General features: G+C 42.4%; 1 protein-coding gene and 2 pseudogenes across 1 annotated transcript; all 3 read left to right on the top strand.

Annotated features, from left to right (window-relative positions):
• Positions 1 to 16,264: 16,264 nt before the first annotated feature.
• Positions 16,265 to 16,564, top strand: LOC150057254 (peptidyl-prolyl cis-trans isomerase FKBP1A-like; annotated as a pseudogene).
• A 4,012-nt stretch (positions 16,565 to 20,576) lies between these two features.
• On the top strand, positions 20,577 to 67,298 carry Sgcg (sarcoglycan gamma). The gene is made up of 8 exons (XM_090342399.1): positions 20,577 to 20,844; positions 32,860 to 33,054; positions 43,084 to 43,185; positions 47,431 to 47,518; positions 50,408 to 50,527; positions 58,621 to 58,693; positions 63,433 to 63,556; positions 66,252 to 67,298. The coding sequence occupies exons 2-8, from the start codon at positions 32,860 to 32,862 to the stop codon at positions 66,423 to 66,425; spliced, it is 876 nt and encodes a 291-aa protein (XP_090198525.1). The 5' UTR covers positions 20,577 to 20,844; the 3' UTR covers positions 66,426 to 67,298.
• Positions 43,962 to 45,453, top strand: LOC150057253 (uncharacterized; annotated as a pseudogene).
• Positions 67,299 to 72,089: the final 4,791 nt, after the last annotated feature.

Genomic DNA, 72,089 nt, shown 5'->3' with positions numbered 1-72,089 from the left:
GGGAGGGGAGGAGAGAACTCCTAGGCTTGCTGAGCCAGCAGATCTTCAAACAGGAAGATCATAACAGAAATTCTACCCAGCAGGGAAGGCAGGACAAGGCTCAATATCAAAATACCATTTCTAGGCTTACTTTTTAGGAGCTCAGAAATATAGATAGATAGATAGATAGATAGATAGATAGATAGATAGATAGATAGATTATATAAATATATATTATACAAATTATATAAATAGATATAGATCTATATCTAGATAGATAGATATATACACACATACAATAGAATGCAAAAAAAAAAAGCCTAGAGGCATAAAAACGTAAGACAATGTGACCCTTCTAAAAGCTCATAGCTTTGCAGACACTGAATTCAAAGACACTAAAATGGCTGGATTGCATGATAAAGAATTCAGCAGTCCAGATTTTAAAAACATAAATGATCACAAACAGGATTTAAAGCAAGCAAATAAATAGATTCAGAAAGTCTACTCGAGTTCTGATAAGAAAGTAAACAATGTGGGGCTGGGAGTTTGGCCTAGTGGTAGAGTGCTGAAAACATTGTAACATAATTATTTCTTCAATAATTTATTGTTTATTGAAAAGTTTTCTGGAGGAGTTCTTGGAGTCTTTCAAGTGCAGAGTTATATCATCTACAAATAGGGTTATGATTTCACTTTTTTTTTAATTTTTGGCAGTTGTCGGACTTGAACTCTGCACTTGGTCATTGTCCCTGAGCTCTTCAGCTCAAGGCTACTGCCCTACCCCTTGAGCCACAGCACCATTGCAGTTTTCTGGTGGTTAATTGGCGATAAGAATCTCTCAGTCTTTAGTGCCTGGGCTGGTGAAAAGAGCTCAGGGACAGTGGCCAGGCCCTGAGTTCAAAACTCCAGAACACACACATAAATAAATTAAAAATTCAGATATTTTCCACCCCGGGACTATCAGCCCCCTGTAATCTGCTTAAGCAGCAGGATCTGGACTGTTGTGAGAGTGTCCCTGAAAATGATCTTGAACTTGTCCAGCACCACTCAAAGACTTAGTAGATTTTCATGGATAAACATTTTCTCATGTGCTCTGTGTCTGTAGGGAAATTTCGGAGTATCTCCATTGTTGATTATTTTGTTTCTGTTTTTGCCAGTGCTAGAGCTTGAACTCAGGGACTTTCTCACTTGACTTTATTTTTTTTCAAAAGCTGGTACTCTACCACTTAAGTTATGCCTTCCCGTCCAGCTTTTTGCTGGTTCTTTGGAAATAAAGAGTCCCATAGATGAATATCTATCTGCTTGGGATGGTTTTAATCTGCAGTCCTCCGATCTCAGCCTCCTGAGGAGCTAGGATTACAGGTGTAAGCCACTGGTGTCTAGAGCACAGTTTTTGTTTGTTTGTTTGTTTGCTTTATAAAAATAGATTTCATGGGTACACTTTATTCATTGGAGAAATACCAACAACATTCTTCAATGATATAGAGAAAGAAATCCAAAACTTCATGTGGAATAATGGAATGCCACACTGAAGCTATCAACACAACCATGTTCATTGCAGCATTTCTTACCATAGCCAAGATATGGAATCAACCCAGATGCCCCTCAGTAGAGGAATGAATCAAGAACAGTGATATATGTACACACTCTAATTCTGTGCTTCCATAAGAAAGATTGGCATTGCCCCATTCATACAGAAATGGAAAGACCTAGAAAGTATTGTATTAAATGAAATAAGCCATGGTATAATTAGAATGTGCCTATAAATCTGTAAGCAAACCCAATGGGTAGGAAAAGACAAAAAAATGCACTTAGATATGATTAATTAAACAGCACTCTGAACATTCACACAGTGAAACCAATAAAGGATATTTAGAGGAGAGGACCACAAGGGCTAAACAGCTATGTACATGATTATATAAAATGATGTGTATCAAAATGAATTCCAAGAAATAGAAACAAGAGGTTTTTGTGTTTTATTTTTGTCACTGTTTTTGACTTGGGTATCTTTTTGTATGTAAGTATATCTGATTTGAGGAACCCAGAAACAGTGGGACTAAGGGTGAACTAATTGAGCAGTGATATCCACTAGGCATTTGGTGGAAAATGAACTATACAATTTGTGGAGGAGGAGGTTGGGTACAGAAAACTGGAAGAAAAGGAGGGATGAAGTGACACTGTTCAAAAAGAAACGTAGCCAGGCACCGGTGACTCACAAGGCTGAGATCTGAGCACTGCAGTTCAAAGCCAGCCCGGGCACTAAAGTCCATGAGGTTCTTATCTCTAAATAACCACTAGAAAACTGGAAGTGGCACTGTGGCTCAAGTGGTAGAGCATTAGCCTTGAGCTGAAGAGCTCAGGGACATCCCCCAGGCCCAGAGTTCAAGCCCCATGACAGACAAAAAAAAAAGAAAGAAAGAAAAAGAAAAGAAAAGGAAAGCAAGATACTCACTACCTGACTTGTGCAACTGTTACCGTCTGTACATCATCCTTACAATAAAAAAAAAATTAAAGGAAAAAGAAAACAGACATACTTGGTCTTCAATGACTTTCGTGTGTCTATTTCAATGCTTTTCCCTTGTGTACTTTTATCTTCCCACTGGAACTCTCTCTGCTTGGAAATTAAAACAACAGCCTAACAATATTGTAAGGTTTGCCGAAAGGAAGCTCCACGCAGTTCAGGAGAAGAGGGTTTATTGCATGAGGAAAGAGCCAACTCCTGCCACCCAAGATGGAGTTGGGCAAGCAAGAGGACTTACGGACGGAAGTGAGAGATTATACAAAGGGAGGGGTATAGCCACAGTGGAAACAGATGTGATCTCAGAGGATGGGGAAATACCTCAGTGGGGACCTCCCACTGCCCCCTGGCATGCCAGTTGCCAGGGTTACAGGTGCTGGGCGGGGATTTCCAGGGTGCAGTGGGAGAGAGCCAAGGGAGGAAGTCATTTCTTCCAGTCGGACTTAACAAATATGTTATTATAATTTACAAATGCCCAATGTACGAGGTTGCTTGGAATCCTTTTTACTAGTAAGCCACTGAATCAAAACAGTGTGAGTCTGGAGGCTCATGCCTGTAAATCCCAGCTCCTCAGGAGGCTGAGATCTAAGGCTTGAGGTTTGAAGCCAATGCAAGAAGAAAATCTAGAAGACTCTTATTTTCAGTCAACTAGAAAAATGCTTAAAGGTGACAGCAAAACTCAAAGGGTAGAACATAAGCCTTGAATGAAAAGGCTAAAGGACAGCACTCCAGTCCTGAGTTCAAGTCCAAGTCCTGGTACCAAAAACAAAATTTTAAATCCATCATGCCTCATAAGCCCCCCACCTAGTTCTTCCATATAGCATTCTGAATATTTTTACTCTTCAGCTTTTCCTCAGGCGAGTCGCAGTCAGTAGTCTGGCTCCCTGAGCTCTCTTTCCACAGCACAAAATTGTTTTCTTACTAAGACAGTGTAAAAATATATTACCTACCCAGTGTGAGTGGCTCACACCAGTCATCCTAGCAACTCAGGAGGCGGAGATCTCAGGAGCCCAAAGGAGCCTAGTTCAGAGCCAGCTCAGGTAGAAACACCAGTGAGATCCTTGTCTCCCATGAACCACCAAAAAGCCAGAAGGGAACTGTTGTTCAAGTGGTAGAGCATACCATCTTTTAGCAAAACTGCTTGGGAACAGTACCTATATTCCGAGTTCAAGCTTCAGGACCAGCACACACCTTCATACAAATACACACATGCACGCATGCACATACATGTGTGCATGCACCCATTGGATACACACATGTACACACATGCACATGTATGCATGCACGTATACACACACACACACACACACACACACACACACACACACATATAAAGTTAGTCAGGCCTCCAGCAGCTGACAACTGCAATTCTAGCTACACAGTAGACTGACATCCAGAGAATCATGGTTCCAAGTTACCACAGGCAAAAAATGTCCATGGAACTCTATTTCCAAAATACCTGGTAAAAGAGCAAGATTGCAGATATGGTTCAAATAGTAGAGCATCAACTCAATAGGCCAAGTTTGGGGCTGTGAGTTTAAACCACAGTCTCACAAAAAAAAGTATAATCTAAAAGTTGTAAATATTTCTATTTCACTGAAATCTTTGCTTTATTTTAATGTCATTGACTGGGACTTGAACTCCATATCTGTCACTTTCGCTCATTCAGCTAGCACTCTACCAAATGAACCATGCCTCCAACCCAGAGAAGCATTGTGGAGTTCTCCCAGGCAACATTAGGCTTCTAGCTAATGGCAAATACTATATAGCGCAGTTCTAATTTAATCATAGAAGATATTTATTGAAATGAAAAATAAATCATAAAATACTCTAGCATGATGCTTTTTTTTTTTAATGCCTGTCCTGTGTGCCTGGACATTGCTCCTGAACTTTTCTTGCTCAAGGCTAGTCCTGCACCACTTGAACCACAGTACCAATTTTGATCTTTTGCTCTTTACTATGAAAGTCTCCTAAACTTTCCTGCCCAGCTGTGATCTTCAGCTCCTTCCAGGTGCTCACCTCCCACAGCGGCGTGATCTTCTCGAGGTCACCCCTCAAACATCCATCTTCCAGTATGCCCATGCTGTCCACAGGACGCTTGGCAAGCCAAGTGTCTGTCCTGTACAAGGCGGCGGTAAATCCATCGCTAGGTGAGGAACCGGCGAGCTATGCCCGCGTGGTGCAAGCTGTGGCCCTGGGCCCCCGCGGACCAGGCCTGGCCCCGGGTTGGGGGAGCCGCGCGGAGCGCCCTGGCTTCCCCGCGCAGAGCGCCCTGGCTTCCCCGCGCGGAGCTCGCGGAGCGCCGGCGTTCAGCGTGGTTGGTGCCTTGCCGGGAGCGCCCCCTGGCGTCCGGGCCGGGACACCGCCTCGACGCGGGAACCCGAGAAGCAGCGCCGGGAACGAAAAAGAAAAACCCCCAGAGGTTGCCTGCGTTTCCTTGCTGGAGATGCTGGGGCGATCCACGGGGTGCCGACGGAAAGTCACCCACGGGGGCCTCCCTAAGGCCTCCACCGCAGGCCGGCGCTGTCTGGTTCCCTCCGGACGGCCAAGATCGGGGCGGTTCCGAGCCCCGGAGGCGCGCGCCGGGACTACAGGAAGACCCCGGAAGACTGGGACCGAGGCCGGCGGGGTCGGGGGCGCCGGGTCCTGGGGGGACTCGCTCGGCCGAGGGCGTGTGCAGAAGGGGCGGGGAGGCGGGGAAACACGGGGCGTGGATGGAAGGGGGACCTTGGAGCGCGGGGAGGCTTGGAGAGGGGCGCAGATTTCCGGGGTGATGGACGCGCAGGGACGTTTGGAGCCCGGGCAGGGCGGCGCTGGGTTGGGGGAGACATCGGATGGGTCCCCGGAGGATCGCCAGGGGATCGTGGAAAGGGGGGTGTCCATGGCGTGGGAACGGGGTGCAGCAGTCTTGGCCCGGGGGCTCTGGGAGCGCTAGGAGTCTGCGGGGTGCGGTGGTGCGGGCCCGGGGTGGCGAGCGCGCCCTGGGCTCCCCAGGCCCGCCTGGCTCGGGGCCCCCCCTGCGCCGCAGCAAAGAGCTCCTGAAGACTGGGGCTCCTCGAGCCCTTCCGTCCCAGACCCCGAGCCCGGATGGGGGACGCGGGCGCCCCGAGCCCCGGGGCCGAGCGGGGCGGGCGGCGGGCGAGGCTGGAGGGCGCTGCGCTCGCCCCGTCTCACGCGCAGGGAAAGGAAGCGCGGGCCCGCCACGCTGGGGAGCCCCGAGAAGGACGGCAGCAGGTAAAGAGGACGGCCAGCCCCCCCCCCCCCCCCCAGCCTCCAGCTCCCCTCCCAGACCCTTCCCTTGAACCTCTCCCGAGGCCACCCCTCTCCTCGGTTTTCATTTTTGCCCCTAACACATTCCCGTCCTTTGCCGTCCCCGGGGCCGGGTGACCTCTGCGACTGCGGTTCAGGACTCTCCGCCCTGCTCTGCCGGCAGGGACGGCTGGCTTGGCTGCCCTCGGACACGAAACTTCTCTCTCTCTCTGTCGCTCTGTCTGTCTTTGTCTCTCTCTGTCGCTCTCTCTCCCTCCCTCCCTCCCTCCCTCCCTCCCTCCCTCCCTCCCTCCCTCCCTCCCTCCCTCCCTCCTCTCTCTCTCTCTCTCTCTCTCTCTCTCTCTCTCTCTCTCTCTCTCTCTCTCTCTCTCTCTCTCTCTCTCGTTTCTCTATTTGTCTCCTGTGCCAATTTTCCTCCTGTTTCTGTGATTCTGTTTAAGTCTGTGTTTCTTCTCTGTCTGTCTGTGTGTCTCTGTCTCTGTCTGTCTCTCTGTCTCTCTCTGTCTCTTTCTGTTTCTCTCTATCTCTGTCTGTCTCTCTCCTCCCTCTCTCTCTGTCTCTGTCTGTCTGTTAGTCTGTCTGTCTGTCTGTCTCTCTCTCTCTTGTTTCTGTTTATTTGTCTCCTGTGCCAATTTTCCTCCTCTGTTTGTGTGATTCTGTTTAAGTCTGTGTTTTGTCTCTGTCTCTGTCTCTCTCTCTGTCTCTGTCTCTGCCTCTCTCTCTCTCTATCTCTCTCTCTTTTGTTTCTGTTTATTTGTCTCCTGTGCCAATTTTCCTCCTCTGTTTCTGTGACTCTGTGTTTCTTCTCTGTCTCTGTCTGTCTCTTTCTCTGTCTGTCTGTCTGTCTGTCTCTCTCTCTCTCTCTCATTTTGTTTCTGTTTATTTGTCTCCCTGTGTCACTTTTCCTCTGTTTCTCTGATTCTATTTAAGTCTTTGTTTCTTCCCCCCACCCTCTGACAGAAAACAGAGTGGATTTGATCTAAGGAATCAGTCTCTGCCTCTGTCTCTCTCTGCATCTATGTGTGTGTGTCTGTCTGTCTGTGTCTGTTAGTCTGTCTATCTCTGTCTCTCTGTTTGCCCCGGTCTTTTTATATATAGTGGGAAAAAAAATCAGAGTGGATTTGACCTAAGGAAGAGTGTCTGTCAGCCTTTTTCTGTCTTTTTCTATGTCTCTGTCTCTCTGTGTCTCTATCTCTGCCCTTTGTTTTCATCTGTCTATGTCTTTGTCTCTATCTCTGTCTTTATCTCTGTCTCTGTTTCTTTCTCCCTCTGTCTCTCTGTCTGTCTGTCTCTCTCTCTCTCATATATATATAGTGACAAAATCAGAGTGGATTTATCCTAAGGAAGCCTTGAGCCCTTGGCACACCACTTCCTTCTACCTTCCAATCCCAAGGAACTAGCCCTAGCTGCCCTTGAGCTGTGTACACTCTGATCCTGGAGAAGTTGCTCACCCTTCACCACTAAGTAGCCTGATAGTTATAAATATTCGTGCCACCTCAGTTTTTCTGGTAAGTCGATTTTCTGTGATGACACTGTCCACGAGACAGCCTGCGTCTCCTGCTGCTCCTTAAACCAGGTGAGCTTGCAAAACAATTGCGATTGGGATTTTTGTTGTTATTGTTGTTGTTGTTGTTTTTGCCAGTCGTGGGCTTGAGCTCAGGGCCTGAGCACTGTCCTTGGACTTTCTCAAGGCTAGAGCTCTACCACTTGAGCCTCAGCACCACTTCTGGCTTTTTTCTATATATGTGGTACCAAGGAATCGAACCCGGGTCTTCATGCATGCTAGGCAAGCACTTTAACCACTAGGGCAAACTCCCGGCCCTGCTGTTGTTGTTTTTATGGTCATCCTAAAGGTGATGTACAGAGGGGTTAGAGCTACGTAAGGCACAGTGCTGCCCCTTCCCTCACTCTCTCCCAGCTTTTCCCTCCCATCCTTACCCGCAAGTTGCAGAGTTCATTTTCAACACAGTGTCTAGTGAGTGACACCGCTGCATTTGTTCAGCCTTTGTCCCTTCATTTCTGTGCCACCCCCACACCTGCCCAAAGACAGATAAATGAATAAACCAGACAGAAGGAAAAGAAGACAGAAACAGCAGCAAAGCAAAGATAAAACCCTCATGTATCCATTTCCTGGATGTTTTGTGTGCCTCTCCTACGACTATCTTCCTTTGCTCTCGCTGTGTGTGAAGGCCTGGAGTCCTGTATCCAACCTTCCTTTTTTAACAGATCACCTCTGTGTGTGTGTGTGTGTGTGTGTGCGTGTGTACACACCCATGTGTGCACACCAACAGTTCTGGGGCTTGAACTCAGGACCTTACATTTCTTGTTTTTCTCACTTCAGGATGATGCTTTTCATTGGAGGAGCTCTCAGATTTCCCTCCCTGGCCTGGCTTTAAACCGTGGTCCCAAACCGTGATCTTCAGATCTTTGCATACTGAGTAGCTAAGATTACACTCGGGAACCACTCTGCCAATCTTTCCAGTGCTTTTCTTCCTTTCATTTGAACAAGCTATAAAGAAGTATAAAGGGATTGTGTAGGGGCTGAGAATGTGGCTTAGTACTTGCCTAGCATGCCTGAAGCTCTAGGTTCCAGTACTACATAAACAGGAAAAGCCAGAAGTGGTGCTGTGGCTCAAGTGCTAGAGAATTAGCCTTGAGCAAAAGAAACTCAGGGATAGTGTTCGTTTTTGGCAAAAACCAAAAACGAAAATGAAAGTACTGCACAATACTCAGACATGTTTATAAAACTACTAAAATGTCTGTTATCTTAGCTGTGAAGGAGGCTGAGATCTGAGGATCAAGGTGCAAAGCTAAGCTGAGCAAGGAAATTCAGTGAGACTTATTTCCAATTAACCACAAAAAGCTGCAAGTGGAGCTGTGGCTCAAATGACAGAGCTCTGGCCTTGAACCAAAGGTTTAAGGACAGCGCTCAAGCCCTGAGTTCAAACTCCAGAACCAGTAATAATAATAATAAGAATTATTATTATTATTTAAAAACTACTCAGAAAATGAGGATAATAATAATTTTGCTTCATTTTGCTTTCTCAAAACCACATCGTTGGGCTGGGAGTTTGGCCTACTGGAAGAGTGTTTGCCTAGCATGCCCAAAGACCCCGGTTCGATTCCTCGGTACCACATACATAGAAAAAGTCAGAAGTGGTGCTGTAGCTTCAAGTGGCAAAGTGCTAGCTTTGAGGAAAAAGCCCAAGGACATTGCTCAGGCCCCAAATTCAAGCCTCAGGATTGGCATACACACACACACACACACACACACACACACACACACACACACACACACAAAACATAGCAAAAGTTAATGATATAGGAAAAGACTATTTAAAATAGCTAATTTAAATGTATATGTGCCTACACAAACTGTTTCATTATAAACATCATCATTTTGTTACCTTGGGTTTATTTTTTAAGTTTGTCAAACATCGTACTTCTTACTGTAGCATTTTCTTTTATTTTTTACGGTTACATTTTGTTGTGTATGAGGGAAATGTTTGTGCCAGAATAAAATGGCTGGGAAAACTAAGAGGCTAACATATGGATGTTTCCTCATTATTTTAAGATCTCAGGCTCTTCTGAAAATCTTGTGAGAGTTGCTATCCAAAAGAGAAAATGTAAGCTTCAAGTTTGGCCTAGTAGTAGAGTGCTCGCCAAGCATGCACAAATCAAATCCGAATTCGATTCCTTGGTACCACGTAAACAGAAAAAAACAGGAGTGGCTGTGGTTCAAGTGGTAGAACGCTAGCCTTGAGAAAGTCCAAGGACAGTGCTCAGGCCCTGCATTCACCCTAGGACTGGCAAAAAAAGAAAAGACAGGGCAAGGGGAGAGGAAGTGAGAAAAGAGAGAAAGAAAAAAGGGGATGGAAAGATGGCTTAGTGGTTAAGTGCCTGCTTAGCAAGCATAAAGCCCTGGGTTTGATTCCTCAGGACCACATAAACAGAAAAGGCCAGAGTGGTGCTGTGGCTCAAGTGGTAGAGAACTAGCATAGAGCACAGAAAGGCTAAGGGACAGAGCCCAGTTCAAGCTCCAAGAGTAGAATAAAAAGAAAAGAAAAGAAAGAAATTTTAAAAAAAATTCTGGAATAATACCTAATTTCGATTGTATTTCAATTAGGTTAACACCCAATTTCACTCCCAGAGGCCCATATTTCTCATCCAATTAAATCTGCAGTATGTGCACAGGCATGGCTGCCGTGCATACTAGCTTAAGCCACTCCACTGCACTGAGATACAACTACATTCAGAATTACACAAAGAATGGAAAGTGAGAGCTGATGTAAAGACTAATGTGACCCAGGTACTCATAAAAACATGCGTCTCGTATATTTTATCCAATATTTACTGCTAAATACTTTGGTTTTTTTTTCTTTTCAAAAAATAAGCTCAGTAGCCAGGAAATAAAAGTTGGTCATAAAGTACATTTCAGTATAGATTGGATTGTATATAAACTTTACTTTGTGTGGGGGAGGGAGAAGAAGGAGTCCTAGAGCTTGAACCCAGCAGCTATTTTGCTGAAGACTAGTTTTTTACCACTTAAGCCACAACTCCACTTTCAGCCACAACTCCACTTGGAAATAAGAGTCTTTGGACATCCCTGCCGTGAGCTAGCTTCAAAACTTGATCCTCAGATCTCAGCTTCCTGAATAGTTAGGATTACAGGCATGAGCCACCATTACCTGGCTAACTTCTATTTCTAAAAGTATTCTTTGCAATATGAGCTGTATTTTTTTATTTAAAAAATGTCATAATCAGGGGCTGGGAGTTTGGCCTAGTGGTTAAAGTGCTTGCCTAGCATGCACAAAGACCGGGGTTTGATTCCTTGGTACCACATACATACAAAAAAGCCAGAAGTGGTGCTGAAGCTCAAGTGGTAGAGCTCTAGCCTTGAGAAAGTCCAAGGACAGTGCTCAGGCCCTGAGCTCAAGCCCAGGACTGGCAAAAAAAATAAAAAAATAAAAAAAATAAATAAAAAAAATGTCATAATCAGTAGAAACCTTGGTCTCTCCTAGCAGAGATTTGCAATAGAGCAAAACCTAGATACATAAGGCCATATAGTTTGATGCTAAATGAAAGGACCTCTAGGATATAGAAACAAAAGCAATATAATGAGTGATTGTTGTCCTTAATGTGCTGTTATCTCTAATCTCTTTAGCTCCCCCTTGGTTATCTCATATTGTTACAGTATCTCACTTTGTTATCTGATATATTGGATATATTTGTATTTGGTTATTTGAAATTGGATAGGGAAGGGGGGAAAACAAGATGAGGGGTGGGGGTGGCGGGGAGAGAAATGGGGACCAAGACATGAGAAAGGGTATCAATATATGTGAATTAATGTACCTTCTATCTGGCAAATATAATGTAACCCTTCTATTAATGACAATAAAAATATATGGAAAAAATATGATATGATCAGAAAGCAGAGATTGAGAATCATGTTCTTCTTTGTGTGCAGTTTGCATCCCCATAATTGAATATGTTGCTGAAGTTTGTTTGCAAAACCTAATCTATATGTTCCCAGAAATGGACTGTGATCTTTTCGACTCTAAGAATACTTTGGGAAATATTTTGACCTGATGTAGCAGTGTTCATGCGTTGTGTCTCCTAGAACTTAGAGATTTATTAACTTCCTTTCTGTGTTTCAGTTCTTTTTTTGGGGGGGGGTCAGTCACAGGGCTTGAACTCTGGGCCTGGATGCTGTCCCTGAGCTCTTCAGCTCAAGGCTACCACCCCACCTGTTGAGCCACAGTGCCACTACCAGTTTTCTAGTGATTAATTGGAGATAAAAGTCTCACGGACATTAGTGCTCAGGCTGGCTTTGAAACCGTGATCCTCAGATCTCAGCCTCCTGAGTAGCTAGGATTATAGGTGTGAGCCATTGTGTCCAGCTGTGTTTCAGTTCTTAATCCATAAATATATCAGAAGATATCAGACTTAGAATTAGCCTAGAGAAGAATTCCAGAGATACACAAGTATGATGAGCTCATAAAGACAATCTTGATGAGAAGGGACATAACATGGTCCTGGGGACAGAGGTAGCTTCTACCTTCATTAAGGGTGGCAAAACAGGTCAAGGTCAAGGCTCCCCAGACAGACAATGACTAACTCCCTTAGATGGAATTTTTTACCCAATGGGTCACATGTTGACTGCATGTGGATATGATATCTCCACCACTTTCAATCCCTTTACCTACGTACTGTTCCCTTTCTCTTTTTTCCTTCTCTAGAATGGAAATCCCAACTAGATTTAAGGAACAAAGGCTATGACAGCTCCTGGCTACTTGCGACAGAATGAGTGTCAGTAGTCTAGGATCCTCCAGGAAGGGTCTTTTAGACAGATAAGATTTAGATTGTACATTGTTCCAGTGGAGTAAGCTAAAGCTCCAGAGAACAATTTATTGGAGACTCCATGTTTTCTTTAATGGCCATTTGTAGCCTGATGGACTCTGAACTAAAAGAAACAAAACTTAACAAACAGGTTGAGAGTGCAGGGGCTGAATATAAGCATAATTATCATTCTAGAAAAGGATTATAAGAAAGGTAGCAATCAAGAAAACAAGGACCAGGTGTCTCCCTCCCAGGGAGAGGCATTTTTTTTGTGGGTCATGGGGCTTGAACTCTATGCCTACACGCTGTCCCTGAGCTCTTCAGCTCAAAGCTACTGCCCTACCCTTGGGCCTGGGTGCTGTCCCTAAGCTCTTCAGCTCAAGGCTACCACCCTACGCTTGAGCCAAGCCCCACTTCCCATTTTCTAGAGGTTAATTGGAGATAAAAGTCTCAGGTTCTTTTGTGCCTGGGCTGCTTTGAACCGAGATCCTCAGATCTCAGCTTCCTGAGTAGCTAGGATTACAGGAGTGAGCCTCCATGTCTGGCTTGGGAGAGCCATTCTTGAATAGCTTAGCTTGCTCTCTTATGTTTAGAGGCCTTGTAAAGTAAGTTTTAGATGTCAGTTTTTACTTGTCCTGATCTGTTAAACTCAAAACAATAGTCTTTTCGTTAGCATGGCACAACCCTCACCCTAAAGTTCTTCTAATTTGTAAAACCACAGCTGCTTGGGAAGTCCATCCATCCCTGTAGATTGCTAAGTCTGGGCTACAGTATTTAAGCCATTGACTAGAGCAGAAATCACTTTTCCTATTCCTGACTCTACCTGTTTCATTTAAACCAATGTCAGGGTATATGTTTGCATAGCACAGCCTAGGTGTAAAAACATAAATTTTAACTATTTTTCTTCATATTCTTTTTCTTTCACTTTCTACTTCTTTCTTTTCTTTCTCCTCTCCCTCCCTCCCTCCCTCCCTCCCTCCCTCCCTCCCTCCCTCCCTCCCTCCCTCCCTCCCTCCCTCCCTCCCTCTCTCTCTCTCTCTCTCTCTCTCTCTCTCTCTCTCTCTCTCTCTCTCTCTCTCTCTCTCTCTCGTGCGTGTTCTGGAGCTAATTACCTGGGCTTTATCCCTGAGCTTTACTGTTTAAGGCTAGTGCTCTACTGCTTGAGCCACCACTCCACTTCTAGCTCCCGTGCCTTTCTTTTGGTGTTAAGAATTTTATGAACTTTCTCCTGCCCACGGTTGGCTTCAAATTGTGATCTTCAGATCGCAGCCTCCTGAGTAACTAGGTTTATATGCACGAGCCAACCTTGTTAAAAAAAATTAACTGTTTCTTTTGAAATATACCCTAAAAGTGTCAATTTAGGGCTCTAAAGCGCTCTAATACATTCCACTGGGTTCAAGCTAATGGGGGAAAATTATCAGCCTTCTGTCATGCTATTGTGCAGGGAGTGAACTGAGGTGAACTTACCTTTCCCAAGACATATCACACTGTCAGATATGGAGAATTGTCAGAGACCTCTAAGGATCTAGGAATTCTGCAAATCTGGTTTAGACTAATGCTAATGAACATGCTCCCTCCTCACCCACCCCCATACAGTTGGGAGTTGAGTTTAAGCTCTTGTCTGAGCTGATCTGACCATTTCTGTCTGCAGTAAGCTAAGGGTTTGCTCTCTCCCTAGATTTATAATCATATACAACATGTGATTGCATTGGAAAGAGGAACTCTTGGGAAGCCGTTTGGTCATGACATTAAGCCTTCATGAAGGACAGAGGTGCCCTTGTAATGGGACCTACAGAAAAAGCCTCCTTTCCTTTCTTTGCCATAGTCAAGATCATATTGGGAAGTTGGCTTTTTGCAACCCACAACCAAAACCTGATCTCAGACAGATTCCAGAAATGTGAGACACAGGTGTCTGTTATCTCCAGACCACCAAGCTAAAACATCTTCCCTTTTGATTATCTAGACATTTGTGAAAGGCCAGCACACTTTTTTTTGACACCAAAATTTTATTTTCAAAATAGAATACAAAACACAAATATACACCATCATAAAGTATTTTTCAACATATAGTTTACTAAATGATTTCAATTACTGTATTTGATATAGCTGTTAATCCCAAATAAAACATTTCATATAACTTTTAAATTAGCTAATAAACCAAATTAATTTAGGTTTGTAGATGTTTCTTTTTTATATATTTTTATTGTAATTAATAAAAGGGTTACATGATATTTGCCAGATAGAAGGTGCATTAATTCACATACATTGATACCCTTTCACATGTCTTGGTACCCATTACCCTCCCCCCACCCACCACCCACTCCCCGTATTGGTTTTCCCCCCTTTCCTATCAAGTTTCAGATAACCAAATACAAATAAATTCAATATATCAGATAACAAAGTGAGATACTGTAACAATATGAGATACCTAAGGGACAGCAAAGGAGATGAGGGATAACATAGTACATTAAGGACAACAATCGTTCATTATATGGCTTTTGTTTCAATATCCTGGAGGTCCTTTCAATGAGCTTCACATTATATGTCCTTATGTATCAAGGTTTTGCTCTATTGCAGATCTCTGCTAGTAGAGCCCAAGGTTTCCGCTGATTCTGACGAATGAGGGAAACCATTGAGCCTAAGTTCCTTTGAGTCTGGCTTACTTCACTTAATAGGATTTTTTCTAAGTCTTTCCATTTCCTAACAAATGGGGAGATGTCATTCTTTCTGACAGCAGCATAGAATTCCATTGTGTACAAATACCACAACTTGTTGATCCACTCATCAACTGAGGGACACCTAGGTTGGTTCCACATCTTTGCTATGGTGAATAGTGCTGCAATGAACATTGTTGTGCTAGTGGGTTTAGTATGTCCTTGTTTCTGGGTGGTTGGGTAAATGCCAAGTAGTGGAATTGCTGGGTCATAGGGGAGTTCTATGTTTAGCCTTTTGAGGCACTGCCACACTGCTTTCCATAGTGGTTGAATGAGTTTGCACTCCCACCAACAGTGTAGTAGTGATCCCTCCTGGCCACCTCCCCTCCAGCATCTGTTATTATTCGTTTTCCTGATCCTAAGGCCAGCACACTTTTAGGAGGAAGGATCTGAACAAGGGTACACATGTGGTCACAAGTAGTTTTCACAAATCCCCAGCGATCCCACCGGCCCTTGTGAAAACACTCAAGGATGAAACAGATCCCACTGTGAAGATGAATCATGAAGCCTAGAAACCATGCGAAATCAACACATAGGACGAGTTTTGCCAATCTATTCTAGGGTGAATAATTGGAGGTAAGAGTCATGCAGACAGACTTTCCTGCATGAGCTGGCTTCAATCCGCGATCCTCAGATCTCAGTCTCCTGAGTAGCTAGCATTACAGTCCTGAGCCACAGATACCCAGCAGGAGATAGTTTAAACCCCCAAACAACAAAACAGAAGGAAGTGGGAGATTGGGCAGAAATGTCTGAGAGAGAGGACATCCAATGTGCTGACTCAGAAACCCAGTTCATGTTCTTCCAAGGTGAAGGGTACAAACCCACCTGGAGAAAACCCTGAGCATCTCATTTTGGATGCTGAGCGCAGGGCAGGAGCGCTGATGGCAGGATGGGAGGGAGGTGGGCAAATGAGAAGCCACACAGAGAAGCCAGATGTCCAAGAAGCAATCCATTCTCACCTTGTGAAGCACCAGACACAGCTTCCACCGGGAAGACAGGCAAGGAAAGAAAGCCAATGAGAAGAGAGGAAGCAGACACAAAAACTCTAGGCACAGAGACAATCCCATCCATACCAGCATCGATCGTACTCCCTGGCACAAACCCCCTAAAATCGCTGACTGGAAGGACAGGGAAAAGAACAGGGAAGGAGAGATACAGAGGTTGAGAGTAACAACTTAGGTAACTTCCCTGAGAAAGTAGCTCCTTTTTGGGTTGCTGTCTGTATCCATTTTCACAACAGACTAAAGTGTTGCACAGCAGTGATGGTCAGTCCTGGCTGACCAGTAGAACTACCTGGGTAAATTCTCTGGAGCCACCTCTGGTTTGCCCTGGTTTGCCCAGTCTCGCCGCGCGCACCGCATCCGCCACCCTCGCCACCGCCATGGGAGCGCAGGGAGAGACCATCTCCCCAAAGCGCTGCCAGACCTGCGTGGTGCTCTACACCGGGATGCTGGAAGATGGAAAGAAATCTGATTCCTGCCGGGACAGGAACAAGCCCTTTAAATTTGCATTAGGCAAGCAGGAAGTGATCCGAGGCTGGGAAGAAGGGGTGGCCCAGATGAGCGTGGGTCAGACAGCCAAACTGCCCATCTCGCCAGACTACGCACCACTGGGCACCCTGGCATCATCCCACCAAAGGCCACCCTGATCTTTGATGTGGAGCTTCTAAGACTGGAATGACAGGAACAGCCTCCTCCCTTGGCTCCCCGTTCGTGGGTCTGCCATGGAAGGATCTGGTGCCTCCAGACGCTGCTCCCTCTGACACCCCACTACACTCTATAAACATCTGCCCCGACTGAACGCGTCCTGTCACTCGGCTTTGCTTCTGACACCTCTCCTTCCTCCTCTCTTCCTCCTCGTATGTGTGTTTACCTGAACCATAGGCCATGAACCCTCGTATTTTGTTTTTGTTTGGGGGTGAAGATTCAGTGTCAGTCTCTTGGATCTAGGTTTCCAGTTAAGCATGTTGTCAACTGTTAACAGCACAAGCGATGGTTAACTTTAGACTAGGAATTGGTGTTGGGGTGGGGGTTGCAAGAATCTTTATTTTATTTGGGGGGGATGAAATTTTTATCTATTATATATTGAATCATTCTTGTTGCTGCGCTGCAAAGCCATAGCAGAATTGAGGCGCTGTGGAGGGCTGAAATGCCCTCCAGTGTGCCAGGTCCTTCTGTTCCATTGAAAACTCTACCCAAACCGAAAGGGGGTGGGCGAGAGGAGCCCCTGCGAGCCCAGTGAGGCTGGCAGTTCTTTAATTCCAGATAGTCTTCTTCCTCAAACAGGTAGAGCTTTCCTATTATCAACAACCCACACCAGAGTGGCTTGTTGCCTACAGCACACAAGGTTCCATTGACTTATCATTTCAACCCAGAGTCCACAGTCTGTCTTCTGCGTTCATTCTCACTCTTGTACCTTCTAGGGTTGAATGACGTGTGTCCACCTCTGTCATAGAATACAGACTATCTTCGCTGCCCTGAAAATCCTTCCTGCTCCATGTAATCATTCTTCCCTCCCTTGACCCCTGACAATCCATCATCTTTTTACTGTCTCCAAAGGTTATTTTTTCTGGAATATTAACACTGGAATTCCCTTTTTGTAGCCCTTTCAAGTGGGCTTGTTGCACTTGATGTGAAAATGTTTAAGGTTTCTCCATGACTTTTTTTTAGTTTTCATATCTTATTTCTCTTTAGACCTGAGTCATCTTCCATTTTGTGGATAGACCAAAGTTTATCTATCCATCTGTAGAAAGATATCTCTGTTGCCTCCAGTGTTTGGTGCTTAAGAATAAAGCCACTGTAGACATCCATGAATCTTTCTGCATGGATGCTAGCTCTTTGGGGAAGATATCAACCACTATCATTGTTGGGCCATATGGCCTACAGACTGGCACGGATGGCTCTCATCTGTAATCCAAGCTACTCAGGAATCAATCCTGTAATCAGGATTCAAAGGGCATTGTTGTTCTGATGTGCATTTCCATAACAAAATATACATTCCTTGAATATATTTCATACATTCTGGATATTTTACTTTATGAGGAATCAAACCCTGGCCCATGTTTAAGTGGTTATTTTCTTGTTAAGTTTTAAGAGTTCTTTATATATGTTGGCTAACATACCAGTCTTTTACCAGTATCTTCTCCAGTTGTGGTCCCTCATCTCTTGGCAGTATCTTTTCTATGGATGGATATTGAAATTTTGGTGATGTTCAGCTTATTCTAGAACATTTTTAGTCCAAGATCTGTGGCAAACTCTATTAAAGCAGTGTAACTATTCAGAACTCAGCGCACTGAAGGAGCCACCTGTAGGCACTGAGTGCAGAGTATCTAGTAGATTGACAGGCACGAATGTTCCTGTAAATCCAAACCACTGTATTTATATTTAAACATGCATATGGAAAGCTGATAGCAGCCTAGGAACAGGCTTGGAAAAGGATCTCACCCACATGTTGGATGCATTCATCCTCCAGTGACAGAAAATAGACCCACAAGAGACAAAAAGCTCTTGTCAAGGCGAATTTCCTTCTACCCAGCATATCTCACCATAGTCATGCAGGCATCCGTGAATGGATACGTTTGCTGGGTTCAGGCCCACATTCTATTTGTGATTGGTTGGCAGGATGATGGAAACTAGAAAGTGCTGGAACCATCCGTGAAAAGTCCCTCATGCAGTGAGGGTGAGCTCTGTCCTTTGTCTGTATTGGTGGAGGCAAAGGCTCACATTCTTGCTGTGGCTGGCTAGGAACACACAGCTGACAGCTGGGGGAACTTGGTAAAGTGCCTAAACTATAAAGAGGCACACCCAGAAAGAGACAGAAAGCACCTGGTCAGACATAAAATCAGAAACCATAGATCAGTGCAACTGGTTTTGGTTGGATGTGTATATCATCACCGGGGCTCGAACTCGGAGCCTGAGCACTGTCCCTTAGCTTTCTCAAGAATGATGCTCTTCCACTTGAGCTACAGCTCTGCTCAGGGCCTTTTGGTGGTTCATTGGAGATAAGAATATCACAGACTTTCTTCCTTCCATTGGCTTTGAACTCCAATCCTCAGAGCTCAGATTCCTAAGTAGCTACAAGCGTGATTCACAGGAGCCTGGCTGAGAACAGTGGGTTCAAAGCCAGAGACCATAACATCTGAAATGGAGTCCCAACCCCAAACTGAGTACATCAAACCCAGAATCTGGTATCATACCCTGGAGACATTAAGAAGAAGAGCACTGTGGACGGGATGCCATGACCCTAGCAGTCCCGATGACTGTGAGATAAAGCCAGGTGGTACCTGTGAGCTGAGGAAGCAGGTACACAGCTTCAGCAGTGAGTGAGACCAGTGATGGACTCTGAGCCAGTTATGGACATGATTAGAGAGAGCGGCAGAGCAAGAGTGTAGGGTGCCAAGACTTGTAACAGACAACCTAGTGATGAAGGGAGCTGCTGAAGTCTTTCTTCCCAGCTCCAGTGAAGCATGGAGAGGGAAAAGGTGCAGAAGAGCAGGAAAGTACCAGGTGGTTTGGGGTATCCTGTCACAGAAACTCAGGACTACAATTAGCATATAGGCCGATTCACTCTTACCCAAAATGCTTTGGGTCAAAAAGGGTTCCACTCTGGGGTCTTTGCAGTTTGGAGAAAGTGTGTAGACTTTACCATCTGGCCCATCTTACTCTGATAGTCCTAAGGAAATATTTTGAAACATCATGTATGAAGCAATAAAAACTATTAACATGGGATCACCAGTTGAGAGCTGGTAACTCACGCCTGTAATCCTAGCTACTTAGGAGGCTCAGGTCTGAAGATTGAGGTTCAAAAGCTAGTCCATGAAGATGAATCTGAGAGAATCTTGTCTTCATTTACCTAAAACCAAAAAAAAGAAAGAAAGAAAGAAAGAAAGAAAGAAAGAAAGAAAGAAAGAAAGGAAAACAGAAGTCAAAATGTGATTCAAGTGGTAGAATACCATCTTTGAGTAGAAAAACCAAAGGAAAATATGAGACCCTGAGTTCAAATTCCAGTACTGGCACACACAAAAGAAGTTATGACTTCATGAAAAACATAACCACGTATGTTGGGATAAGTTTCAGATTTGAATCAGACCTACATTAATTATCAAACAGATGGAACAGAAAGTCTGTGAGACTCTTATCTCCAATTAGCAACCAAAAAGTCAGAAGTGGAACTGTGATTCAAGTGGTAGAGCTCTAGCCGTAAGCAAAAAAGCTAAATGAGAACACATGGCCAGAATGGCACACACACACACACACACACACACACACACACACACACACACGACTTGATTGTTAGGTTGTGAGTTCATGTCTAGCCAAAGTGCTATAACAGAAGCAATCAGTGCTACCTGGCAGAGGATTCATGGATAATTTTTTTTTCCAGTGTCACAAATGTACATTTAGTTGAAGCAGTGTCATTTTCTAATTTAAGGCCTGCAGCTGCTGGTGAGTTAGAAGTAACACACAAAAGAAGTTATGGAATGAATAAACAGAAGGTAGAAGACAGGTCTCCTAGGAACATAAGAAAAGAAAAACTAAGCATACCTGTTAATTAGAAGTACTTGCTCATAGGTTTCCTCAAGGATAGAATTCACAGAAGTCAGTCTCTGAATTCTCTTGTTATTCAAATAAGGTAAAAGTTTATTTTAGCAACTTGTAATTTCACAAGACACTCCTGGCTTAAGAGTTTGAATGTTGCTGGAATGTTGGTTTTGTAAGAATGGTTTGGGCTTTTCTGTTTTACTTGTTTAGGCTCATGAAGAAGTACAGGCCAGCGTTGGTTTTCCAAATCATTTAAAGTGTGGTCTGGACTGTTTATGTTGCTGGAGTAAAATTAGACATGCCTGTTGCTAATAGGAGGAGATGAAATGTGAGACAGGGCCAAACAGCCAGAACCTTCTCTTGCAGGCATACGGGGTGAAGCTCAGATCGGTCACCCGTTAATGGAAATGGCCCCAGCATTCTGTCCTGGACAGAGCTCAGGTCAATTGTAGCTTCCCTCGACACAGTGCTTGGCCAAAATTCCAAGGTAAGTCATCAGTTTTACTTGGGATTTTATAGAATTAAATGTATAACTTAGAAAGTAAATCATGATTAGATTTCTTGTTGTATTTTTTCTTCATAGATGGCATACTAGTCAATAAATTAAAGTCAATGAATTGAAGTCATTATCTCAGAACAATTCCATTTTCATTATGAACAAGATGGGGTTAACTTCTCATCTCAACCGTTGTTGCCTCCACTAATTAGCTTGGCTGTGCATTTTAGCATAATCATATATTTCTAATATTTTAATGTTATCCTTTCTGCATCCTCGGACATTCAATTGTTCATAGTAGTCAATATAGACCAAGTCTAATCTCTTTAAGATTTCTTTCTTCTAATTTTACTCTTAAGCTTCTGTGACAGAATTAGGTTTGCTTCAGATTTTCTTAATAGTTTTGTAAAGAGCCATGAAGGAAAACAAAGTGGAGGTATTTCATAATTGCAAAACATGAACAGTTATCTTAGCTTTCTCACAATACTGTATGTATGTGTGTGTGTGTGTGTGTGTGTGTGTGTGTGGTGAGTGTGTGTGAGTGTGTCTATGTGTGTATGCTGGAGCTTGAACTCAGGATCTTGGCACTGTCCCTTAGCTTCTCTCCTATGATTCTGTGTATGTGTTTGTGGTGTGAGTGTATGTGTGGTTGTGTGGTTGTGTGTGTATGTGTATTCATGTGTGTCTGTCTATACTGGGGCTTGAACTCAGGACCTGGGCACTGTCCCTTAGCCTTTGCACTTAAAGCTGGTATTCTACTGCTGGAGCCTATCTCCACTTTCACTTTTTTGGTAGCAAACTGGAGATATGAGTTCCATGACTGCGTCTGTCATGGTGGGCTTTAGGTGGTGTTCCTCAGCTCTCAGCCTCCTGGGGACATAGGATGATAGACGCAGGGTGCCAACAATCAAGCTGTTCCTGATGATTCTTGAACTAAAAAAAGTGAAGAACATCTTTCCTCCCAATATCTAAGGGAAGTGGGGAATAGATGTGGTTCAAAATATTCATCAAAAACCAAACAAAACCAGGCACTGGTGGCTCACAGCTGCCATCATACCAACTCAAAAGGCTGAGATCTGAGGATCGCAGATCAAAACCAGCTCAGTCAGGAAAGTCCCTGAGACTACTGGTTCCAGTTAACCACCAACAAGCTGAAAGTGGATCTGTGGCTTAAGTGGTACAATGATAACCTTGGGGGAAAAATTTCAAGCCCAGGACCAGCACCAAAAAAAAGAACATAAACACAAAAAATGTAAAATACAGTAAATGGAAGATATGCCCCATACCAAAATGAAATGTTCTGGTGTTGGCTTGACTATAGGAGATAATTGGAAAAACATGTTCTTAAAAGAATAGGAAAATGGGGCTAGGAGTTTGGCCTAGTACTAGAGTGCTTGCCTAGCATGCACGAAGCCCTGGGTTCGATTCCTTGGTACCACATACATACAAAAAAGCCAGAAGTGGTGCTGAGGCTCAAGTGGTAGAGCTCTAGCCTTGAGAAAGTCCAAGGACAGTGCTCAGGCCCTGAGTTTAAGCCCCAGGACTGGCAAAAGAAAAAAAAAGAATAGGAAAATAAGACTCAGTGGCTCAGTGGCCACAGGATGTAGTCATGGCTAATACAAAAACAACTACAAAACCTACTTTAATATACCGTTTTGTACTTTCACTTGTTTCACTTTTCTGGGAAATAGTTAATATCCAAGTCCACTGGAAATACCCTCACAAATACCCTTTTAAGATGAATGGTTTAACTTGGAGCTCTTTTTGTAGGTTCTACTGTTTCTTCAAAATCTTTCAAAGCTAAACAGAAAGTAGTATTTACTCAGATACACAGTTCCAAACCCTTGACAAATCTAATTTCCAAGTGATGCCCACTGGATTTGCAAATATAATGCTGAAAATAAAATTATTCCACTTGCCCTATAAAATATATACTTACTTAAACTGGGTACTGGTAACTCACACTTGTACTCCTAGCTACTTGGGAAACTGAGATCTGAGTATTAAGGTTCAAAGCCAGTCTAGACAGCAAAAATCCATGAAACTCTTATCTCCAATTAGCCAGGAAAAAAACCAAAACACCAGACATGGAGCTGTAGCTCAAATAGTAGAGTGCCAGCTTTGAGGGGGGGAAAAAAGTCAAGCAAGAATATGAAGCTCTGAGTTCAAGCCCTAGTTCCTAGTTTTGGTACACACACACACACACACACACACACACACACACACACATAAAGACATACTTTATGATCATTAAATCAAACCGCTATTAGCTGGAGAATGAAAAGTAAATACTAATTGGAAATGTGGAATGGCGTCCATTTCCTTGATGTGCTGTATTTAGTGGGGAAGGGGGCTGGGGCTTTCCCCTCTGCACGCCCCCCATAGCCTAACAGTATGGATCTTGCTGCTTTTCAGCCACACCCACTAGACCTGCGGGTTTCTAGTGAGAAGAGAAGCATTTCAGATCCTAAGGATGTCCCATTCCTCCAGAACCTGCCTCCACCTGCACCACATGCCCTGGCCTGTCTACCTTCCACTCAATCTCAGGCTCCTCAGCCTCCTGTGTGTGTGTGTGTGTGTGTGTGTGTGTGTGTGTGTGTGTGTGTGTACATGTGTACGTGAATGTCAGTCCTGGGGCTTGATCTTAAGCCCTAGGCTCTGCCCCTTTGCTTGTGTGTTCAAGGCTGACACCCTACCACTTGGGCCACAGCTCCACTTTAGCCTTTTTTTTTCCTGGCTTATTTGAGAGAAGAATCTCTATAGACTTCCCTGGTGGGGCTGACTTTGAACTGCAATCCTCAGATCTCAGCTGCCTGAGGACCAAAGATGCCAGGCGTGAGCCACGGGCTCCTGGCTACTGTGGTTGTTACTCTTCTCTAGGCTAACCACAGCTCCAGGTCGTTCATATGGTATTTCCACGAGATCTACACACTTCATTCCCATGGCACCAGGCTTGTGTCCACATCAACTTTAATTTCCAGTGTTATTCTAGAGGGTTTTCCGGGAGGAAATTAGTACAAGAGATGGATTTAGAACCTTGTTGTTTTGCTGTATCTCTAGCCATTTTCAAAATGCCCCCAAGACAAGCCACCAAAGGTGGCATTTGAGGGTGTGGATGAAGGAATCTGGTGAGGAGATTCAGGAAGGGATTGCCTGTACCCAAAGGCATCTGTGCTTCAGCTACTGTAATAGGGAGCTACTTAGGATCAGGCGTTTACACATTTAAGACAGAAAAGCAATGGAGTCCTGCTTCCTGTTTAGAATCAACATCACCGTTGCCATGAAGAATGGATTAAGGTCAGTGGAAGAATAGGAGTGAGCCCTCACACTCAGCTTCACCTCCCGACTATTTTAACTCTGTTCCTTGGGTCCTCGGTTTTAATTGGAAAGCAACATTGAGAAACCTAAGAACACTGCTACAGAGGCAGCATAAAATCTCAGCTGTGAAGTCACGGGAGAGCCATGCCCTAGCTTCAGTATCCCACATAAAGGATGGCTGGTGACTCACTCCTATTATTCTAGTTACTTGGGGCCTGAGTTCTAAGGATCCTGGTTTAAAGCCAGTCCAGGCAGAAAAGTTCCTAAGACTCTTATCTCCAGTTAACCAGTAAAATGCTGGAAGTAGTGCTGTGGCTAAAGTGGTAGAGTGCTAGCCTTGAGCAAAAAAGCTCAGGGACAGTGCCCAGGTCCTGAGTTCAGGCCCTAACATTGGTGTACATACTTTTGTACACACACACACACACACACACACACACACACACACACACACACACACGCGATCCTCTATCTGTGACTTCATTCCTTTATAACTTGCTTTCCTCACTTGTGAAGGGAGAAAGTCCCATGTAAGGCATTAGAAAGTTTCTGAGCTCTTAGGAAATAGGAACTATCCTTATCTTCAGAAAGATGTGGGAAGTGGGGCAGGACCTCAGAAAGAAAAAGTTGGGATTCTCTAACCTATTTCTAAGAAGACGCCATGGCCTAAGCCCTACAAGGGCAGGAGACAGGAGGGGGGTGGCTAGTGGCCCAGCTGGGACTGTGTCAAGCCCCACCCCCATGCAGTTGGCTACTAAGCAGGGTGTGTGCATGCCAGGACACAAATAGAAAACTCCTGGCATTCAGACCACTTGAGTGTTTCTGAGATGGACTTAAGAAGGAAAGAAAATCAAATGGCGGGTAGGTCTCCAGATGAAAGCTTTCCTCTGATGAAACATGATAGATCTTAATGAACATGGCAACTAATCTTCTAAAATGTTGGTGGAATACACCAGAATGCATTGAAATGAGTGTGTGTGTGTTCCTGCAGTTTGAACCCAGGACTTGGGTGCTGACCCTAAGCTTTTATGCTATCGTGTTTTACCACTTGAGCCACAGTTCCACTCCTGGTTTTTCGGTAGTTAACTGGATATAAGAGTATCATGGATTTTTCTGCCCAAGCTGGCTTTGAATCATGATTCTCAGATCTTAGCCTTTTGAATAGCTAGGATTATAGGCATGAGCCACTAGTGCCCAGCTGGTCAGTGTGTGTGTGTGTGTGTGTGTGTGTGTGTGTGTGTGTGTGTGTGTATTTGTACTGGGGCTTGAACTCAAGGCCTAGTCATTGTATCTTAGCTTTCTTGCTCAAGGCTGGTGCTTAGCTACTTGAACCACAGCTCTACGTTGGGTTTTTGGTAGGTAATTGGAAGTCTCCTAACTCTCCTACCTGGTCCAGCCTCCTGAGTAGCTAGGATTACAGGCGTGAGCCATTAGCTCCCAACAGGGGAGATATTTGAAGATCATTTCAAGTCATCCTTTTGAATATCAAAGAAAAAGTAAAGAGGGAAGTGATTCCTAATCCTACCCCCCCGAAACATTTTTAATAAATTGTTAAAAGACCCAGAAAATTACAGATAGGTATTGATAAGAATCTGCATTATGTTTACCTCAATCTTCTTTCCATAATTTTAACTTTCCCTTAGACTATTGCAACTGAAAGGAAGCTAGGCCTAGTTGATAAATTCAATTAGATGAATTTCTTCTCTTAGAGTTTGTCCTTAATTTGTGTGTGTGTGTGTGTGTGTGTGTGTGTGTGTGTGTGTGTGTGTGTGTGTGTGTGTTAGTACTGGAGTTTGAATTGAAGCCCTTGTAGTCTTGCTTACCTTTACTGCTCATGGCTGGCCCTCTACTACTTGAACTGCACCTCTACTTCCAGGTTTTTGCTAGTTAATTGGAGATAAGTCTCAGATTTGTCAGTCTTCAGCTGACTTCAGTCCTGGATCCTCAGATCTCAGCCTCCTGAGTATCTACGATTACAGGAGTGGTCACCAGTGCTTGGCTGATGTGGCTATTTTTTCCAAGTTAAATTTTTAGTTAAATATTATTCTGGTTAAGCAGACTAAACGGGGATGAGATATTTTTTTTTTAATTGAGGCAGTATCGTGATTGATTTGCCTGAGAATTTTAGCTTTATTGTAAGAATCAAAAGACTATCAGGGCGCTGGTGGTTTATGTCTGTAATCCTAGCTACTCAGGAAGCGGAGCTCTGAGGATTGCAGTTCAAAGCCAGTCCGGTCACTAAAGTCCATGATACTCATCTCCAATTGACCAACAGAAAACCAGAAGCAGTGCTGTGGCTCAAGTGGTAGAATGGTAGCCTTGAGCTGAAGAGCTCAGGGACAGCACCCAGGCCCACGACTGACGCCCCACCAAAAAAAAATAGGAAAAAGAATCAAAAGACTGGATTTTTTTAAAGGGTGACAGGCAACTTTACCCTGTTTGGACTCTAAAACTTCTCAGTTGTCTTTCTTAGTAAGTGTCATGTGCACACAAGAGAAGTGGCCCTAGTGCTATTTGGGGTGGAGCACTAAATAGTTACAGTTGTTAACAAAGAGACAGCAGGGATCCAGGGAACTCTTTGTAACCAGCACATCAACCCACAACCTTTTTCCCAGGTTTCTCTGACCTCTTCTTTCCACACAAATCTCCTCCTAAGCCAAAATAACCAGCTACCGGTCTTTATCATCCGTGAGATTGCCTATATTCCAAATACAGGCGGTTTCTGTTCCACAGGAAGCACATAAGCCAACATCTGGACTGCAGCCATGTCGTTAGAAAGTTTCCTTTCATGGTAATCTTCGTGTGTGTGTGTGTGTGTGTGTGTGTGTGTGTGTGTGTGTGTGTGTGTACTTAGACTTGAACTCACAGCCTGAGCACTGTTGCTTAGATTCTCCCAGCTCCTCAAGGCTGGTGCTTTTCCACTTGAGCCACACCTCTACTTCCACCCTTATTTGATGAATGTTTAGAGATCGAGAGAAAAAAAAACACTTTTCTGCACCAGCTGGCTTTGAAGCATGATTCTCAAATTCCAGCCTCCTCAATAGCTAAAATGACTACGTCCAGCATTAAGTACTTCGACAATATTGGCTTTTCTGTTTTAGTATTTCCTTTAATCCATATACAGGACAAAACAAAAATCCCCCTTGGGTATATTACAATTGTATTTACTTGTATATCTCTGCTTTGCGATCAAGCCAAACTACTTTGGTATGTTTATCAGTCATTTCTGTTTCTTTGATGGGTAGGCATATTCATTGCTCAAAATGTATGGAAATGTCAGGTGACAATAGTTCATGCCTATAATCCCAGCTACTCAGGAGGCTGTGATCTGAAGATTGCAGTCCAAAGCCAGTCCACGCAGGAAACTTTGTGAAACTCTTATCTCTAACCACCAAAAACCTGGAAATGAAGCTGTGGTTCTATTGGTGGAGATGTAGCCTTAAGGAAAAATGCTCAGGGACAGTGTCTAGGCCCTGAGTTCAAACCCTAGGCCCACAACAAAATAATAAATAAGTTAATAAATTAATTAATGAAAGGACTGGGGCATTGCTCCATAGTAGAATGCTTTCCTGGCTCACACAAGAGTCTGAGTTCTGATTTCAGCGATGCAATAATGCTTAATATACAATAATAATCATCAAAATACACAGATTTTTGTATGCTTTTCCCCTTGGTTGAAATCATTTCTATTTTAGGAGTATATTAGCTTTTAGGTGGGTGCTAGTGGCTCACACCTATAATTCTATGTACTCAAAAGAGGCTGAGAATTGAGTATCATGATTCAAAGGCAGCCTGAGCAGAAAAGTCTATAAGACTCTTGTATCTAGGCTAGTAGCATGGCGTAGTGGTAGAGTGCTTGCCTAGCATGCACAAAGCCCTGGGTTCAATTCCTCAGTACCACATACACAGAAAAGGCTGGAACTGGTGCTGTAGCTCAAGTAGTAAAGTGCTAGCCTTGAGAAATTGCAAGGACAATGCCCAGACCTTGAGTTCAAGCTCCAGGACTGGGAAAAAAAAAAAAGACACATGTATCCAACTAACTACCAGCAAAGAGTTGGAAGTGAAAGTACAGCACAAGGGGTAGAGTACCACCAGCCTTGAGCAAAAATGCCAGGCAAGGGGAAAAGGCCCTAAGTTTAAATCCCACTACTAGCACCAAATTAAAAAGAAAAGAGAAAAGAAAACAGATATGTCCCGTATCTGTAGCAAATATCTCTCTCAGTGTATCTACTGTTAAACTTTTTTGTCATTCCTATGCTTGGGGTCCCACATTTACCACTGAGGATCTTCTCCCACCTCCCACCCCCCCACCCATGCTTTGTCACCCTATCAGTACTCATGTCCCAGGGATATGGGTTTTGGTACCAACAGTGAGCCAGTAAAACACATCTGTTGACAACTACTGCTCAGGTTCTGTGTGGAAGCAAGCTGTTTTGTGGGTGTTTCTAAAAAAGCAGGGGTGCAAATTTCTCCATTCCTTCTCAGGGCAACTGACCTAGGCAGTTTTCATTCACAAGCACAATGCCTAACCTGTATCCTCTAGGCAAGCTGCACCCCTGGACAGGAACTGTCTACCTGAGTGAATACTTCCTACCACTTTGCCTTGACCTCCTGCTAGACTCTCCTTGCTCCTTTGTTCCAGTGCCTATTTTTCTATCATTAGCTCATCTCTCACTCCAGTAGCACAGAACTAAACCTTGTTCCTTCCTCCACTTACTTGCTCAATAAATAGTAGTCCTTGCTCCAACTACTGGCTAGAAGCCAGCCAGGCTTCTAGAGTCACATAGCTGTAACTGAATCCTCGTGTGGATCTCCAGGCCATCCTGACCCATGATGATAAGAGCAGATAGACAGAAAGAAATTTCTTTCCTTTTAATATTACCTTACACCTGTAACCCTAGCTACTCAGAAGTCTGAGTTCTGTGGACTGTGATTCAAAATCCGCCCAGGCAGGAAAGCCTGTGAGACTCAGATCTCTAATTAACTACCAATAAAAGCAGGAAGTGGGTATGTGGTTCAAGTGCTAGTCTTGAGCATAAAAGCTACAGGACAACACCCAGGCCCTGGATTCAACCTTCAGTACCATATTGCCATTATAAAGGTCAGGTAACAGAATGCTTTCTTAATGGGTTGAGGATATTTACAAACCACAGGATCCGATGTTTGGTTTAACATGTACCTCAGAGGACTTCTCTTTTACCATTTCCCTGTTCTCTAGCATCACCCCTGCACGATTACTTCATTAATACTCATCAAATGCTTCTGTCACTCATTCAAAAATTGTGTGAGAGCCGCAGCACCAGTGGCTCACACCTGTAATCCCAGCTACTCAGGAGGCTAAGAGCTGAGGATCGAGCTTCAAAACTAGTCCAGGCACTAAAGAACGTGAGACTCATCTCCAATTAACCACCAGAAAACTGGAAGTGGTGCTGTGGCTTAAGGGGTAGGGGCAGTAGCCTTGAGCCCTGGGATAGCACCCAGGCTCAGAGTTCAAGTCCCAGGACCGACAAAAAAAATAAAAATAAAAGATTTTGTTAGATAGCATACACTTTATCATTTGTACTTAGTGATGGATAAAGCAGTGAATAAACTATGATTTGTAACCAGCCCATCCACAAGCCAAGAGAAAATTGGCTTCAGGAATACCAGTGAAAGGGATTTTGAGTGTGGGATTGTGCTAAAGTTCTTGAGTTGGAGCAATTACCTTGGACTTTTGGGGGCCAACTCCCATCACATACTGCCCAAGAGATTTGGCAGAGAGACTGTCAGGCAGTCATTTAGAACCCGTGACAGGACAGCTCTCTCTACCGGTTTCTCACCCCAATCATCCAGAAGAATTCAGTCCCACTGCCTAGTAGATGTGTTTTGGAGACTTTGGGCTAGAAGATGAAAGTGGGTTGTGATAAGCCACCAAGCTTGGAGCAATTGGTTAAAGCAGCAATACGAGCTTATAGAAATAGGAATCCACACATTCTTAGAGTACTTTGGTACGAGTTAATCAGTCCCAGTACTGTACAACCATGTGCCTGATTTAAATTCAGATCTTCTGGATACCTTAAATTCAGTACCATGGCTCTCTCAATCAATTATATCAATATCCAGATAACTAGATCTTTCTCTTTCTTTTCTATTTCTCCAGGAATTGAAAATAAAAGGAAAGATCTACATAGCTAGCTAGATAAATACATATGATAGAAAAATAGATAACTCTAAGATGTATCTTATCTACTTCTCTAGGCATACATATTTCTCTACTAACGTATTTTCTACATTTTTATAGTCTCTGTATAAAGATCTTTCTCCCCTCGATTATAGAAACACTAGCACTTCCATTCTTTCAAACAATGATAGGAACTTTGAAATAAATAGAGTACTAGATGGAAAGAGACCGTGAGTTCACAGATGGATTCTCTGCAGAGGGGGCACCTGAGATGCTCTATAAGACAGGAAAAAAAATGGAGTCATCAGGTGGAGGCCCTGCCTGGAGTTAAAGAAAGCACAGGCCAGCTCCCACTGCTCTTTTATCATCCTACAGGTGACACAACGCTGTGGATCGCCTCAGACCATCAGGAAGTTTGAAAGCAAAGGGTGACAGAGGCCTCCTTATATTTTACCCATTTGGGCTACTGGGGAAACCGTGATTTTAGGAAGTGTGGGGAGGGAAAGAATCAGAAATGATGTTAGACTTTTCAGTAGAACAATGAGAGTTTGGGTGACTTGAACTCAGCCAGTATCAATAAATCACGCAGCAGATCAGAAATTATGCATGGAACATAATGCCAATAAAAGTTGCCAGGTGTTAGTGACTCACCCGTCACCCTAGCTGCTCAGGAGGCTGAGATCTAAGGAGTTTGAAGCCAGCCTGGACAGGAAAGTCCATGAAATGTTTTTTGTCTCTATTATTTTTAACCCTATTTTTTTTGCCAGTCCTGGGCTTGAGCTCAGGGCCTGAGCACTGTCCTTGGACTTTCTCAAGGCTAGAGCTCTACCACTTGAGCCTCAGCACCACTTCCCACTTTTTTTCTATGTATGAGGTACCGAAGAATCAAACCTGGGTCTTCATATATGCTAGGAAAGCACTCTACCACTAGGTCAAACTCCAGGCCAAGCTCTATTTTTTAAACAGTTAAACTTTTTTTTTTAAGTGAGAAGTGATGCTGCGACTCAAGTTGGTAGATTGCTAGCCTTGAGCAAAAGCAGGTCAAGGACAGAGCCCAGGCTCTGAGTTCAAGTGCTAAGACCAGCACACAAAAAAAGAAAAACAAACATTTGCTGAGGTGGGTGTAAGGGAAAATAGAACAATCCAGGATGGAGCTAGAGACTTGGGTTTCAGCAGGGAGGAAGCATAGACAAAGGAGTGCTGGACAATGTCTGCGGCCAAAACTGACATCTGAAAATACTGGGTAATGGCAATGCCATTTTGTATAGTGGGTTGCAGCTTGAACACATGCTTTCATTAAACTCAATGCAAACCAGGTGCTGGTGGCTCACAGCTGTAACTCTAGCTACTCAAGAGGACAAAATTTGAAGCTCTCAGTTCAAAGCCAGCCTGGGTAGGAAAGTCCATGAAACTCTTAGCTCTAATTAACCTAAAAAAAAAAAACCAGCCAGAACTCAAGTGGTAGCATGCCAGCCTTGAGCAAAAATGCCAAGAGAAATCCAGAGCACCTGAATTCAAGCTCCAGGAGTGAATTGTGTACATATGTATACACATGTATATCCATACGTGCATATGCATGCACACACATACATGTACCACACTATGCGTGTACATGTGCACAAATGTGTATGTTGTGTACTATATACATATGTGTATATATGCACATATATAAATAATGATGTGTATGCGCATATATTATTATGTGCATGTACATTTATATACACACACATATGACATAGGTATGCAATTGATTTTCCTCCTACTTGATCTTAAGACTTAGGTAACTTGATGCTTCAATTTAAAATTCAAACCTGCAGAACTTTAAAAGCCATGTATTTATATGTACAAGTATACTTGTAAGTATGACTGCTGGAATTTCAAATGAATTTGTCATATCTAAAATATTTTAAATTAGAGATTATCTCCCTGTGCTTGAAACCTAGTGACATTCTTCAAAGTAAGTCATTTTCTCTTTCCTTTCATTCATTCTTTCTTTCTCCTTCCTTCCCTTCCCTTCCCTTTCCTTCCTTCCTTCCTTCCTTCCTTCCTTCCTTCCTTCCTTCCTTCCTTCTTTCCTTCTTCCCTCCTTCCCTCCCTCCCCCTTTTATTTATTCTTATGCCATTTCTGGGTCTTGACTTCAGGGCCTGAGTGCTTGTCCTGAGCCTTTTTTCACTCAAAGTTGATTCTCTAGCACTTCAGCCACAGCTCCACTTCCAGCTTTTTGCTGTTTTTTGTTTGTTTGTTTTTTTCTTTTGTGGCAAAAAGTCTACCAGACATTTCTTGCCCAGGCTGGCTTTGAAATGCAATCGTCAGACCTCAGCCTCCTGCGTAGCTAGGATAACAGATATGAGTCACCTAGTGCCTAGCTTTCTTCTTTCTTAAAAATTTGGAAGAAACATAAAATATATTTTTTGAGCTTTGGAAATGTATGCGTGGGGTAAAAATGATCAAATTCTAGGCCTAGAGCAAATCTGCATTACATTTTCCTATCCTCTCTCTCTCCTCCCTGCTCCTTGCCTGCTCCTAACAGATGGTGCGAGAACAGTATCTGACAGCCACGGAGGGCACCCACGTGGAGAGGCCTGACAACCAGTGCGTCTACAACATCGGCATTTATGGCTGGAGAAAGCGCTGCCTCTACCTCTTCGTTCTTCTCTTACTCATCGTCCTCGTTGTGAATTTCGCCCTTACAATTTGGATTCTTAAAGTGATGTGGTTCTCTCCAGTAAGTATAATCTTTCCCTGCTTAAACCTGCTCTGTTCTCCATCACCACATCTGCGATAGATTTCTTTTCTTTTCCTTCTCTTTCTTTCTTTTCGTTTTCTTTTTTTCAGTGCCCCATCCTGAACTCAGGGCCTGGGCACTGTCCCTGTATTTTGTTGCTCAAGACTTAATGCTCTCTCACTTGAGCCACAGTTCCACTTTGGGCTTTTTGGTAGTTAATTGGTGTTAAGAGTCTCAAAGACTATTCTGCCTGGACTGGCTTCAAACTGTGTGATCCTCAGATCTCAGCTTCCTGAATAGCTAGAAATCTGGGCATGAGGCACTACCTGGCTAGATGTTTATTTTAATGTACTATCTTCCTGCCTCAGCTTCCTGAATGCTAAGATTATAGGGCATGTGCCACCACTCTTGGCCTACAATCAAGAATGAAGGGCAAGAGAGGACAGCGGCTTGACCTCAGAGCCTGGGTGCTCTTTCTTAGCTTTTCCACCCAAGGCTGCCATTTGAGATACAACCTCACTCCTGGCTTTTTTTCTCCTGGATAATTGGAGATAAGACTCTCAAATTTCTGTGCCCAGACTGGTTCTGAATCACCATCTTCAGATCCCAGCCCCCTGAGTAGCTAGGACTACAGGAATGATCTATCAGTGCCTGGCAGAATGGAAGTTCTTCTAAAATTCAACACTAAATAACCATATGACCCAGCAATAATACCAATTTCTGGATATATATTCCAAAGAATGAAATCTTTTCCTGTTGTTATTGTTTATATATGTCTATGTCCCTTCTTGAAAAACATTCATGCCAAGGAATTATTGTAACCATAATGAACATTTCTGCAGAGCTTTGATTATGGAATGGCAAAGTGAAGTATTTCATTGGACATCTGCAGGGAGTGATAAAATTTTGATCATGAACCAGCTAGCATTTTATTTTTTTTATTGTTGGGGATAATGTATAGAGGGGTTGCAGTTACATTTGTCAGGTAGTAGGTGCATTACTTTTCACACACTGATACCCCTTCTCATATTTTTGATCCTATCCTTTCCCCACCCCCTTGCTTTTCCCCCTTCCCTCCCCTATTTCAAATAAATAAATAAATGTATATACACTATACTAGGTAACACAGTCAGATACAGTAACAATATGAGCTTAACCGTAAGGGCAAAAAAAGAGAAGAGAAATAACATAGTACATTAAGAACAACAGTCACACAAGATAAAACTCTTGTTTCCATATTCTAGAGATCCTTTCATTTAGTCTTATCCTATATGATCATATGTACCTAGGTTTTGAGATATTATAATGCTCTGCTAGGAGAGTCCTAGATGTGTACTAATTATTACAAATGAGGGAAACCATGGAGCCTATGTTCCTTTGGGTCTGGCTTACTTCACTTAATATGATTTTTTCCAAGTCTTTCTATTTCCTAATGAATGGGGCGATGTCATTCTTTCTGATGGCAGCATAGAATTCCATTGTGTATAAATACCACATCTTCTTGATCCATTCATCTACCGAGGGGCATCTGGGTTGGTTCCATATCTTTGCTATGGTAAATAGTGCTGCAATAAAAATTGTTGTGCTCGTAGCTTTAGTATGTTCTTGTTGCTGGACATTTGGGTAAATGCCAGGGGTGGAATTCCAGCTAGCATTTTACAGACTATCCTCTCGTGGTCATTGGTAAGGCTATTGGGAAAACCCATAGAATTCCAAATTAACACAGACTAATAGGACTTTTTTGCTTTGATACCCAACACTACAGAAATGACAAACTAATTATTTTGCTTACTCTTCTTAATTTCATCATGCTTTAATATGTCACTGTAGAAAATAATAAAGCTAACCACTAGTAAGTTATTCAATAATGCAGGACAAAATAAGATGTCAGGCTGGCATTACAATGTTTTAAAATTTTGTTTCTGGTTTTTGTGCCAGGACAAGGGCTTGAACCCCGTGTCTGGAGACTATCCTTTAGCTTTTTTGCTCAAGGCTGAAATTCTACAACATGTCCAAAGGAGGTGCCATTCAGCAAGGAAGTTTATGAATGCAGTACGTTCTTGAACAATGTTTTCCTTTTCAACATTCTCACCCACCCCGCCCAATCTACACTTGTCCTCACTTTCCTTCTTCCCTCTCCCCACTTCATACTCTGCTCCTCTCCCCTTGGCCCCACTCTCTCCCCTGCAAATACCCGATTCCTAGTACTTATCTTTTGGGGCTTTTACCTAGTCTCTCTAAACAATGCTGCTATCTGAGCTCTCCATAGAGTCTATTATACTTCAGTTATTTCATCGTGGCCTCCTACATACCACCTTGTGAGTTTACTTATAAACATATTCTAGCCACAGCGCTACTTCCAGCTTTCTAGTGGTTAATTGGAGATAAGAGTTCTCACAGACTTTAGTGCCCAGGCTGGCTTTGAACCACGATCCTCAGATCTCAGCCTCCTGAGTAGCTAGGATTACAGGCGTGAGGCACTGCACCCAGAAGCATCTCTCATTTTTAATGATAGAATTTTTTTGAAAACTTCACCATTATTGATAGTTGCTTGCACATAAAGTTCCCTAGTACATTTAATGAATGTAACCTTAACAGGTTATGACTAATGATTCTAAGATAATGATGTGGATCTTGACATTTTAATTTAGGGAGCACTATTATTTAGGAAAATTGAATAGAAAGAATTATAGTAGTATTACTGGGTATTATAATTAGATCTGTAATTTTAGTAAGTACTCGGGTGGGGAGGAGAATCATACTGTTATTTACTGTAATAATGAAATGAAGTAGCTATAGGTACCCTCTCAGAAGATCAAAAACACCAGGTTTACCTGAGTTCTAGTGGCTCATGCCTGAAATCCCAGCTACTCAGGAAGGTGAGATCTGAGGATTAAGATTCAAAGCCTGCCTAGGTGGAAATCTATAAACCGTTTACCTTCCATTAACCATCAAAAAGCTACAAGTAAAGGTGTGGTTCAAGTGGTATAGCACTAACCGTGAGCAAAAAAGCTAAAGGCCCTACTTCAAACCTCAGGACTGGCATCAAAAACACAACAAAACTCCAGGTTAATTTATCCTCAAAACAACTAAACAGGCTGGGAATGTGGTCTAACATGCAAAAACCCCTGGGTTCAATTCCTTGTTACCACATAGACAGAAAAAGCTGGAAATGGTACTGGGGCTTCTGTGGTAGAGGGCAGCCTTGAGACAGCTCAAGGACAGAAACCAGGACATGAGTTCAAGCCCCAGGACTGGCCACATACACAAAAAAAGCTGAATTGTTTTTGTTTTTTGGTTTTTTTTGTTTGTTTGTTTTTGCACAAAGAAACAGTTAGATATGCTCCACAGAGGATTGTCCCTTTAAAAATCTTTGTGCTGACAAGAAAGTGAAGCGTTAGCAGACAGTATGTGCAGACTTCCTTGGATAAATATTGTGTCATTAAGAACTTAGTCATCATTCATGTGTAGCTGAAGAAAATGGTATTAGATGGAATCTCAGTGACATTTTTCCCACCCTCTGATTAAATAATTATTTGGTGTGATTTGGAAACCTCAACCAGAAAAAAAAATTGTGCAAGTACACAGACTCTCCGAGGGATGTACCTGTTAGATAATATGCAATCTTTGTAGTGACACTTGCAAAGATCTTCCCCTAACCCTTTTTGTTTTGCCAGTCCTGGGCTTGAACTCAGGGCCTGAGCACTGTCCTTGGGCTTTCTCAAGGCTAGAGCTCTACCACTTGAGCCACAGCACCATTTGTGGCTTTTTTTCTATGTATGTGGTACTGAGGAATCAAACCCGGGTCTTCGTGCATGCTAGGCAAGCACTCTACCACTAGGCCAAACCCCCGGCCCTCCCCTAACCCTTTCTAAATTCTCAAATCTAGACAAATAATAATATTTGAATTCCATATGAGAACTTGAATATAAAGCCAAGTGTGGCTCACACCTGTAATCCTAGCTACTCAGGGGCTGAGATTTCAGGATTGTCCTGCCCCTTAAGGCTAGGCGGCCTTGGGTTTTGCTTTCTGCCATTAGAAGCTGAAAATGATAGGAAAGCCTCCTTCAATTAGATTATGATTACATCAAGATGTTTTGCAGATGTAACTACAACCCTTGGGTTCCAGAAGATAACACTGGCTGACAAGTGATTACAGTCAGGGAAAGACCTTAAAATAGAAGATCCAGCTAAGCTATGCTGAGATAAACCATATAAGACATGTGTCTTGTTGTAAGTTGTTTTATGTTTTGTTGTTGTTTTGATTTTGTGTGTGTGTTTTTTTTATTTTGCTCACATGTTGCCACTATAGAAAAAGAATACATAATTCGTATATTTGCAAAGAAATGTTTAATTTGTCTTCTCACAGATATCACCAACACAAACAATCACAAAAACAGACTAAGCAGTGGGACAAAGAGTCAACAGATACAGCAGTGGTACTCACTAGACATTATGTTAAAAATGAACGTGTGGATGTGGATGGAGGGAAAAATTGGGAGAGAGCAAGGGACAGGGTAACCTTGTCCAAAAAGAAATATACACTTTACTTGACTTGTAACTGTAACTCCTCTGTACATAATAACAATAAGAAATTCAATAAAATATTTAAATGCCCTCAAAATGTTTAAAAATAATAATTCTAAAAAATATCTAAAATGAATGTATCTAGAGATCGCTGTCTTTGACCATCTATTAGTCGAACTATTTGAAGTGTTGAGCTTCATATTGTTGGATGCTGGTGATTGGAAATCATTGGGCAAACAGCAGGAAGCTAACAGTATTTTGGGCTGCTCTGACGGTGTGTATTTCAACCACTGGCTTATCTGGGTGAGGCCCAGGGTTCTCTGCCTGAGTTGCAGCTGACATTCTGCTTCCAGGTCATCTGAAGTTTAAACTCTAAACAAGAGATAGCAGCATAACTCCTATGCATAATCCACTTTCACATTCTTTCCCGGACTGTGCCAGTGGTGATATTTCTAAACAGTTGAGGCCACCGGAGCTGAGACATCCTGATCCAGCCCAGTGAGGGGGGGAAAGAAGAGAGAAGGAGCTTTTTGTTGTTGTTGTTTGTCATGGGGTATGAACTCTGGGCCTGGACGCTGTCCCTGAGCTCAAGCCTATCACCTTACCCCTGGGGCCACAACACCACCTCTGGGTCTTTTGTGGTTAATTGGAGATGAGAGTTTCATGGACTTTAGTGCTGGGGCTGGCTTTGAACCTCGATCCTCAGATGTGAGCCACCTCGCCCAGCAAGAAGGAGCTTTTAAGAGCTCATACAGCCAAGCACCAATGGCTCACGCCTGAAATCCTAGCTATTTAGGAGGCTGAGCTCGGAGGATCATGGTTCAAAGTCAGCCCAGGCAACAAAGTCCATGAGACTCTTATCTCTGATTAACCATCAGAAAACTGGAAATGGTGCCATGGCTCAGCTTTTGAGCTGAAGAGCTCAATGACAGCACCCAGGTCCAGAGTTCAAGCCCCACCATAGACAAAAAAAAAAAAAAAAAAGAGCTCACACAATTAGCAACGACGACACAAACATAGCAGTAGCCATTTTAGTGGGAAGTGGACTGAACAGGATTACACTTTATAAGATTATTTAAGGGGCTGGGAGTGTGGCCTAGTGGTAGAGTGCTTGCCTAGCATGCATGAAGCCCTGCGTTCGATTCCTTGGTACCACATGCACAGAAAAAGCTGGAGGTGGTGCTGTGGCTCAAGTGGTAGAGCCTTGAGAATGCTCTAAGATTATTTAATAAAAGGCATGTAAAACTGTTGGAATTATATTTCTCTATGTCAGTTCTTGGCTCATACACTGAACATGAGACCGACAGCACAAACCATAATCACTCCTATGAAAATACATGCTAGAATGTTGAGTATAAATATCAGTTTTGCATGACTAAGTGGGAATTTTAATTTTTAGGGAAACTATCTTACTTCTGTAATTACATGAAAATTAGAAATAGGATGCCTACCATATTTGTAGTACCTTTTTGTGGGGAGAGGAGGTAGTGCAAGGGCTTGAATTCCAAGTCCTAACCCTGTACCATAGCTTTTCCAGCGGTAGCTTTTCCCACACAAAGCTGGTACTGTACCACTTGAATCTTCTTCAGCTTTTAAATATTTAATTTAGAATGGCTAATTTAGAATAAATCCATGGATAAAGATGGCAGGGAATCCTGCCAGGACTGTTTTGAATCTCGATCCTCAGAGCTTAGCCTCCTGCATTGCTGGGTTCCAGGTGTGAGCCACCAGCTCCTGGTTAATTCTCCTATTTCAAGGTATTTTCTTCATTGCCTACTTAACTTCCCTTCATCCTCCATGCTGGCACCAGCTGGAGCCTCTACCTGCTGCTGTCATATCCTAGTTAGGCTGTCTTCAAATAAAGGCTGCTAGCCAATAAAATTGATTAGAAAAGACACAGGAAAGGCAAGGAAAGGTAGCTGGACACATCAAGCAAAGACTGAGAACCAGATTCTGATTCCTTCCTTGATTCTGTTAGCAATGTTTGGCCATTGGTCTGCTGGATGGGTATGTGCTGGAGAGGAGAACAAGCTCATCCCCCCATCCCTTCCTGCCCTCCTGCTGCCCTCCTTTTCTCCTCTATCCCTGCTTGGCCAAATCCCAGATGCTGTAAGTTCATGTCTGACATGAATGTATATATTTCCTACCTCTCTTGCCACTTGTTTCTCAAACAAATAGAAGCTATGATTATGAGGGAGAAAAACAAATAGGACACTGTGCAATTGTTAATCAGTACCTTGTCACCTTTGCCAAATTATTTATGCCCTTCTAAAAGGTATTACAGTGTATCAGTGCTCACCTGTCAAAAACCCAAATTGAACATTTTGATTTATCCGTGACTCAGAGTGGAATAGAAAATGAGGTCACAGACAATAGAAGCATCTTATTGCATTGTCTTCTTAAGGAGACAAAATACTGAAGGAAAAAAAAACTGATTGTGGCTGGGTATAAGTGACTCATGTCTATAATCCTAGCTTCTCAAGAGGCTGAGATCTGAGGATCTTGGCTCAACGCCAACCTGGGTGAGAAATGCTCTGAGTTCAAGACCCAGGAAAGAAAGGAAGACAGGGAGGGAGAGAGAGGGAAAGGGAAAAGGGAAGGAAGGAAGGAAGGAAGGAAGGAAGGAAGGAGGGAGGGAGGGAGGGAGGGAGGGAGGGAGGGAGGGAGGGAGGGAAGGAAGGAAGGAGGGAAGGAGGGAGGGAAGGAGGGGAAAAGGAGTGGAAGGGGAGGAAAAATGGAGGGGAGGGGAGGATATGGGGGATGGGGGTGGGGGTATAATTAGAGTCAGAAGGGGAGTGGAGGGGAGAGGGAGGAAAAAGGTTGGGAAAGGGAGAGACGAGACAAGAGAAGAGGACATGAGAGGAGAGCTGTGTGTGTGTGTGTGTGTGTGTGTGTGTGTGTGTGTGTGTGTGTGTGTGTGTGTGATCAGAGAAGAAGGAAGGGAAGAAAAAGGGAAAAGAGAGGAGCTACTAGGCATTCATTTGTATTAGTAACACAGGTCCTATTATTACCAATGTGTAAAGATATAAATAGCACTATGATTTGAATTTTTCCCCAGTTGTACTTTCAGCTTCCCCTTTCGTTAGCATTTTTCTCTGGGAGTGATTAAACCCCATTCTGAGGGCAGCACTCAGTCCTGTCAGCCACAGGCCTCTGGGGGATGAGAGGGGAACCACAGCTTCCTCTAAACTCCTGTTCCCATCCAGCTATGAGAGCTCTGACTACAATCAGGACCCTGTTCCAAAAGAAATATACTCAATACCTGACTTACCTGTTACTGTAACCTCTCTGTACATCACCTTTACAATTAAAAAAAATAATTAAGGGCTGGGAGTTTGGCCTAGTGGTTAAAGTGCTTGCCTAGCATGCATGAAGACCAGGGTTCGATTCCTCGGTACCACATACATAGAAAAAAGCCAGAAGTGGTGCTGAGGCTCAAGTGGTAGAGATCTAGCCTTGAGAAAATCCAAGGACAGTGCTCAGGCCCTGAGCTCAAGCCCAGGACTGGCGAAAAAAAAAAATTTAAAAAAAAACGGATCACAGTCTGCCTGACTCAGGCAAATAAATATACATACTCTCCTCTCTTCATCCCCAGGGGATACAAAGCTGCCTATGTCGTAAATTGATGGCATTGGGGTTTTTTTCCCCCTCATCAATCAGAATAAAGACAATATCTTAAAGTTATACACCAATCTCATCTCACTGCCTTTAAGTTTCATTTCTTTTAAGAGTTATTTTGGTGAGGGGAAAGAATGTTTGCTGATGACTCAGCGTGAGTCAGAATCTCAGCTTTAATTAGGATCATATTTAGTCCACTGTGCTCTGATTGTACACATACATAAAAATAAGCAAAAACTGTTTAGTGGGCCCTCCTATCTGCAGGGGTGTGTGTGTGTGTGTGTGTGTGTGTGTGTGTGTGTGTGTGTGTGTGTGTGTGTGTGTGTGTGTGTGTGTGTGCAGTCACAGCATGAAAGATTAAACACGGGGGCTTGGACTCAAGGTCTCTTGCTCTTGTTTTGCTTTTTTCCTCAAGAAAGATCGACACTCTACCACTTGCACCACACTTCTATTTCCAGCTTTTTGTTGGCTCATTTGAGATAAAGTCTCCCAGATTTGTCCACCCAGGCTGGCTTTGAATCTCAGTGCTCATATCTCAGCTTCCTGAGTGGCTAGGTTTGCAGGTGTGAGCCACCAGTTCCTAACTGAAAATGCCTTCAATATTTGACATCAGGTCACTGGTGACCTGAATTCTCTCTACTGTTTGGTCACCCTTCATGGCTGTCCAGTCCTGGAGATCGATGCCTTGAACATAGCTCTTCGTCCTCATGGGTTACTTCTCATTTTCAAGTCTCTGGTTCAAATATACTACATCATGAACAGAGTGAATTTAGAAGGCATATTAAAGCTTTAAAGAGATAATTGTGGTGCTTTTTTTTTGACAGTCCTAGGGCTTGAACTCAGGGCCTGGGCACTGTCCTTGGGCTTTCTCAAGGCTAGTTCTCTACCACTTGAACCAGAGTACCACTTCCAGCTTTTTTTCTGTGTATGTGGTACCAGGAAATTGAACCCAGGACTCCGTACATGCTAGACAAGCACTCTACCACTAGGCCAAACTCCTGGCCCAATTATGGTGTTTTTTTTTAAGGAGCTGACAAAACTGTTCTATATCCTAATTGCAATTGTGGTTACAAGCATCAGGCTTAAGTTAAAACTTACAGAATAGTGTATTTTACAAGAATCTAGTTTACCTTTGTTTTAAACTGTCAAAAATTGAGCCAAGACCATATGGCTCATACTTATAATCCTAGCTACTAGGGAGGCTGAGACCTGAAGAATTACAGTTCAAGGCCAGCCATGACAGAAAATTCCATCTCCAAAATAACCAGCAGAAAGGGGCTGAGGGCGTGACTCAAGTGGCAGAGCACCATACCAGCAAGCTTGAGGCCCTTAATCCATATCTACATACCGCACAAAGACTTTTGTTTTGGTCAGTCATGGAGCTTGAACTCTGGAACTGGACCCTGTCCCTGAGCTCTTCAGCTCTACCACTTGAGCCACAGTGCCACTTCTGGTTTTCTGGTAGTTAATTGGAGATAAGAGTCTCACAGACTTTTGTTCCCAGGCTGGCTTTGAACTGTGATCCTCAAATCTCAGCCTCCTGAGTAGCTGGGATTATAGGCATGAGCCACCAGAGCCTTCTACAAAGACTTTTATAAACATATTAATAATAATGTTCTGTTTTCATTTATGTGGTCCTGGGGCCTTGAATAGTTATTGCAAAATGATTCTTTCAATCTTGTATTCCTAAATAGTTATTTGTAATTGGAAAATATTTAACTGAATACTGAATAAAAAATACCTAACATTTCAAATAAGGCATTTAGGAAAAATAAAATAAAAAAAAACCTGGAAGTAAATCTGTACACAAATGTGTGTGATTTAAATTAATACTAAGAAAATGAAAAATAAAACATCAATCCCATTGTCTTATGTTTTTCCCAGGTAGGAATGGGTCACTTGCACGTAAGAAGTGATGGACTTCGCTTAGAAGGGGAATCTGAATTTTTATTCCCACTGTATGCCAAAGAAATACACTCCAGAATGGTAAGAAAATAACGAATGATTTGAATAATTTGAGCTTTATGAAAAACAAACCATATCTAAGCACTGATGATCAGTATTATTCGGAGGAGATTTTTAGAAAGAATACATGTTTAAATATTCCTTATATAAAGCCTGTTGTTTTTTTTAGCTAGATCACAGTGGCTCACACCTGTAATCCTACGTACTCAGGAGGCTGAAATCGGAATACAAAGTCAGGAGACTCTTATCTCCAATTAACCAGCACAAAGCCAGAAGTGGAAGCATGGCTCAAGTGGTAGAGCTCTAGCATTAAATGAGATCATAAGGTCCAGAGTTCAAGCCCCAGGGCTAGCAAAAGATAGAAAGGTAGATCAGTAGATAGATAAATAGATAATAGATAAGTCAAGTTTTCTTCATTTTCCTTCATGAAACTTATTAAAAGGTTAGCCAAAGATAAAAAAGCAATATTTTGTCACATGCTATTTTTTCCTATATGATGCTATGACATCATAGACCACATAAACATTTTGCTAGATTATTGATCAATAGTATTTACTCCCTCTCCCACCAAAAAGTTTAAAAGTTCCTACAATTCTAATTTATCACTTATTTAAAGAATACACTCGGCCGCTGTATGGAACCACATTTCCCATAAGACGTCACTGGTCTTCATTCTCTTTATTCTCTCCACTTCCCCGCCCCCCGCAGTGAATTTAGGAGTTGAGGACTCTGTACTTGCAAAGAGAAGAAGTCAGACTTACAGGTTAGATGTTCTGGAAGCCATGGCCCTGCAGGGACTGGCGACCTTCAGTGATGTGGTCATGGTGTTCTCTCAGGAAGAATGGAAGTAACTGGAACAGGCCCAGAAGAACCTGGACAGGAATATGACTTTGGAGACCTTCAATCATTTGGTCTCTATAGGCCTTTCTATTTCTAAGCCTGATGCTATCTCCTTATTGGAGCAAGGGAAAGAGCCTTGGATGATTGCAGATGATACAGCAAGACTGTGGGACCCAGACTTGGAGCCCAGGTGTAAGACTTTTCCATACAAAGGTCTTTTGGCAATGGGGTCTCTGGACTGGGAAACAGTGGACAGCCATAACGACCATGACTTTGGAGGCTGAGGTTTCAAAGGAGGCTGGGAATGCAAAGTCCCATTAGAGGTGCAGCAAGTCAGTAAGCAATGCTACTACAAGCAAGTGGAACCCACCAGTGAAAATGTGCCTGCTTTCAAGCATTCCCCCAGCTGCCACTTTACGTCAACCCAGTGTGACCAGCAAGAAAATAATCAAATGCACAGAATGTGGGAAAGTATTTAGCCAGGGCTCCCACCTTACTCAGCACCAGAGAACTCACACTGGTGAAAAGCCCTTTGAGTGCCTGCAGTGTGGGAAAACATTCAGTCTGGCATCACACCTTGTTCAACATCAGAGGATCCAAACAGGCGAGAAACCATATGGCTGTGCGGAATGTGGCAAGGCCTTCAGCCGAGCTCAGAACTCAGTCTCCATCAGAGACTTCATACTGGTGTCAAACCCTATGGATGCCAAGAATGGGGGAAGAACTTTCGGCAGAATTCCCAACTGGTGCTGCATCAGAGAACCCATACAGGTGAGAAGCCCTCTGTGTGTAACGACTGTGGGAAGGCTTTCATCCAGGGCTCCCAGCTGACCGTCCATCAGAGAATCCATACAGGTGCACGCCCCTACCAGTGGAAGGAGTGTGGGAAAGCCTTTCGACAGCACTCACAGCTCAGTGTTCACCAGCAAGTCCACACCGGGGAAAAGCTGTACTAATGTAAGGAGTGCGAGAAGAGCTTTATTCACAGCTCAGAAGTCACTCGCATCAGAGAATCCATTCTGGGGAGAAGCCTTATGAATATCTAGTGTGCAAGAAGGCCTTCTGGAAGCTTGCCCAGTGCACTCAGCATCAGAGAGTTCATACTGGTGACCAGCCCTACAAATGCAAGGACTGCAGAAAGGCCTTTAGTCGCAGCTCTTACCTTTAGTTGCAGCATCAGTGAATTCACACTGGTGACAAACCCTACAGATGTAAGGAATGTGGGAAAGCTTTTATTCATATTTCCCAACTGACTCATCATCAACGGACACATACCTGTGAGAAACCTATGAATGCCAGGAATGTAGCATGGCCTTTATTCATAGTTCACAACTTACTGAACATTAGAGAATTCACCTGGGTATCAAACCTTACAAATGTGGAGAGTGTGGGCAGGCCTTTGTTCTTGGCTCCCAGCTCATTGACCACTACAGAATTCATATGGGTTAGAAAGCCTCTAATAACTCAGGAGGCTGAGAGCTGAGGATTGCTGCACCAGCACAGAGTCTGTGAGACTCTTATCTCCAGTGAACCACCAGTGAAGCAATGGCTCAAGAGATAGAGCACCAGCTTTGAGCAAAAATGCTCAGGGACAGCATCCACACACTCACAAACCCAACACCTGTGACCCAATCTCACTGAACGCTGTTCAATAGGAAGGGTAGCAGAGATGGAGAAAGGGAGACCACTGCCCTAGAGCATTTTTGCTCAGGCTAGTACTCTACCACTTGAGCCACAAATGTGGGCGTATACTTTATATAATTTGGGTAGAAGTGTAATGAACTTACACATGCATGTGGGAAATACCACAATAAAACCCCTTTGAACAATAAGCAGATACACACACACACACACACACACACACACACACACACACACACACGCACACTGACCGGAGGTAAACAGTTCCTATTCAGAATGTTGGTACTAGTTAGAAGAGGAAGGTGAATGGAGAGGCTGAGGAGGGCAAATACAATAAAAAAAAAAATAAGTGTATGTGTGTGTGTGATTGCCAGATTGCACTCACTACGAAGGGGAATACCCAGAGAGGACCACATCCAAGGAGATCAGGGCTTCTCTACCACATCTCTTCTATGGCTGTGTTGTTGGAGCAGTGCCCACACATGTCCGGATATATATGGAGAGTGAGAAATAGGAGTCCGGTTCTGTGAGCTCTTAGGCCATACACTTAAATTCACTGGGATGGGGTAGAAAATAAGCACAAACTTTTTGTAGGAAAGTCAGGCATGAACTCAGAATTCAAATATTAGAATGTATCCCCTATTTGTCTCCCAGAACTGGATTGGCTGTTCTAACTGGTAGACTGTCCCAATGTTTGAAATCAGGATGACTAGAACATGATATGTAACATTCTGGAATTCATAATAACATTTAGTTATGTTTTATCAGACTTTTACCTCTACTATTCTTTCTTTCTTTTTCTTTCTTTCTTTCTTTCTTTCTTTCTTTTCCTTCCTTCCTTCCTTTCTTGATTCCTTCCTTCCTTCCTTCCTCCCTCGATCCCTCCCTCCCTACCTCCCTTCCTTCCTTCCTTCCTTCCTTCCTTCCTTCCTTCCTTCCTTCCTTCCTTCCTTCTTTCCTTCCTTTAGTGGTGCCACTACTGTAGCTGAACTCAAAGTATGGATTCTGTTCCTGAGCTTTTTCACCCAAGATTAACCCTCTATTACTTGAGCCATTACAATATTTGAGGCTTTTTGATGGTTCTTTGGTGATGAGAGTATTATATACTTTCTTATCAAGGCTGACCCCCAGTCCTCATATCTCAGCCTCTTGAGTAGCTAGGATTACAGGCACAAGCTACCAGAACCTGGCTCCTCTTCACTCTGCCTTTAACAAAATGGGGAGCTAAATTATGTGGCATTTGTCTATGTCTTGCTTTTTGGAAATGGAGAGAAGCTTTTGCATTATGGAAATAAATAGTATGGTATTTCTTTTTTTTTGTGTGCCAGCTCTGGGCTTGAGCTCAGGGCCTGAGCACTGACCTTGGACTTTCTCAAGGCTAGAGCTCTACCACTAGAGCCTCAGCACCACTTCCCGCTTTTTTCTATGTATGTGGTACCAAGGAATCGAACCCGGGTTTTCGTGCATGCTAGGCAAGCACTTTAACCACTAGGCCAAACTCCCGGCCCCAGTATGGTATTTCTTAAAATATGTCTTAAGCCAGCATTGCAGTCAAAATGACTTTGATTGGGAGAGAGCAAGGAAAGGGATGGCATTGTCCAAAAAGAAATGTATTCTTTACCTGACCCATTTAACTCAACTCTCTGGATATCACCTTTATAATAAATATTAATTTTTTGAAATTACTTTGATTACAATTACAAGAGCATTTCAATTACTTGGAAAAAAAACCACTCATTAGAATTTGGTTGTCTTCATATAGTAACTGTGTAAATCTTTTCATAGGACTCATCCTTGCTTCTACAGTCAACTCAGAATGTCACGGTCAATGCACGCAACTCAGACGGGAAGGTCACAGGCAGGTTAAAAGTGGGTGAGTCCAATTTCCTCACAGCATGTGCCGGCACCAGGTCCATTAATATTATTGCATATATCACATTTTTTTCTCTATTCAGTGCCTCTTTATGAACATGAATTGTCACAGAGACTCATCAGCCACATGGAAAGGAGTACAGGAAACATTGTCCTCAAAACATGGTTCTGGGGCCGGGAGTTTGGCCTAGTGGTTAAAGTGCTTGCCTACCATGCATAAAGACCGGAAGTGGTGCTGAGGCTCAAGTGGTAGACATCTAGCCTTGAGGAAGTCTAAGGACAGTGCTCAGGCCCTGAGCTCAAGCCCAGGACTGGCAAAAAAAATAAAAAAATAAAAAAATAAAAAAACATGGTTCCACGAAACACAGAGTGCAGATTCTGCCCAGGAACCATCTTAAGGGGATTATAGGAAAATACACAAAAAAGGCACACTCTGAGAAGTAGCTAGCAAGAAGTCAGGATCCAGGATACCAAGAATAACTAAGGTAAGTGCAAAGGGCATACCTAGTGTCCTTTAACAGGGTTACTGCAAAAGATCAGACACTCATAGTCCTGTGTCTTCACTTCCACATAGGGTAAACAACTATACAAGCAGAGTTTTCTGCTGGTATCATTTATACTCCACCCATACTAGTCAAATCTCCTGAAGTCACTCACAAGCCCTGGGTTCTAAGGTTCACACAAAAGAGGACCATTTGAGCTAGGGTAAGAAACACAATTATTTATCACAGGATACACACACACACACACAACTTTCTTTCTTTCTGTTTTTCTTTCTTTCTTTCTTTCTTTCTTTCTTTCTTTCTTCCTTTCTTTCTTTCTTTCTTCCTTTCTTTCTTGGCCTGTCCTGGCCATTTAACTCAGGGCCTGAGCACAGTCCTTCAGTTTTTTCAAGGCCAGAGCTCTACCACTTGAGCCACAGCACCACTTCCAGCTTTTTTTTATATATATATGGTACTGAGGAATCAAACCTGGGTCTTTGTGCATTCTAGGCAAGCACTCTACCACTAGGCCAAACTCCCAGCTCCCCACACCCCACTTTTAATGGCCAAAGTAAAGGAACTAAAGTTGCTGACCTCAAGAGGAAAGAACAAGAGCTGAGTCAAAAGCATATTCAATCTTCTCTTCCTCCTCCCTGGCTCCTCTTTTCTTTCATCTCTTCTCTCCTGCTCTTTCCCTCCCCTTTCTTTTTTCACTTGTGCCCCACTCTTCTCATTTCCACTTCCACTTTTCTCTTTTCTCGGTTCAACATTTCCTCCTGGATGTTACACCAGTATTCTTTCTGTCTCTGCACAGCCTATGGAATCCCTTAGCTCTCTTCTGCTTATCTGTAATTCCCAGCCTCAATTCTGTGTTCTCCACAAAACCCTCTACTTAGCCCATCTTTGTTCAGCCAACTGCCCTTGGGTCAACTTTGTATTCCAGTCCATTAGCGAAGGTCAAAAGGATGAGGTCTTATAGGAGTAAAGTCTCATGAAAACTTGCAGAAGGAAAAAGGACTCTTGAGAAAGCCTATACACTCAGCCCTCTGTATCTGTGCCTTCCTTATCCTCAGTTTCAACCAACCACAAAAAAAATATATGAGAGAAACAACTGCACACTGGTAAGTCTCTCCTATAATTGTTGCTACTCAGGAGGCTGAGATGTGAGAATCACTGTTCAATGCCAACCAGGGCAGGAAAGGTGGTGAGATTCTTATCTTCATCTCGGTACTTCCATAGACAAAATGGCCAGTTAGCATAAAACAGCTGGGAAACTCTTCACTCTCTTAAGCAGGTGTTGAAAGCTGTTGTCTAGAGGGATTCATTTGTGATAATAGCAGGGCTGGCAAGCATAACCACTAAGAGGAGTAAGAGAGCTCATGTAATCAACAGCTGGACATAAGAGCTGGTGGAGTGAAAAAATATAATGTTCTGCACCCTCCCCCACCAAGACACAGTGGCACTGGTACAGAGCGGGCACCCTCACTTATATGCAGAATACATGAGTGAGCTGGAAAGCAATAGGGGTGCATTTCTTAGGGGTAGGGAAAGGGCAAACCCCCCCCAAATGACCTTCCAGTCATGTGTCTTCCCCCGTGAAGCAGGAGGTGGGGCCATCTTCTGATAATGGCGGTAATGTGGAGAGCATGGTGAGGTGTCATCTTCTCAAGGAACACGGACTGCTCGAGCCAGTCATTAGTAGGAAGGTCAAACATCCTCAGCTGGTTAATAACAAAAGAAGTAAGCCAGGTGCTGGTGGCCCATGCCTGTAATCTAAGCTACTCAGGAAGTTGAGATGTAAGGCTCACAGTTCAAAGCCAGCATGGGCAGGAAAGTCCCTGGTCTTCTTATCTACAGTTAACTGCCCATAAAAGCCAGTGGAGGTTTGGCTCAAAGTGGTAAAGTACTAGCCTTGAGAAAGAAAGCTTAGCAACAGTGCCCAGGCCCTGAGTTCAAGCCCCAGGACCAGCAGGAAGAGAAGGGGAAGGGAGGGAGGCCAGGGAGGAGAGGAGAGAGATAGAATGGGGGAGGGGGAGAAAGAAGACGGAGGGAGGAAGGGAGGAAGGAAGGAAGGAAGGAAGGAAGGAAGGAAGGAAGGAAGGAAGGAAGGAAGGAAGAAAAAGAAATGTGACTATGTGTAAACAAATTATTTTCTTAAAGTTTTAAATATGAATAAACATCATTATATTCAAGCATGTCTTTGACACAGATGTGCATTCCTGTGGTCAGTGAACTTGAGTCATACACGTAGACTGAACATTTTCAAAGTTGAATCATAAAATCAGTAAAATCGCTGGTAACTGATCTTAAATCTTTCCTTGCTGTGTTGGAAAGGACATGGCTTGCAGAGATTTCAATGAGACTTAAGGTAAATACATTGTAATGACTTGCTTTAACTAATCCTTCAGGTCCCAAAATGGTAGACATCCAGAGTCCGAAGTTTAAAGTCCTCTCTGCACATGGCAAGCCACTGTTTACCGCTGATGAAAAGGAGGTTACGATTGGCACAGATAGACTTCGAGTCACCGGTATGTCATAACGTTACACATTGCCATTACACAGGGGCCGATTCACTCTGCATTCTTCCATGCAGATTGGAAAGTGCTGTTTGAATGTTTTCGCTTTCTTTCCTGGCATTTACTTAAACATTATTTTTATACTCTTCTAAAAGAATGCACTCATCTTCACCAATCACAAATCTTTGTCCATTCTTTTCTTCTACTATCTTGTTACTTTACATTTCTTTCCAACTGGTATAACTCAAAACATGCCATACATACCTGGACCAGCTCTGAAAATCGAGTGTCTGTTTTTCATGCCTCTTTTATGCTTAGGATTATATCAGGTACTTGAATTCCTTATGATTCTATAGCAAATAAACCATAGCTAGCTAGTCTGTGTGCTAGAGCTGGGGCTTGAACTCAGAGATTTATGTTCCAGATTTTTTTTTCTCAAGGCTGGTATAATACCACTTTTATTGAATGGAAGGTGAAATAAAGTTCTCATAAGATTCACTTCTAGAAAGAAAATAATAATTGCTTTGTGAAGACTTTTCAGAACATATTCTAAATTCGCTCACTGAACTTCTGCAAAGACTAGGAGAACAATCAGCTGTTAAATTGTTTCTGACATCTGTGCTGTCCTGAAAACCAAAAGCAACACTATTTCTCACAATATTCCCAGAGAAAACAATATGATATGCCAATGGGCCTAGGAAACAGACTCAACATTAATACACAGTTTTATGTAATACATGTAATTCCTTTGGGGAAAAAAACTATAAAACAAATAAGACTAATCTAATATCACAGCATACTTTAAGGCAGTAGTGTTTTGTTGACTGATTTCATTTTTTGTGCCAGTCTTAGGGCTTGAACTCAGACCTTGAGCACTATCCTTGAGATTTTGTGTTCAAGGCTAATGCTCTACCATCTGTGCCACTTAGGCTTTCTAGTGGCTAATTGGGAATAAGAGTCACATGGACTCTCTCCTACCAGTGCTGACTATGAGATCCTCAGATCTCAGACCCTGAATAGCTAGAATTACAGGCATGAGCTACTTGTGCCCAGCTTGTATTCTTGGTTTTCTTACTAAAACAAAAGGGATACCCTAGAAAATCTAATTAAGGGACATTGATAGTTGCTTAATTAATAAAGACCAAGTATCCCATGTGTCTTTGTGATCAGAAATCCTCTGGTTTGTAGAACGAGACGTCTTTGACATGTGATGGCTTGATAACTTTTAGACTTTAGACTGGGAGTTGGAATTCAGGTCTCTTCTTAAACTGGACCTTGTGGCCCCACCCTGTCATATTTCCAGGCAGTGACAGGGAACATAGCTCCCAAGAGATCTCATGATCCCAGCATGCCCTATTGATGAGCTCGAGTCAGTTTCTGAGGAGTATTTACATTGAGATTAATTGGTAATGACATAATTAAGATCAGGTAATAATCAGATTAGGCACAAAAATACATTTTCCTGAAGACAAAGATGCATTATACTCATAAATTAACATATGGAATTTAAATCCACATATTGTACAACTACTTAAAGATAATTTTAAAATTTGTTTTTTTTAAAGAATACAAAAATGTGGAAAAACATACAAAAGTGGGCACCAGCCAGGCACTGCTGGCTCACACTTCTAATCCTAGATACTCTAGAGGCTAGGATCTGAGGACTGCAATTTGGAACCAGCCTGGACAAAAATGTTTGTGAGATTCTTATCTTCAATTAACCACCAAAAAGCCAGAAGTGGAGCTGTGGCTCAAATAGTAGAGCACTAACCTTAAACAAAAAAGCTCAGGGACATGTTGTGTCCTGGCCCTGAGGTAAAGCCTCAGAACTGGCACAAAACAACAAACAAACACACAAACAAATGCCAACGACAAAAACAATAACAAAAATAGGCATCAATGGTTCACACCAATAAGCCTAACCACAAAGAAACTGAGACCTGCAGATTCCAGATTGAAGCCAGCGCAGGCATGAAAGTTTGTGAGACTTATATTTCCAAGGACCCATAAAAAAAGCCAGGAGTAGAGCTGTGGATCAAGTGGTAGAGCACTAGCCTTGAGCCAAAAAGTTAAGGGACACAGTGCTCAGGCCCTGAGTTCAAGCTCCAATACTGGCAGAAATTTCTTCTTTTAGTTTACTCTCCTTTGTCAATAGTGAATATTTTATATAGAGATATTTTCATTCTTGACTTATATAAGGATATTGTATAGTCGACTTCCCCCCCCAATCTAGATTATAGGACCTGAAATAATTCTTTGTTTTCCTCAAGGAACAGATGCTATGCCAATTATACTTTCATATGTTCTTCATATTTACATAGCAGTGTAAACAAAAAACAAACATATTTACATTGAAATTCAGCAATTATTTAAGAATCATTTCATGAAACCATTTTAGGAAAATTCATTTTTATTATATGCTCATGGTTTCTGAAGAGTATTGACTTTGAGATTGGAATGATTATGATACAATTAAGATCAGATAATATGAACTTTCATCATATGGTTGAGAAATGCTTTTATTAAAGATAATCCATGTGCAGTTATAAATTTTATATCTCCCCATAATTACATTAGCATAATCACTAATTATGATCATCTTAGAAGATAATTGGAGAGACCATAAAACTAATCAAGTTATAGTTGGGTACTGTGGCTCACACCTGTGATCCTAGCTACACAGGAGGCTGAGATCTGAGGATTGCGGTTCAAAGCCAGCCTGAGCACAAAAGAACATGAGACTCTATCTCCAATTAACCACTAGAAAACCAGAAGTGGCACTGTGGCTCATGGGGTCAGGCAGTAGCCTTGAGCTGAAGAGCTCAGGGACAGCACCCAGGCCCAGAGTACAAGAAACACACACACACACACACACACACACACACAAATTATCAAGTTATGCTTCCTTGTAAAATAATGTCACTGGCGCTATGTTATTAATTTCTATAGCCATAATCAAATAAAAATTACCTATGTGAAACTGGGAATGGAGCTTAGTAGCAGAGGCTTGCCTAAAAACACTTGAAAGGCTCTGAGACCAGTATGGATTGATGGACGGATGGATGGGTGGGTAGTAGGGTGGATGGGGGGGTAGGTGGATGGATGGATGGATGGATGGATGGATGGATGGATGGACAGAAGAAAAGTCAAGTAGATAATTTTATGCAAGCAGAATACATTGCATATAAAATGTGTGGGTCTTTTCTTTGCAGGCATTTTGTCATATTACTTACATAAACCCAGAAAACTACACTAATGTTTTTGGCCTTCCTTCTCTTGTTTTCTATTACTCAGGTAGGGAAAGATTGTTCCTTTTAGTTTTTTGTTTTGTTTTGTTGCCAGTCCTGGGGTTTGAACTCAGGGCCTGGACACTGTCTCTGAGCCTTTTTGTGCTCAATGCTAGCAGTCTACCAGTTGAGCCACAGCACCACTTCTGGCTTTTTCTGAGTAGTTTATTGGAGACGAGCATCTCACATACTTTCTTGCCCAGTCTGGTTTCAAACTGCAATCTCAGCTTCGTCTGTAGCGCGTATTTCAGGTGTGAACCACTAGCATCCTGCTTAAAATTGTTACTTTTCAGCTATAGATACCCCTTGCCTCGGAGTGGTAAAGTCGTCATAGAAACTGTGCAGATTGGGCCAGGAGTTTGGCCTAGTGGTTAAAGTGCTTGCCTAGCATGCATGAAGACCCGGGTTCGATTCCTTGGTACCACATACATAGAAAAAAGCCGGAGGTGGTGCTGAGGCTCAAGTGGTAGAGCTCTAGCCTTGAGAAAGTCCAAGGACAGTACTCAGGCCCTGAGCTCAAGCCCAGGACTGGCAAAAAAAAAAAAAAAAAAAAAAAAAAAAAGAAAAGAAACTGTGAAGATTGGCCAGGCACTGGTGGCTCACACCTCTAATCCAAGTTACTCTGGAGGCTGAGATCTGAGGATCATGATTCAAAGCCAGCCCAGGCACAAAAGTTCGTGAGACTCTTATCTCCAATTAGCTATCAGAAAACTAGAAGTAGCCCTTTGGCTCAAAGTGGTAGAGTTCTCACCTTGAGAAAACCCAAGGACAGTGCTCAGGCCCTGAGTTCAAGCCCAGAACTGGCAAAAAAAAAGAAAAAGAAAAAGAAAAAGAAAACTTATTAGTGGATCCATGTCAAGCTAGGGACCATTTGTAAGTATACAGCTCATCCTTGGCTACTCAGAACTAAATAAGTACTGCTCATGTTTTAAATGATGATGCTATATGTGCCACAATCAATCTACTTACTGCATAAAACTATATGAATCTGGTACTCTACCACTTGAGCCATGCTTCCAGCCCTGCTTTTTGCTAATTGCTGATTTCTAACCTTTCTTCCAAGGCTAGTTTCAACCTAGATCCTCTGAGCCTCCAAGTAGCTAGGATTGCTGATATGAACCACCAGCAAGAAACCAGCACCTATTCTTTTCCTTTCTTTTTCTTTTTGTTTTGTGTTGGAGTTTCAACTCAGAGCCTGGGTTATGTCTTTTAGCTATCTTGTCCAAGGATAGTACCCTAACACTTGAACCACAGCTCCACTTCCAGCATTTTGATAGATAATTGGAAATAAGAGGCTCCAGACATTTCTTCTGTGGGTATCTTGTAACTGTGATCCTCAGATCTCAGCTTTCTGAGTAGCAAGAATCACAGGTATGAATCAATGGCACCCAGCTTACTTTTACTTTTATATTTTACAAATCAGTAGATGCAAGGAGAAAAGAAAATAATAAAAAGGATAGGTATATAATGCATAACACTGTGTTAAATTACTTCCCATTCTGGACCAAACACAATATTGTCCATACTTTAAACAAATAAAACATTGTACCATAAAATAAGATTGACGCAATTTATCATGGAAAGTCAGGTGTTTAGTGTAGCCTCACTTTACATGAGGGTCTCTATAATCATTTAGGTTTGTATAAGTGGTATTTTTAAATGATGTAAGTCATTATCACATGCATGAGGATCTGTTTCATATTTGAATATAATTTGCATAGACTATAATCCTATTTTCAAGAACTATTAACCTTTGCTTATATGTTCCTGAGAGTTGCAGTTTATGGTAGTGTTTATGTAAATTATGGTTGTGATTTAAAATTTCCATTTTGTGCTGATTTAAATTCACATGCTACAAGCTATGGTATGTTGAATCCTTGAAGTGCATGATTATTTGTGTCTTCATAGTACTACTCAGAAAGCAGTAGTTGTAATTACAAAGCTAATAGTTGTATAGACTGTGGAAAGGTGTTGTGAGTGGTTGCTGATGAGAACTTGGAGCAAGACTTTCTACCATGGAGGTGGTCTCTCCACCAAGTGTCTGGGAAACCTTCACTTAGCCAATGTATTTTTCAATGCCTAATATCAAAACCAGCACAAAGGCACACTAGAAAAGAAACAGTGTCATCGTTTCAGTGTTTCCTGAAGAGGATAGTCTGCACAGTGTGGAAATGAGTTCTAAGATCCTTGGAGATTCCAAAGAAATTATCTGTGAACTACAGTTGCATGGGAAACTCCTAGGACAGGTTCAGGGCCTAACAGGGTGGAGCCTAAACAGAGTTAGACCTAAGACTGGGTAGGTCCTAAGAGCTTAAGGGTGGGGCCTAAGCAGGGGTGGGATGGAAACAGAGGCGGAGCTTGACAGGATGGAATCCAAAGAGACAGCATCTAATGTAAGTGGGACCTAAGCAAGGGAGTGGCTTAAGACAAAGAAGGGAGCCTACATAGGGGCGTGGCCTAAACAGTGGGGCCTAAGCAGGGATGAGATCTAATCAGGGGAGGGTGGTCAAAGCAAGGGTGGGCTAAAACTAGGTAGAATCTAAGCAGAGACCTACCTAGGTAACCACTTAGGTAAATTATGATGGGTGTGTGTGGATAATGTGATGTTCTGAAATCTTTTTTACTAGCATTCATCCGTGAAATTTAAGAAAAGAAATACATTTAAATGTACTACTAATAATGAATGTGTATTTCCATGTTGAGCCTTCTAGATTTTCACTGAATGGGATTGTTCATTCATTCCTTTACTTTCATGACATTTTCCTACCCCTGGACTACTGCTCTCCTGGAAATTCTTACTCTAAAACTCCATATGTCCATTCAACATAAACAACATATGTTGGTCATTATTTATAATTAAGAAACCTTAGGTTCATATTAAAAACTAGGTCATGTCAATTCCAGTGGGTTATGTCTATAATTCTAACTACTCAGGAGGCTGAGTTCTGAGGATCATAGTTCCACGCCAGTCCAGGCAGGAAAGTCCATGAACCTATTATCTGCAGCTAACTACCAGAAAGCTCAAGGATAGAGCCCAAGCCCTGAGTTCAAGCCCCAAGCCCAGCACAATGTGTGTGTGTGTGTGTGTGTGTGTGTGTGTGTGTGTGTGTAACAGCACATGACTTCCACCTGTGCATCTAGGCCCCAATTGATTGCACACAATCAAGTTCTTAGGCTAATGAATGCATGGAAATATGCTGATTGCTAGAAATTTGAAGGCTTTTAAATGTATAAAATTTTAATATATTTTTCCTAGTAAACCTTAGAAACAAATTGGCACAAGACACAACTTTCATATACACACACAAACATACACAAAATATGTAGACCTATGAAATTTTCAGTAGGAGTATTTCTTTTTTCAGTTTGATAGCGACTGTTCTTGTCTAATCTAAGAATAAATTAGCTGGTTTGAATTCACTATGAACTGTTGATATTGATCAAGAGGTATTCTATTCATAAACTGACATGTTAAGTTGAAAACCTTTTGTACAACTACTTAAAGAAAAAAATGTATTAGATTTTAAGCCAGGCACTGTGGCTTATGCCTGTAATCCTAGCTACTCAGGTGGCTGAGATCTGAGAATCAAGGTTCAAAGTCAACCCAGGCACAAAAGGACCTGAGACTCTTATCTCCAATTAACCCCTAGAAAACTGGAAGTGGGGCTTGGCTCCAAGGGTAGGGTAGTAGCTTTGAGCTAAAGAGCTCAGGGACAACACCCAGGCCCAGGGGTAGGGTGGTAGACTTGAGCTGAAGAGCTCAGGGATAGCGCCCAGATGGAGTTCAAGCCCCATGACACACACACACACACACAAAAAAGTACTAGATTTTAGAAAATCTATAACACATTTGGTTGATAGGACATTATACTCTCAGAAAATTAAGGAAAGAAGATACATAAGATCATATAGGATGACGTTAAATGAAAGGACCTCCAGGATATAGAAATAAAAGCCATATGAGTGATTGTTGTCCTTAATGTACTGTTATCTCTCATCTCTTTTCCTGTCCCTCAGTTATCTCATATTGTTACAGTATTTTACCTTGTGATCTGATTTATTGTATATATGGTTATTTGATTATTTGAAATAGGATAGGGAAGGGGAGAAAACAAGATGAGGGGTGAGGGTGGGGGGAGGGAAATGGGGACCAAAACATGAGAAACGGTGTCAATATTAGTGAAGTAATGCACTTTCTATCTGGTAAATATAATGTAACCTTTCTATTAATTACAATAAAAATATATGAAAAAAAGAAAATTAAGGAGAGTTGTACCTATATTTTTCCCTGCCCCAAATAAATAAATAAATATTATAAATTATTTATTTATTTTGCCAGTCCTGGGGCTCAAACTCAGGGCCTGGACACTGTTCTTGAGCTTTCTCAAGGCTAGTGCTCTACCACATTCCCACCTCACCCCTGAAATTTAAACATCTGCACAACCAAGAATAAAATCTTTGGGCCAAGTTTCCCTTTTCTAAATGCTTGGGGCCAGAATTGTGTGAAGCTTGGCTTTGGGGGAATTTCAGGATGGCTGCACTGGTATATTGAGATATTTAGGGATGAGATAAACGTCTAAAAATCAAGTTTATCTGATTTGTATCTACCTTGTGCACATAGCCTGGTGGTAACTTCATCCATTATCTTTAGAATGCAATGCTTTGACTGCAACCTGTCCACCTAGGTCAGCTCTGGAATTTCCCGCTGCTGGGATTTTTGGATTCAACTCACCCTACCCTGTATAGACTAAATGCTTTATCTGTTTAATGCAATTTATTTCAATGTGTGAATGTGATACCTCTTTGGTTTTTGTTTAGGGCCTGAGGGAGCTCTTTTTGAACACTCAGTGGAGACTCCCCTCGTCAGAGCTGACCCATTTCCAGATCTTAGGTAAGAATTGTTCCAATGCAAACCAGTTTTGTTCAGGAAGAAAGCTGGAGATGTGCTGTGATAATACTGTAATTATTGCAATCAGATTGTTTCTTGTTGCATTTATCTTAGTGTTTTTCATGACCTTTCGCATATAATGTTAGTTATTCAAATCCAAAGTAAGTCAAAGCTCCAAATGATTCTAGAACTTTTTATATTCCCTGTCTGTTCTGTTTCCATCCAGGGTCTGTACTATTCCAAAAACCCATTGTTTTTTCTAGTCTGCCTTCAAAACTAGAGCCAGAGTGATTTGGCTGGGAGCAGTTTGTATAAAATGTTTTCTTGGGGGGGGGGGGGAGTTTGGCCTAGTGGTAGAATGCTTGCCTAGCATGCATGAAGACCCAGGTTTGATTCCTCAGTACACATACATAGTAAAAAAAAGCCGGAAATGTTGCTGAGGCTCAATTGGTAGAGTTCTAGTCTTGAAAAGTCCAAGGACAGGGCTTAGGCCCTGAGCTCAAGCCCAGGACTGGCAAAAAAAAAAAAAAAAAAAATTGTCTGAATTTAGCTTGCAAGAGTTTCAATTGAGCCAGGTGTGTTGGCTCACGCCTGTAATCCTCGCTACTCAGGAGGCTGAGATCTGAAGATAAAGGTTCAAAGCCAGCTGGGACACTGAAGTCCATGAGACTCTTACCTCCAATTAACCACCAGAAAACTGGAAGTGGCACTGTGGCTCAAGGGGTAGGGCAGTAGCCTTGAGTTGAAGAGCTCAGGGACAGCACCCAGGCCCAGAGTTCAAGCCCCGCGACTGACCAAAAAAAAGTTTCATTGAAAACATTTGTGTATCTATTGATATGATAGAATGGTGTATGATTCCTGTTGTGTCCTTGTCTAGGTTTGGAATGAGTGTAATACTGGCTTTGGAGAATAGCATTTCCTCCCTTTCTATCTTATGGAAATTTTTGAGGAGTGACGGTGTTAGTTCTTTAATGATTTTATAGAATTCAGCTGTGAATCCACTGGCTCCTGGGATTTTTCCTATTGAGACATGTATTAACTTAATCATTCTCATTGCTTGTTCTAGCTGTTTAAGTGACATATAACCTCTAGATGCCACTTTTGGTAGGTCAAATCCATATATCTATTTCTTCTATACTTTCTAGTTTATTTGAATATAGGGTCTTTTGTTTGTTTGTTTGTTTGTTTGTTTGTTTTTTGTGGGTCATGGGCTTGAACTTGGCCTGGGCACTTTCCCAGAGCTCTTCAGCTCAAGCCTACTGCCCTACCCTGGAGCCAAGCCCCACTTCCTGTTTTCTAGAGGTTAAGTGGAGATAAGTCTCAGGTCCTTTTGTGCCCTGGCTAGCTTTGAACCTTAATCCTCAGATCTCAGCCTCCTGAGTAGCTAGGATTACAGGCATGAGCCACCTCACCTGCTAAATATAAGTTTTCAAAATATTCCCTCACAAGCTTGGGATTTTATTAGTGTTTTCTGTGGTATTCCTTTTCTTTATCTGTGATTTTATTAAACCAGTCTTTTCCCTCTTCAGATGTATCTTTTCAAAGAACCAACTTTTTGTTCCATTGATTGATGTCTTCGCTGCTATTCATTATTGATTTTGTCTGCTAATTTGAAGTAGGCTTGTTCTAGGCACTTCAGCTTTATCATGTTGCTATTAATTTGAAACCTATTTTATATAGACCTCTTAGCACTACTTTTGCTATGCACCCCAAAGATTCTGGAAGGTTTGTGCTTTGATTTTTTTTCTTACATTCTAGCAACCTTTCACTTCCCCTTTATTTCACTGACTCACTTGTCATTCAGTAATGTGTGGTTCAGCCTCCATGTGTGTGAATACATTCCTTTTTTTTTTTTTTTTTTTTTGCCCCAGTCCTGGGGCTTCAACTCAGGGCCTAGGCACTGTCCCTGACAGGCTTTCTCAAGGCTTGAGCTCTACCACTTGAGTCATAGTGCCACTTCTGGCTTTTTCTGTGTATGTGGTACTGAAGAATCCAACCCAGGGATTTGTGCATGTGAGGCAAGCACTCTACCAAGAGACCACTCTGCTGGCCCACGTATGTAAATACATTCTGTGGCTTCATTTCTTGTTGTGTTCTACCCAATTTTATTATGATCAGACAGAACACAGGAAGTATGGGAATGGGAGGGAAAACTGGGAGAGAACGAGGGAAGGAGTGACACTGTCCAAAAAGAAATGTACTCTTTACCTGACTCTAACTCAATTGTATATCACCTTTATAATAACAATTAAGACAATCTTTTCAAATATAGAAAGTTAACTTTCTTGTATTTACTAATAGTTCCTTTATACCCTAAAAATATCTATTTTGTAGAAAGATCTACAGCTGCTTAGACGAGTGTACGGTTCAGTTTCTGGATGAAACATTCTATAGATATCTGTCAAGTTCACTTGGTGTGTGGTGTCATTTAATTCTTCGTTTCTTTTGTTTATTTACTATCTATTGATAGAAGTGGGCTATTGAAGTCTCCCACAATTATTGTGCTATGGTCTACTCTGGCTTGTAAATTCACAAGTATCTGTTTAAGAAACTTGGGTGTATCAACATTTACTATGTATATATTGACAATTGCAATTTCTCTCGTGGATTGTTCCCTTATCAATATAGAGTAACCTTGTCTTTTAAAGTCTCATTTTACCAGAAAAAACTAACTACAGTTGGCAAAACATTTTTCCTTTAGTCCTAAGCCGTGTGTGTGTGTGTGTGTGTGTGTGTGTGTGTGTGTGTGTGTGTGTGTGTCAGCCATAGGCCTTGAACTCAGGGCCTGAACATTGTCCTTGGGATTTCTCAAGGTTAACACTCTACAACTTTGAGCCACAGCACCACTTCAGGCTTTTTCTGTGTATGTAGTATCTAGGAATCGAACCCAGGGCTTCCTGCATGCTAGGCAAGCACTCTACCACTAGGTCACCCAGCCCTCTTTGTGTGCTTTTGTAGACAACAAATAGGTCTTGCCTTTTATTCCAACTTGCCATTATATAGTTTCTGAGTGGGGAGTTGAGATCATTCACATTCCCTATTAATGCTGAAATATATTTCATGTTTCCTGTCATTTTGTTTTAATCATGCTTACTTCTTTCCTATCCCTCCTATGATAATCTACTCATCTAGTGATGCTTTGCTAGCCATTATTTTTCCTGTTTTGTCTTCATCTTTGTAAAATTCTTGAAATATGTTCTATAGTGATTGTTCCTGTACTTCTGGATTCCTATAGGTTTACTTTATAGTGGAAGGTTTTTATTTTTCTCCCCAGTTATGAAGGATAGTTTTGTAAGATACTTTATTCTAAGTGGACAATTATCTTTTAGCATTTAGATTATGTTCTTCTATGCCCTCCTTCCACAAGCCTTGAGTAAAAAGCCAAACAAGAGGTCTTGAGTTCAAACCCTAGTACCTGAATTAAATAAATAACTATTCCATTTTGATTATTTCTTGCTAGACCTTATCACCTAAGACTTCAAAATCATTGGCATGGAGTCATTCATTGAATTTTATGGATAGTTTATTCTATTTTCTTTTTTTCTATTCTCTTTAATGCAAGGTATGTGTGTGTGTCTCCTAGGTCAATATTAACAATTACATGACTAATACTATTGGTATAATTTTCTTCTCTGTATCTATAATTTTCTTGTTAAAACTCCCTCTATAATGATCCTTTAGTTTTCATTTTCAGATATAAACCATGTTTACTTAATCTTCCTGCAAGTTGTTGCCATTTTGCAATGTCATTTTTTTCCTCTTTATTTGTTCTTCTATTAACATTGCCACATCTGGTCCCTCTTTTCCTTTCTTCCCTCTTTCTTTCTCCTTCCCCTCCTTCCTCTTTTTCTTTCTTCCCTCTTTTGTTCTCCTTCCCCTCCTTTCTTTCTAAAAGAAATCTTTCCCAAAACCTGTCCAAATATTTTATTGTTTCATAAACATGGATCATATTATCCTTCGATATGTTTTTCTCCATCAAATACTTAATACTCTAATAATTTCATAGTTAACTCACAATGGCATTTGTTTTGTGGTTTGCTAGGGTAAGTTTAAGCCCCGCCACCTAAATTGCACAGAATTAGGACTGTTTAATCCAGTTGTAGAAGGAATAATCTTTTAGGTTACAGTTGGTAAAATACATATTTCTTTTTTTTTGTCTGAAACTCAGTGTCTGGTGCTTTTGCTCATTAGTTGACACTCTACCACTTCAGCCATGCTTCCAAATATTTCTTGACTGTTATTTCCAGATTTATCGATGAACAGTGCATAGTATGCTGATATGTTGAGAAAGATAAAGATGTCTTGTCAAGTATATGTTTGATGCTAGGATATGGGTAGAGAGTTTATAGGGTAGCTGGTTTTTTTTTGGGGGGGGTTGTTTTGGGGTTTTTTGTTTTGTTTTGTTTTGCCAGTCCAGACACTGTCCTTGGGCTTTCTCAAGGCTAAAGCTCTACCACTTGAGCTACAGCACTACTTCTGTTTTTTTTCTATGTATGTGGTACTGATGAATCGAACCCAGGTCTTTGTGCATGTTAAGCAAGCACTCTACCACTAGGCCAGACTCCTGGCCCAAGGGTGTCTGTTTTCTTCACTGTGTTGACCAGACTGACCTACAAACACGTGGGCACCAGAGATCTTCCACGGGCAGCCTTCTGGGATCACAAGCCAGTGCCACTGTGCCTGGTACAGGAATTGATTTTCAAATCATACTTTTCTTGTTCATTTGTTTGTTTTCTCTGCAGGCTAGAATCTCCCACACGGAGTCTGAGCATGGATGCTCCAAAAGGGATTAATATAAAAGCTCACGCTGGGAAAATTGAGGCTCTTTCTCAAATGGACATCCTTTTGCAGAGTAGTGAAGGAATGGTGAGTTGAATGAATACAACTCCTGCTGTGTTTCCTAATGACATTTCTTTAACATTCACATCATGAAGGTGTCAAGACATTACAGTCATTTATAACAAAAGGTTACAAAGGGCATATGGTAGGAAGCATGAAAGGCAAGCAAATGACATTCCCCCACTGAAAGAAACGTTAGAATAATTACATATTAGAGCTGATTAACCTTTCATTCACTTTCATGACCAATATATGTGTAATACTAGTTATTCAGGAAGTTGAGATCTGAGGATCACCATTTGAAGACTACTTAGGCAGGAAATTCCATGAGACTCTTATATCTACTTAAGCACCAAAAAGCTAGAATTGGAGGTGTCATCTAAGTGATAAACCCCAGCACTGAATAGAAAAAGCCCAATAAGGGCATGAAGTCTTGAGTTCAAGCCCCAGCACTGGTAAAAACAAGACAAACGAACAACAATGACAAAAATCCACTTTGTTATTGTCAACTTTAAAAAAAGAAAACCCACAGATTTTCAGCACTTACAGAGAATGTCAATTTTACCTTTCCCTGGTATCTAACTTCTTTGATAAGGGCAGTCACTGGAGTCACCTGTAGATGACAAGAGTGCAATGCAATTGCCCTGAGCAATGTGCCTTTCGGTTTAAATGAAAATGAGAGATGGAAAACAGGAGCATGGAGTTTGGAATCAGGATCTCATGCTTGGTAGGCAGATGCTATGCCATTTGAACCACTCCTCAATCCCCTTTTTTCCTCAGTGGTTTTCAAGTACGTGGTACAAGGAATCAAATCCGCTTCTTTGTGCATGCTAGGCAAGCACTCTACCACTAGGCCAAACTGGTCTTAATTTTGAAATGGTATTACTTACTTCTGTAACTTATTTCTGTAACATCTTTACAAGTAATTCACACAGCCAGGCCCATAATTTGAAGTTGATATTCCTTATCCCTAGGAGCTGTTTGTTCAAAATGAAGAGACAGACATCTAAACTCCAAACATTGTCCCCAAAAGGCAAATGAAGATGACTGAGACAGTGGCGTGTGGCTACCAGTGGCCAGCTCAGTGGGAGAGTAGGAAATGAATCAACAAAGCCAGAGACTGGTGGCTCATCCCTATAATCCTAACTACTAAAGAAGCTGAGATGTGAGGCTCAGTTTAAAGCCAGCCTGGACAGCAAAGTCCCTAAGATACTTATCTCTAAAGCCAGAAGTGAAGCTATGTCTCAAGTGGTAGAGTACCAGCTACCTGAGCAAGAGCATGTGTTTGTGCATGTGCGTGCACACACACACACACACACACACACACACACACACACACACACGCACAGAATTGGCCATCAGAAAGATCAGTCACAAGAAAGTATAGGGAACAGACCAGGAACTTAAAAGCCTAGTGGTGGAAACAAAAAAGCTGTATGTAGGCAATGACAGCAGCTTGAAGATGTTCTACACTTTCAGTGATACTCACCAGATTTTGAATCCTCTGTGCCTGTGTCCCTGCCACAGGACAAGCTCTGCCAGCATGCTTCCATGGCTTTCATCTTCCACTTCATATGCAAGGCCAGCAGGAACCCTTAGACCAGAGTTCTATAGAATTCAGGGGACACAATTCTACTGCTCATCAATAGACTTGATTCCCTGAAAATGTAACAGTGAAATTCTCTTCAATATAACTAATAAAAAGATTGGAATTCCTAAAAGAAAGCCATAGAAATTAAATGGAGGAGGGGAATTTCTGAAAGAGAACCATAGAAATTAAAGGGGAGGGGGAAGGAGATGAGGGAATCTAACTTGGTTGGCAAGGAAGAAAGTTATGTCTACCTATACTGATTTTAGTTCTTTTAATGAATGAGTATGTCCTGGGATAGCTAAGGATTAGGCTCAGTATGTGGATTCTTTAACAAAAAGGTCCTTAAGCTTCCCTGTCTGATTTTATTTACACTTTGGTTTGGTTCATTTATATGTTCGGAAATGAGTCACTTTCATTATATTTAACTAGCTTAAACAGGCAGCTCCTACCTGTAGCCCTAGCTAGTCAAGAGGCCGAGGTTGAACAGTCTCTGGAGTGGATATTCTTACCTCCAATTACCCTGAATTCAAATCCCAGTACCAGCACAAAAAGAAATAATATATAATTGGGCTTTCGTCTTGGTGCTTGATGCTTTCAGTATCTAGTACAGTCTAACGGGCTTCAAATAATAAAACATTAGGGAAATGGTTGATAGCTAATAAGGTGAATTTAGCTGTCTCTTATCGGAGAACACATTACAAATAAAATCAGGATACATTTCAATATTCACAAGTAAAATTTATTATGATAAACCTATTTCTTTGGATCTTTATGGGACCTTAATGAGATGATTTAATGTATGAAAAGACTATTTTTGTGATATGATTTTAAAATTCCTATTTTTTTAGAGCATAGTATCATAAAGCTGAACATCAATGCAGTTTATTGAACAGAGATCTTCGGTAAGGCTCTGATTTGGTGAAGGATCTTTTTTGTATATATGTACCAATATTGGGGTTTGAATTCAAGGCCTCATACTTTCACTTGGTGTTTTTGTTAAAGGCTAGTGTTCCACTCCTTAAGCCTTACCTCCACTTCTGGCTTTTCTTTGCTGATTAACTAGAGATAAAATTCTCACTGGTTCTGGTTTCTTCCTCATTCAACCTCCCATCTCTGGCTTTCCCCAAACAGCTTGTGATTGACTCAGAAACCCTGTGCTTACCCAAGCTGGTGCAGGGAACCTGGGACCCCTCGGGCAGCTCACAGGAACTGTATGAAATCTGCGTGTGTCCAGATGGAAAGCTGTATGTCACCATGGCTGGTGTGAGTACCACATGCCAGGAGCACAATGATATCTGTCTTTGAGCCACAGCCTGTCCAGAGCACCAGTCTTGCTAGGAAAGCTGAGAAGTGTGGCCCTGACTTTTTACATTTGGAAAGGAGGCTAGAAAGACATTCTGCAAGTCTGGGGACAAGATACGGAAGACATGTACTTTCCAAAAAACTCAAGAGAGCAAAGCATGCCAACATTAAGTGTTTGGCCAAGACGTGACTTCCAACATGTGGATTAGACACAAAGGCAACAAAACATCAAAAGAATGTTATTTGCTTTAAAGGATTGGTTGGTTGTGATTAAAAACAAAACAAAACAAAACACCGTGACTTTCCTCATCCCAGCCTCTTTCCCTCCTTATACAAAGTCAATGTTCAATGAAATGTTGAGTTGCTGTGTAAATTAATTTGTTATTTAACAGCAGATATCTAACACCTCACAAAAGTAGCACTGACTCATACAGAAATGAGCCCAAGGCTGGGTGTCAAAGCCAGTGGCTCATGCCTGCACCTCTAGCTACTCAGAGGAAGCTGAGATATGAAGATTTCAGTTTGAAGCCGGCCCAGGCAGGAAAGGGTATGAGACTCTTACCTTTAATTAACTTCCCCTAAAAGGCCAGAAAAGAAGCTATGACTTAAAGAATAGAGTGCTAGCCTTTAACACAAAAGCTCAGGGACAGCAAACAGGCCCTGAGTTCAAACCCTAGGACTGGCACACAAAAAAAGAGGGGCCCAATGTATTAGTTCTCCCTTTAGTCTAAGGCAGTATGTTAGGTGTTACAGGAAAATCTTCAGGCTTAGAATTTGATCTGTTGCTACCTTTGTAGCCAAGGGAATAAATTACACAAAAATGAACTGTGCTTTCTATGTGTGGTCAATGAGCAATAAAAACCAAACTTCGTTTTACATTCTTTGTAAGACTCTTCCTTTAATCTTTACAGCCCTCTGAGTTTAGGCATTATTTTTCTCCCAAATGACTGTGATAAGCTTTATCTAACAAGACTTGACAAGGTGACAGGTACTACTGAAATTAACCCCAAATGTGACTGTATAATTGCACAGCCATTATCAGTTGGAAAAACATGTAATTTTTATTTTACTATATATTTTTTGTCAGTTGTGGTGCTTGAACTCAGGCCCTAGGCTCTGTCTCTGAGCTTTCTCATTCAAGGCTAGAGATCTACTACTTTCCTTGAGCCTCAGCATCAGTTCTGGGTTTCTGGTGGTCAATTGGGATAAGAGTTTTATAGATTTGCTGCCCTGGCTGGCTTCAAACTGCAGTCCTCAGAACTCAGCCAGTGGCATGAGCCATGGGAGCCTGGCTGGCAAAAAATACATTTATACAGTCTCACTCTACCTAAATACCAAACTATGTAACAAAGGTATAAATAGATAACACTGATTTAAGTGAAGTCAGTGTAGCCCAAAGGGTTTCATCTGTCAATGTCAAATGGCTGACCTGCTCCGCTTGGTAGCTCAGCCCTTCTGCCCAGAAGACCCAGGCTGGATGCAGCTGCAGAGATGCAGATTCTTATATTGCATGGAAATGTGTCCCACATCTATGGGCTTGGTAAATTCAACATGGAACGTAGGGAAATGTTTTGGTGCAGGTCACTCACTGTGTTGGGGACTGACTGTGGGGTCAATGACCTTGGACCTGACCTTGGACCTACACAACTGTATACACAAGGAAGTAACTCTGATCAGGATGACTTTAAGCAAAGTCAATCAGTTCTTATCATGATGACTTTAAGCAATGTCAATCAGTTCTTATCATGATGACTTTAAGCAATGTTAATCCTTTCTCATTTATCCTATATGTGATTTGTTTACTATTTTGTATGAATGTAGCCTCTGGCAACTCCAAGTTTTAAGAAGAGTATTTAAGGTCGGAACTTAAAATAAACGAGAGAGTCTTAGGCGGCAGTCTGGAGCTCACAGTCTTCTTGGACTGCTGACTTGGGCTATAGTCCTCCCGAACTCCATCTGTTTGTCTCTCTTCTATTTTTTCCTAGTCCTTGCCCCTATTTCAGGAATCCCAATCCGCGAACCCTGGTTTGCTGCCGGCTGGCCCCGGCAACTGGCGCCCGAACAGGGACCCTGAAAATCTGGGACGAAGGCGAAGGACCCCCCCCCTGTGGTGAGTAACACATCGTAGGACTATTAGGAGAGTGTATAGTCAGGAGAAAAAATTATGGGTCAAGTTAATAGCTATATGTCATATTTACCGATCTTAACAGGCCTACTTGAAGCCCACGGAATGTGGTTGGAAAAAGGGGTGCTTCAGAGCTTCCTACAGTTTCTCGAGGAGGCATGCCCGGGGTCTATAGAGGAGGAATTCCAAAAAGCCTGGCAGGGGATAGGAAAAAGAATTAAAGATTATTATAATGTATATGGCCCCGAAAAGACCCCAGTAGAGGCTATTGATGTATATAATTTAGTAAGTGAAGGCATAGATCCTGAACATGAGAATGCTGAATTTGAATTAAGGGAACTTTATGAATTAAAGGACCCTTCTGAAAAACCTGAGGCTGAGCCATATGCCGCAGCCCAAGAGAGTCTAAGTGAGATCTTGGAAAGGGAACAACAACCAGTAGATATTGAGTATCAGAATTCAAATTTTAATATGAGGGAGGAAAGTTATGATGAGCCGATGGAGGACCGGATAGCTACAATAGAAAAGAGGTTAGAAGAAATGCTACATCTACTATCTAAAATGGGGATAGAGCAGAGAGCCCCTCCAGAAGTAGGAAGGAGATATGACCCTCAGGCCACTATGGTTTCTGATTCTAAATCCTATCCCTCACACCCACCGCCTCCGGCTGCAGCCTTACGGCCTCAATCCCTTTTCCAACCTTTCAAGCCTAAAGGCCCTAGCAATAAGTCCCTTTTAACAGGCACTACAACCAGGCACAGTGCATCGCAATTAAACCTGGCTCAGGCTGCTAGAGAGAGGGAAGATATTTCAGAGCCTCGATGCTTCCCTAGTTTAGTTGATCAGGATGAACAAGTATACCATCAACCTGTTACTGTTAAACTATTGCAGGATTTAAAGAGTGCCTGCTCCCAATATGGGCCAACTGCCCCTTTTACTCAAGTAATATTAGAGGCCGCGTGTGCTGGTATTGTATGCCCAAATGACTGGAAGCGGCTTGCCAGAGCATGCCTTGGTGCGGGAGAGTACTTATTATGGGAGACAGAGTTCACTGCACAGTGTCGGGCTAAAATTGAAACAAATAGGTCTAAGAACCTGCCTTACACTTTTGATCAGTTGTTAGGAGAGGGAATCTATAAAAACACCGAAGATCAATTGGGTTATGCAAAGGAAGCCTATTTACAAATAAATGCTGCGGCGAAAGAGGCTTGGAAAAGGTTACGTAATTCCAATCGTACAAAAAATTTAGTAGAAGTTAAACAGGGACCGAATGAACCTTATCTAGAATTTTTGTCTCGATTAATGGAGACTGCAGACCACCTAGTACAAGATGAGAACGCAAGGAATATTATAGTTAGACACATAGCCTATGAAAATGCCAACGCCGCCTGTCAGGCGGCTATCAGACCCCATAGGAATAAGGGAGGAATCAATGACTTTATTTCACTATGTGCTGATATTGGACCCTCCCATGTACAAGGCCTTACTTTAGCCGCCGCTCCTCAAGGAAAGACTGCTACTGAATTTCTAAAATATAGAGGCCAGAGGCCAGAGGCCCGGGCTGCTAGACCCCCAGGGCGTTGCTTCTCTTGTGGACAAATAGGACATTGGATGACGCAATGCCCACGCCAGGCCAGGTTAAAGAGAGAAAAATTACCTGGCACATGTCCACGCTGTGGTAAAGGGAAGCACTGGGCTAAAGATTGCAGGTCAAGAACAGATCGCAATGGCCGCCCGCTTTCGGGAAACTGGAGAAGGGGCCAGCCTCTGGCCCCGCAAAACCATGGGGCAGTCCCTCCCTCTTCTCGGCCACAAGTAAATCTTCTAACAACCCCCCAAAATCAGTCTCCAGCCTCTTCCGTGCCACCCCAGGCAGCGCAGGATTGGACCTCTGTTCCTCCACCTGCTCAGTATTGACCCCAGAGATGGGGACACAAGCTCTCCCCACGGGGGTCTTCGGTCCCCTTCCCCCGGGAGTGGCTGGATTGCTGTTAGGGCGAAGTAGCTCAGCCCTTAAAGGGATACAGATTACACCTGGCAAAATTGACCAGGATTTCACTGGAGAAATCAAAGTTATGGCCTCTGCCCCGAAACACGTAGTATCAATCCCAGCCGGTCAAAAATTAGCACAACTAATACTTGTCCCTTTATCTCATGGGGAGACTGCTAATTCTTCTGCCCCATGCGGACAGAGAGGATTTGGATCCTCTGATATCTATTGGGTACAAAGCATAAAACAAGAGAGGCCTGAGATGACTATATTTATACAAGAAAAACCCTTTAAAGGAATATTAGACACAGGAGCGGATGTGTCTGTAATATCTAAAAAGCATTGGCCAGCCCAATGGCCCCTGACAACCTCTATGACTTCCCTACAGGGGATTGGGCAAGCAACTGACCCACAGCAGAGCAGTGCGATCCTTGTTTGGAGAGATGAAGAAGGGCACTCTGGTCATTTTCAGCCATTTGTCTTGGATCATCTGCCAATTAATTTATGGGGTCGTGATATCATGGAAAAAATGGGAGTGTATATGTTTAGTCCTAGTGCTGCGGTCACTAAGCAGTTACTTGATCAAGGCCTCCTCCCCTTTAGGGGACTAGGCCGAGCAGCACAGGGGGAGCTAGAGCCACTCCAACCCCAGTCTCACCCTACGAGACAAGGATTAGGGTATTCTTTAACGGGGGCTGTTGTTTGTCCTGCCCCTCATGCTGATCCCATAAATTGGCTCTCGGAAGAACCGGTATGGGTCGAACAGTGGCCTCTTTCTCTAGAAAAGATCATTGCAGTTCAGCAGCTGGTACAGGAACAACTAGACTTGGGACATGTGGCCCCTTCTAACTCTCCATGGAATTCTCCAATTTTTGTTATAAAGAAAAAGTCAGGTAAATGGAGGCTGTTACAGGATCTGAGAAAGATAAATGCAACTATGGAACTGATGGGAGCCTTACAGCCCGGCTTGCCTTCCCCCATGGCAATCCCAAAGGATACTTATAAGATTATTATAGATTTGAAGGATTGTTTCTATACTATACCCCTGGCGCCTCAAGACTGTAAGCGCTTTGCCTTCAGCGTCCCCTCTGTTAATTTTAAAGAACCCATGAAGCGATATCATTGGCTTGTGCTCCCACAGGGCATGGCAAATAGCCCAACTTTATGTCAAAGTTTTGTAGCTAGAGCCATTTCTTCCACCCGTGAAAAATTCTCTTCTGTTTATATTGTTCATTATATGGACGACATCTTGTTGGCTTGTTCTGACCCTACCGTCGTACGACAAGCCTTTGGACAACTAAAGCAAGATCTGAGCCGCTTTGGCCTTATAATAGCAGCTGAAAAGGTTCAGGAACATCCCCCTTTTACGTATTTAGGCCATATATTAGGCCCACACTATTTTAAAAGCCAAAAAATACAATTAAAAACTTCACACTTAAGAACTCTTCATGATTTTCAGCAATTCTTAGGAGATATAAATTGGCTTCGGCCTTATCTAAAGCTCTCCACTGGAGAGTTAAAACCCCTCTTTGATCTCTTAAAAGGAGATACC

This window comes from Megascapheus bottae, chromosome 11 (assembly GCF_031878675.1).
Source record: "Megascapheus bottae isolate mThoBot1 chromosome 11, mThoBot2.hap1, whole genome shotgun sequence".
NCBI classification, from domain to species: Eukaryota; Metazoa; Chordata; class Mammalia; order Rodentia; family Geomyidae; genus Megascapheus; species Megascapheus bottae.
Note: the sequence above shows the minus strand (reverse complement) of the source record. Positions and strands in the feature narration are given on the sequence as shown.

Bases quoted from the DNA above. Each gene is read 5' to 3' on its own strand.
- Sgcg (XM_090342399.1), top strand. From the start codon at position 32,860: ATGGTGCGAGAACAGTATCTGACAGCCACGGAGGGCACCCACGTGGAG. The intron at 58,694-63,432 runs GTAAGAATTGTT...TTTTCTCTGCAG, and splicing joins GACCCATTTCCAGATCTTAG to GCTAGAATCTCCCACACGGA. The intron at 63,557-66,251 runs GTGAGTTGAATG...TTCCCCAAACAG, and splicing joins TGCAGAGTAGTGAAGGAATG to CTTGTGATTGACTCAGAAAC.